Below are 72,089 nucleotides of genomic sequence, written 5' to 3' on the forward strand. Positions count from 1 at the left end.
AGAAAATATCTTTCAAATGGCAAAATCAAAAGCTCAAACACATCATACGAATCGAAAACAACTCTCATATTCTTGACTTGGTACAGGCATTTCCTTGTGTAGAAAATGATGGATGAAAAATTTTGTCCTGCATTTATTTTAGTGGTAATCTCTGTCCTGTCTTTTTATTTTTCACCATATTCGGTTCTGCCTTTTTTTTTTATTATTCTATCCTGACTTTTTTTTACAAAAATTGTCATCCTACCTTTTTTTTTGCTAAGTTGCTCATCCTGCCTTTTTTTTTACTCAAAACTCATGTCCTGCCTTTTTTTCAAATTTCATCCTAGCCCCCCACCCCCATAAAAATCAAATGGTAGCTCCCTTAATCAGCATGACTTTATCAGATGACAAAACGAATGCTAAAAATCCAGGCTTAAAATCAGGCGTAGTTATTTTAATTCAGTCAAGGACACGCGATGTCGCGGGTGTGTTTTAGTATAATATAATATTAGCCTTTTTGATAATAATCGATAATATCTTCGGTCAAAGCAGAAAACAAAGTCACAGGTAAAAAAATTGAAAAGTTTAAGGAAAAGTCCAAAATCTGGTAGAAAAAAATCAGGAATATTTTCTGAAATTTCGAGGCAAATTCTTTCATACATGTTAATATCCATCTGATAAAGTTTCAGAACACATCCACATCCGAATAATTCTTTTTCATGGGAAGCAATTTTGAAACTGCATTTGAAATCATACGGCATGCTACGTTATACTCTTAAATATGTTGGTTTTTTTTTTTATTATTCGTATGTCTTTTATTGCAATTTTGATTCGATGATTTTGTTTATTCCAAATGAATACGCTCACCCCGAATATATATACATTAAATTTGGTCAATGTAGACAGAGACATCATTAGTATATAGTATATAGGTTCCTATATGTGAGTGTCAAGTTATAAAATAGAGATAATAAGACAACATTTATTCAACTACCTTCTATTTACTTTTTACATTTCCGGTCAATTGTCTACTCTCTGAACAGAATGCATCACTTTAAAAGAACATTGGAAGAAACAGAAGTATTGAGTAAAAAAAATTGTTTTCAAACATTATATCATTTATTTCCCAAAATTAAAGTGTCATATACAGTACTGTTTAAGATAAAAAAAAATGAATGAAAACGTTTTTGAACATTTGCTGAATTCCTATTGAAGTCTCACAATGATATAAAATGGATATATTTAAAAATTAATGAGCACATTTCTGCAACTTTTTTTTTCCATATTTGATCAAATATTTCAGAATCTATTGGTATTTTCAAAAATAAATGTAGACATGACGAAAAATGTCAAGAAAGGTAAATACAATGCGCTTATACTTTCAAATGTACAATCAATTAAAACATTTGTGAAGCAGAACTATAAAGAAGAGACAAAAGATACCAATGAGAAATCAAACTCATAAGTCGAAAAAAAAATGACAATACCATGGCAAAAAGTAACCCCGAAACAACGAAAAGACAAACAGTAGAAATCTAGAGATTGAGCAACATGAACCCACCAAAAAAAAAACGGGGAGAGATATCAGGTGTTCCGTAATGGAAAGCAGATCCACATGTGACACCCGTCGTGTAACTCCTATATATTATACTGATAAATTATATCTTGGAAGACACCACCAAATTCATAATCAATCGGTCATGTAAATGTTCCAACACTAAAACTTGATCGAATGTGAAATTTTGAAATTGAACAACTTTTTTCATGACAAAGGATTGACAAGATCTGTTACCTGTATAAACATCACAGACATTAAAAAAAATTAAAATAACACAAAGAACAACCCTAAAAACTAAAGCAAGAACACTACGAACCTCTTTTTAACATAACTAGAAATGATCTCAGGTGCTCCGGTGGTGTAAGCAGATCTTGCTCCACATGTGGCACCCGTCGTGTTGCTCATGTAAGTACAACCCGGTGATAAGTCTAATTCGGTATAGGTCACATTTGAGAACAAGAGGTGGTTACAACAATTGGAACATATCTGTTGTCATCTGTGAAACAGATATTCCATCACGGTCAACCAACTCGTGATGGCGTCCGTAACATTTTCGAAGGGATGATTTTATCTTTCATAAGAAGCTCTTGTATATAGTCAGCGACATATGAATGAAAAGACAAACAAGTCACCGAAACACTACTACCAAAAAAACAAATATTTAACAAATTCCAACGATAAACCGGAGTGTACTCATGTGCTCTGGAAGGTCGGTATATATAAGCGAGTCTTGTTTCACTAATGATACAATTAAGATAAAATCGTGATATATTGATATAGAGACATAAGTGAAAAGAATGCACTTAAGTATACCGCCAAGGGGAATTGTTTTCACCTTAAATTGCGATTTTTTTTTTGGGGGGGGGGGCAAAATATTTATGTTAAACAATGATGTGTAATTGCTGTGAGCATGTCCGTTTTAATGCAAATTTTGAGGAGTATGCGTTTTGTTTTTGCTGTCTTAATCCAGGTGTGGATCCAGGATTTTGAAAAGGGGTTCCTGTCAAGCCAACATTTGTAGTGATACTTATAAAAATTATATGCATCTTACATATATGAAGCTCCATAAGGCCCCCGTGGGCCCCTAAATCCGCCTCTGTGCATTTTTGTAATAATTTTTCTTAGTATGGGGTAAACACAAAAATGATCGAATCCTTTTCAAACATAGCTAGAATGTGAACCGATCATTTTTTTGTTATTTGTTATCCAAATTGGCGAAATACTCCAATACTACCTTAATTTTGAATAAAACGCTATGAAAAGAATGAAATACATCGCTTTTAAAATACTGAGTGACAACCGACGGGTTTGTTTTTTCTCACTCAAAATATCGAGATTAATGTTTCCTGGTGAGAGAAAAATCAGTGACCCCAAATATTTTGTTTTCATATATGTATATGCCTTAAACATGTTAAAGGGGCATTAGTTGTCAAATCGTCATGTTCACCGATTTGACTCAAATTCTCATATTTGCCACAGGAGATATAAACTGTGAATCAGATGTACAAAACATTAGTCAAGCATATATGGGATAAAGTAAAAGGTTCGGATGAATATGACACACGAGGTTTTTGTTCTATTATGCGCTTAGGATAAATTAATTAGCCTATAGGCCTATGCTTACAATACAAAACAAATATGTACATGATTTATTTTCAAACAAACCACCCAAAAACTGAGAGCATAGTATGCAGTAGATTTGTTAGATTATTTATTACCTTATAACGCTTATATTCAGATTCACATTATTTTAGATATTAACACAATATCCAACAATATCTCTTGCGAACTCAATAAACGTATGTACTCAGACAAAAATGTATGATATCATGCATCGAGAGACAGATGTTGCAGCAAGATAACTAGGCACATTTTATGTGTTGCGTTCTTGAAATAAACTGCACATTGTTCTTTTTAAAAGTTAATTTTTAAAAATTAACTTTTAAAAGATGAATATGTGATAAATGGAGATACATGTATTTCAGTTCCTTTATTGGTATCAAGGATTTGTATAGTAATCTTACTATACAAATCCTTGGTGACACTATACAAATCCTTGGTGACACTTTACAAATCCTTGGTGACACTATACAAATCCTTGTTGGGATTGAGGTTCTCCCGAAGCGGTGAGATGCGATACAAACATAAGGTAACGTATGGCCAATATTAAATATATTCTAGCTAACAAGTTTATAAACTAATAAGTAATTGATTTTTTAGGGACTCTGAAATTTTAGTATGCTTGACTTTCTCTCATTTTAATGATTAAAAATACGGAACTGTACTCAATTTTGTTTCCTCAGTTTGATTTAGATTTTAGGTTTTTTTTTCTGGTTCCCGCCGATTTTTCACTCGAACGGGACCAGAAACAGAGAGCTGAGGAAAATCCTGAAAGAAAAGTCCCATGAAAAGATAAAAAAATGATGATATGCCAACACAAGAAAAAGTTTTCTTCTAGCCAGCACTGAACTACTGAACTGGTGGAAGAAATTTTCTCGCGGAGTAACTGTTCTGCAGGTAAAAGCATTGAATGACGAAAAGTTTCCAACAAACATGAAAATTATAACCTGATAAATATGACATACTCTGTCTAGTCTACGTGGCTACAAAGAAAACATCTTTTCATTTCTTCTATAATATGCATGGTCTCATCCATTTCCTAAGGTCAAAATTGACCCAGTTTCAGGGGTTCAAATTTACCGTGGAGTCGGGAGTGATTTTCTGATTTGTCTGCCTCAGAAAATCTCTCCAGACTCAAACTTAAAGAGATGATAGACAGTGATACTTGTAGGACCTGATCTGTAGGCCTACTAGTCCAAAAAATTATGACGTCTTGAAAGGCTATTTTATTTTTTAGCTTTGACGCCTTCCTGCGACATAACACCAAAGTTTTTTTTCTAGTTTGATCTTTGAGAGAAAATTTACTGCTTTACATGTATTAAAAAGCTTAGCTGATTTCTCCTCAAGACGGTTCACTTTAGGAGTTTAAAATACATTTTTGCACCAAACTCTAAAATTGGATGGATCTGAATTTCTGGATCATATAACATTGTATAATGAAAACGTTCTGGTAATTTGGGTCTGTCAAATTTTACAGAGTTTGGTGCAAATATTTATATTATATTCTCCTAAAGTGAAATCAGCTAAACGTTTTAAAAAAAAGCAGTAGATTATTGTCCGCCGCGGTTGGAATTGTAACTTATTTTATCATTTCTTTGGGAAATTATTGAAAATATTTTGCTCAAGCAAACACATAAAAGTCTCTTTGACACATTCCCCATTTCCATTCTCAATTTTATTTTTACATAAAAGTTATGAATTTGTATTTATTCAAAAATTTCTAGTCGTCAATGAAAATTTTATGGCTAAATTGGGTCTCAAAGTTGAGAGAGAAATCCCTCTCAAAGTCCAACCAAAAAAAAGTGGCTTCAGCATTATGACGTCGCAAGAAGGCGTCACAGGTTTTTCCCTAGGCTATTCAAGCATTGCGGTACCGCTACGCATAAATTTCGACCGCCATGCTTTCATCATTGCTGCAATGCGTCCCGCTATGTGTGAAAATAATAACTGTGTAAAATGTATTTTGAAAGTGAAGTGACAAGTGACAACAATCCACAGGTGTTTTAAGCTCATCCAACTGATAATTGGATGCATCACGTCGCGTGTGCCGGGATTTTACAACCTTCTTGATTAGTTGGTTATTCATCGAGACTTCGGAAGTTCGGTTACATAAAAGAAGTCACCAGTTAGCTGAAAAATAAATAGTCAGATTAATCTCCAATGCATATGCTTTCTGTGCTAAATAAAAAGTTTAACCTTTTCCAGTATAAATTTCACCTTTAAAAATAAAGCGGGTGTTTGACATCGTTATTTTACGGTGACCTTTCAAAAGTAGAAATTTAAAATTTGGTATAGTCTCTGTTATTATAAAATAAAACTAACGTAATTTCACCCAGAAAGGACAAAACATTTTTTGCTAATAAAGTTTTGCAGTTATTTCCATGAATTATTTGTTGATTGGTCACAACAATCAGTTATTTTTAGATTAGTCCCGGTTGATTGATTATATCAAAGAATACACATCACCGGCACTGGCCAAGAAAATGACGTGTCTTATGAAATATTTAAAAGATTTGATAGAAAAATTTCAAAATATACGTAGTTATTCACAGAAATATTGTTTTTAATAAAACTTATGTTGTTCTATTTTTATTTCAATGGGTCACAAGCTTAAGTGTAGCGGATTCATTTGCCGTTTTTTACACAAGTGCCGAAGTGGGGCTAAATTTCTTTCACTTCGGCAAGATAGGATTTTCACAATTATGAAGCGTTATAAATAAATTGGACAGGGATGTATTTAAAAAAAATTGTTAATTGTCGTGAAATAAAATGTCAGCTTAGCTTCCAAACAAATAATTGCCAAATATGTCATCTGTATGTCCGTATGTCAGGTATTCTTCATTGACGACTTTTGTAATTAATGCAAATAAACCTTTTTTTTATTGTTTCCTGTAAAATCTCTGTGAAGCAATGATGATATTCAAAGTGTTATTTAACAACTTGCTGTTGATGCTGAAACTATTCTATCAGCAAAATTTGAAGAACAATAATTATTTTAACAACCATGTCCAAGCAACCATCAAAGAAACGTCGCCTTACTGGCCCAACTTTTTTGACAAGTTGGTTAGAGAAGTCTACTCCTTCATCAAATTGTAGTCAGACAGATGAAAATCATCACCATGAGCAAAAGCTCTGAAGTTGAAATTCAACTTTCACCAGAATGCACTGAAAGTCATCATGTACCAACAGACACAAGAAACCCTACCAGTACCATTGTATCACTGAAAGAAAATACCAGAATCACAAAAGATCCAAAGAAACGAAAAACAGTATCTTTGCCTGTCTAAGTATGCAGCGATTGGTCTTGTTTTGCCAGTTTCAGCATCATATTGTGAACGGTGTTTTTCATGTTTAAACAGAGTTATAACATCTTTGAGAAACAGACTATGCCAAAAAGTGCTGAATTGCTTAATGCATACATCAATTGAAGGACCAAAGGAGGAAGACTTTGATTTTGAAACAATGTGTGGTGACCTTTGGAAAGTTGAAACAGAGGAAGATATCAACAAAATAATGTGTACGTGACATTAATTTGTAAATAACTATTGCAGACTGGATTATTTTTATTATTGTTTATAAGGTCTTTCATTAATTCTTCTCATCTGTGATAAATACTTTAAAGTTCCATGACTTTTATGAATTGATGTACCTATAATAAAACAATTAGATTGGTATATGGCTTTAAACATATAAATTATGTAGTGTAACTAATTCTGAAAAAGAAGCATCTTGCTCCGCATTGCAATTAGTGGGGGTAATTAAAATAATAATACTTAAACCAGTGATTTTCATGTCATTATCCCAGATTCAGTACAAGGTCATCACCTGACATGACCGGTTATCCTATCAACATAGATGTTGGTTTTGATAATTTTAGCAACACAATTAGTCCCTGGATCATTAGTATTGTATATTTAAAGCTACAATAAAATTAAATCACTTAGTCTAGTGATTTATTATACCCCACGCAACGAGTTGCGGAGGGTATAATGTTTTTGACCCGTCCGTCTGTCCGTCCGTCAGTCCTATTTCTTGTCATCGCAACTCCTCTCAAACCACACAACAGAATTTCACGAAACCTTTTTAGATAATAAGGACATACTATGTAGTTGTGCATATCGACAGGAAATTACGATTCAATTTTTTTTCTAGGAGTTACGCCCCTTTGAACTTATTTACTTTAATGTACTACTGCAACAGTTTGTCATCGCAACTCCTCTCAAACCACACAACAGAATTTCATGAAACCTTTTCAGATAATAAGGACATACTACGTAGATGTGCATATCGACAGGAAATTACGATTCAATTTTTTTTCCAGGAGTTATGCTCCTTTGAACTTATTTGCCCAATATACTACTGCAACCTTTTGTCATCGCAACTCCTATCAAACCACACAACAGAATTTCATGAAACCTTTTCAGATAATAAGGACATACTATGTAGATGTGCATTATGATTCAATTTTTTTTCCAGGAGTTACGCCCCTTTGAACTTATTTGCCCAATATACTACTGCAACCTTTTGTCATCGCAACTCCTCTCAAACCACACAACAGAATTGCATGAAACTGTGTACATAATAAGGACATACTATGTAGATTTGCATATTGACAGGAAATTATGATTCATTTTTTTTTTCTGATACAATTTTTTTTTCTTACACTTATTTTATTTCTCCAATGACAATGTGGGGACGTGGTGTATGTGAGCGCGCTCACTAAGGTTCTTTAATTTAAATTTGTACTACTTAAATTGGTGATTACTAAAGAATATATCCGGTCGTATATTGGTATCACAACCTGGTCAGCGTCATCTGAAGACATTTGGTTTCCGGACAATAACTTTAGTAAATGTAAATAGAAATCTTTGAAATTTATATGCAAGGTTTATAACCACAAAAGGAAGGTTGGGATTGATTTTGGGGGTTATACTTCTAACAGTTTAGGAATAAGGGGCCAAATAAGCATTTTTCTAGTTTCCAGACAATAACTTGTGGAACGGTGTATGGATCTCTGAAATTATACCACAAGTTTCCATACCACAAAGGGATGGTTAGGATTGGCTTTGGGGGGTTGTGGCTCAAATCATTTAGTAATTAGGGGCAAAAAAGGGGGAAAAACAAGGGTGTCCTGGTTAATGGAGAATTAAAAAAAGAGCAATGTTATGTTTGGATTACCTCCCTTACACTGCTTTTAAATTATGTATAAAGAAATGTTGTATTGTCTTGAGGTGATTAGCTGTCAATTTATTTTTAGAAGTTACTATTTAAAAATGCTGATTAAGGAATATTAATTTTAACCATGATTATGTATGTCATTTTCTATTTTAAGACTTTTATGATGTATTTAAATTGGAAATTGGTTGTTAACTTCTTTGTTATTTGGTCTCTAGTGGAGAGTTGTCTCATTGGCAATCATACAACATCTTCTTATTTTTATATTGTATGAAATTCTCCATGTAGACAGAGACATACATAGAGCTCCATGTATCTACATGTATATCTTTGGTGAAGATGTCGCGTTTTAAAAACACTATAAAAGAGATGTTTTTAGAATGAATCTTTCTTCAATTTACTATTTACATTTACTGTTAATCCTTTACAGTCTGGACTATAAATACTGTTAAACATTAAAACATTGGGAAAAAAATATAAAATAATGTTTGAATATTATTTTATTTATTTACCAAGAAATATATTCCATATAAACTTAAAGTTTAAGAAAGACAGGAATTAATTAGTGATAACATAATATGAAATGTTTATAAACATTTTACTGGATTCATAAACAATTTACCTAGAATGGAAATCTATAAAAAAAAGAAGCAAATGGGTTCAATTAAAAATTCATTTTAACAAATAAAAATATACATTTTGATTTTATTACTGCGACTCTTTTTTTATACATACTTTATACATATTCATACATATCTTCTTCTTTCTGTTTGTCTTTTTTTTTATGTTTATTCATTATATTATAAATACATGTACCAAACTTAAGATATTACTAGAACACACCTGCGAAATCGGGGTCATTTAGGGTGTGGTTGAAAGTATGGAAACTGTTGTAGGATAAGTTTTTGTAAAAGATTTTATGACTGGAGAATTTCAGGGAAAGGTATCAAAAGTCATAGGTACTAAGGGACAGGACAATTTTTTTTAGCCCTCCCCATTTTTTTTCAAATTCCGCTGTTTTTTTGTTTTCTATTAATTTCAATTGTTTCGCGTTTTTCTGTATACTATGAACATACATAAACTATAATCTCTATATAATATATGACCGCCGTTGATAGTAAACTTGGAATTGATAGTAAATAGCAAATACACTTTATTTATAGTATATGTATGTTCATAGTATACAGAAAAGGCAACAATAATTGTTCTGTCCCCAAGAACCTATGAAAATAATGTGTAATTATAAACAATTCTAAATGGAAGTCTTGTCTAGGACTTAAAAGTCCGTCCGATGACGGAAACAATATCCGGACGCCTTTATTTTCATTTTCCTCCTAAAATAACCCAAAAGGGAATAATCATAAGCAAGGATGACAAATGTGACTATGCATGGTACCTATAGGACACAAAGGCATGACGATTAATTTATTGTGGAAGGAAGAGAAGCAACACACAAAATGAGGTCTTCTCATTTAATAGTATAGATGTAATGATTAGATAATTTTTTAGTTAAAAAATGACAGCTCTTCAAGACAAATTATTACAAATATCTATATTTATATAAAAAAAAATGTTTTAAACAAATGTCAATATATATATATATACAAGTCTAAATTGAAAACAACGTTCTATCCTATGATTACGTGTGCATGCAAAACAAATTTCTTGGTAGAGGGGTCTAAATACAGCACAAACAACATTTTCCAAAAGACCAAATGAGTGAAAAAGTATATTTTAACAAAACGCATTTGACTAGCAGGTCGAACAACTGATGTTCTTAAACCCTGCTGACTGCCATTGGCGATTGCCAAATAAACGGATCACCGATGTAATAAATGGATCTCAATTATAAATTGAATACTAATCAGAAAACAATAAACTTGCGGAAAAGATGGTATACCGCAAACAAAAGGTGCAAAGGTTTTTGTACACCATATCCGGATTTCGACAATTAATGTCTCTTCAGCGATGTTAGGAATCGAAACGGTATTTGGAAGGCCATATAATTTACCTTAATTTAGGATAGACTCAATTTTGAAAGAGTCAAAATAGGATGAACGGATCATATAAACCCGAAGGCAAATATAATTCAAGCCCAAACGAAAAAATATAAACAAGTCTAAATTGAAAACAACCTTCTATCCTATGATTGTGTTGGATAAAAACCGCAATTTTTATACGTGTGCATGCAAAACAAATTTCTTGGTAGAGGGGTCTAAATACAGCACAAACAACATTTTCCAAAAGACCAAATAAGTGAAAAAGTATATTTTAACAAAACGCATTTGACTAGCAGGTCGAACAACTGATGTTCTTAAACCCTGCTGACTGCCATATATATATATAGTTAAATGTATTGCATATTTTCTATTTTTATTTAAACATGTATATAAAATTAAAAGTATAAAATATTGATATTGAAGAGAAGGATACATTTGTATAAGCAGTCACATGGTGAGACTACAGGCTATACATTTATAATCCCACACTGCCATGCATGGGGTTAATTGGTTTTAGCCACCTGGTGAGATTGTAAATGGTACACACATTTATGATCCCACATTGCCATGGTGTTAATTGCTTTTTAATTTTATGACCTGATAACCTTGAAAGAAATAAGACATTGTTTTGTTTGTCTTTTATCTCAGTATGTCCATTCATGTGGCTAGAGACATAATGTGTATATATGTCTTTGGTGTGGCTAATGTAGGTAGGTCATGTGGACAGGAAACATGTATTTAAAACCTTAATACAATGCTACCATGTAATCCTAACTTATGTTGTTTTTCGGATTATTTATTTTTTCTCAGTGTTTCAGTTTAATTTAACTTTAATGTATTGTTTGGTAAAATTCATTTTTATTTATGCATGTTAATCTTAAGCTTTCAGACACAGCTTTTAAAAAAAAATTCTTGCAACAGTTTCAATATGCACAATAAGGGCTTATCATGGAATGTAGGAAATAGTCATAATAATAAAAAAAAAAGTGTATTTAGTATATACATTGACATATAAAGTTTTTGAATATATATACTTTTATAAATAAGTTGTAGACAGAACCATACATATGTACTATATATGTCTCTAATTATATAATGTATATAGAAAAAGTCACATGAAATTAAATTATTTCAAATTGTATGTAGTAAATTATCTCAACTGAATAGTGTTTCAGAATATTTTAACATTTTTGTCTCACCTTGAGAGAGTAAAAAAGCGAGACATAGGTATGCTGTTTTTGGCGGCAGCATCAACATTGTATTGGTTTGTGATTAGGTCTAGTTTATTGATGGAATCAAAAAGCAAGACATAGGTATGCTGTTTCTGGCGTCGGCAGCAGCGTCAACAATGTACTATCAATTTGTGATTACATGTAGGTCTAGTTTATGGTGAATCACTAGAGGTAGGTCAATGATATATGGTATGCAGCTGTATTAGCATTGGCACATCTCATTACCATGCCAGGTGATTATTTGTCCCAGCCCCCTCAGTCATGGTCTATTGACTTTGAAACTTTGCTTAGTTTACATGTATTAGTTTGTGATTAGGTCTAGTTTATGGTGAACCACTAATGGTAGGTCAATGATATTTGATATGCAGTTGTATAAGCATTGGCACATCTCATTTCCATGGAGATCATTTGACCCCATGTGATTAATTTAGGTATGTTTTCAAGGAACTGTTAGTAGTAGGTCAATGATAATTGGTATGCAGTTGTTTAAGCATTAGCACATCCATATTTTTTATTTTCCATGGAGAATATTTGGTCCTTACCCCCTCAGTCATGGTCTATTGACTTTGAAACTTTTGCTTAGTTTACATGTATATATAAGTTTGTGATTAGATCAGTTAAAGATGAACCACTAATGTTAAGTCAATGATATTTGGTATGCAAATGTATTGGCATTTGCAAGTTTCATTTCCATAGAGATTATATAGCCAATCCCCTCATTATGGTTCATTGACTTTGAAACTTTTACATAGTTTACAAGTTATTGTTTGTGTTTAGGTTTGTTTAAAGGAAATGATTTATGAAAAGTCAATAGTATTTGGTATGCAGTTGTATTAGCATTGACACATCTCATTTCCATGGTGATTGTTTAGCCCTGTACCTTCAGTCATGATTCATTGACTTTGAATATTTGCATAACTTGCATGTTGAAGTATTGCTATTTTAATTTCAACATTTGCATTATCCAAATAACAAATAGGCGAGACATATTAGTTTATGGTGAATTAGTGGTAGGTCAATGATATTTGGTATGCAGTTGTATTAGCATTGGCACATCTCATTACCATGGAGATTATTTGGCTCTGCCCCCTCAGTCATGGTTAATTGACTTTGAAACTTTGCTTAGTTTACAAGTATTAGTTTGTGATTAGGTCTGTTTATGAGGAATCACTGGTGGTAGGTCAATGATATTTGGTATGCAGTTGTATAAGCATTGGCAGATCTCATTTCCATGGAGATTTTTTGGCCAGGCCCCCTCAGTCATGGTCTATTGACTTTGACTTTGAAACTTTTTCTTAGTTTTCATGTATTAGTTTGTGATTAGGTCAGTTTAAGGGGAACCGTTAGTGGTAGGTCAATGATAATTGCTATGCAGTTGCATAAGCATTAGCACATCTCATTTCCATGGAGAATACATAAATTTGTATTTGGTCCTTACCCCTCAGTCTTGGTCTATTGACTTTGGAACTTTTGCTTAGTTTACATGTAAAACAGTATTGGTTTGTGATTAGGTCAGTTTAAGGTGAACCCCTAATGTTAAGCCAATGATATTTGGTTTGCAAGTTTCATTTCCATAGCATTTATATAACCCCACCCCCTCATTATGGTTCATTGACTTTGAAACTTTTACATAGTTTACAAGTTAATGTTTGTGTTTAGGTTTGTTAAAAGGGAACGACTTATGAAAAGTCAATAGTATTTGGTATGCAGCTGTATTAGCATTGTCACATTTCATTTCCATGGAGATTGTTTAGCCCTGTACCTTCAGTCATGGTTCATTGAATTTGAATATTTGCATAACTTACATGTATAAGTATTGCTATTTTAATTTCAACATTTGCATTATCAAAATTAAACAAATAAGCTAGACATATCTCTGTGTTAACAGTTTATTATTATTGTTTTTGTGTTTATTACAATTTCAATAATTTTTCAAGATTATAACAAAATATTGTCCATGAAAATGTCAAGTTTTTAAAACAATTCAACAGATGGTTATTAATAATTAACTGTCTTCTATTTACGATTTACATTTCCTGTCAATTGTTTAAATACTGTCTGGACAGACCTTTTTCATAATTTGTCATTAATTATTATTGAAAGTTCTGTATAACTTTAAAATAAGAGAAAAGAAATGAAATACCATTAAACATTTGTACAAAAATGGAAATTATTTTCTATCAGATTTGTGACTTTTTATGCCCCTGCAACTAAAACTTGGGGGCATATTGTTTTACCTCTGTCCGTCCATCCCATTATGGGTATATAGTTATGCCCCTGCAACTAAAAGTTGGGGGGGGGGCATATTGTTTTACCCCTGTCCATCCGTCTGTCTGATTGTCCGTTCCATTATGGGTATATAGTTATTCCAGATAACTCCTCCTACAGTTTAAATGCTAGAAAGTTTTCATTTTGCTGGCTGTTTGTACATATATTGAAGGTGTGCATGTGGTCAGGGTTTTGAATTTTATTAATATTTGATCTTTTGGGAGATAGTTGAACTTTGTAATTTTTTGGAGTATTTACTTGCATAAGAGGTGCATAGCACTTCCAGATAACTCCTCCTACAGTTTGAATGCTAGGAAGTTTTCACTTTGCTGGCTGGTTGTACATATATCATGTATATTGAAGTTGTGCATGTGGTCATGGTTTTGATTTTTATTAATATTTGCTCTTTTGGGAGATAGTTGAACTTTGTAATTTTTTGGAGTATTTACAAAATGTACCTGCATAGCGTTTCTGGATAACTCCTCCTACTGTTTGAATGCTAGGAAGTTTCACTTTGCTGGCTGTTTTTACATATATTGAATGTGTGCTTGTGGTCAGGGTTTTGATTTTTATTAATATTTGCTCTTGAACTTTTTCATTTTTGGAGTAAATGCTTGCATAAAAGGTGCATAGCGTTTCCGGATAACTCCTCCTACGGTGAACCATAGACCTATGTGCTCCCATGATTAACTTTGTGTATTTTAAAATAACACTTTACATCTGAGATGGCATCATTTGTGTCTCCCAGACACAAAAATATCTCAAAGAAAAGTCCTACATTGACTTTGTTATAATACAGTTACTTCAGAGTGGAGTGGGGTGCATCTCTTTGTCTAGTTTTCCATTTACCTTATATAATGTGCTCTTGGAACAGATATTTATTGATTTTTTTTGTGGATTTAAACTCAGCATTTTAGAACCTCTTTTGGACAAACTTTTGATTGAAGCTTAATAACTTGACGAAAGTTAGTCAACATTTTTGTGCCCCCATCGTAGCGGAGGGGGCATTTAGTTTTACCCTTGTCCGTCCGTACGTCTCAAAGTTGGTTTCCGTTCTCTAACTTAAGTTTGCCTCAACCAAATTTTATGAAACTTATACACAATGCTTATTACCACAAAATACAGATCAAGCTTGAATTTTGGTGGTGTCACTTTTACTGTTCTAGAGTTATACCCTTTACAAATGGAAAAATTGCTGAATTTTTTGGTTTCCATTCTCTAACTTAAGTTCGCCTCAACCAAATGTTATGAAACTTATACACAATACTGATTACCACAAAACTCAGATCAATTACAAATTTGGGTAACGTCACTTTAACCGTTCTTCAGTTATGTCCCTTTATAACTTTATATGATATGCAAGCGGGGGCATCATCTGTGTCCCATGGACACATTCCCCATTTATTTATTTGAAATCCAAAAGAGTTAATTCCAATTTGACTCTTGTAAAATGTTGTATAAAACAATGTTTTACTACTTTGTTTCTTAGGAGAATAGTATTTTAAACCTTAGAGAAAATTTCTCTTTTAAAACCTTTGTTCAGTTGTATCCAAACTTGATCTGAATCATGTGAATAGACCACATATGGTAAATGTTGATCTGACTGATTTACAGATGAGATATTCAATCTCCCATAAGTCTCTGGTTTTTCCTATCCATATGATATTGTTATTAATGATATCAAATGTTTACTTTTATACATTGTAGGTCCAAATAATGCCATGTTTAAATTAGTAAGTTGTACTTCTGCAGGGCAAACACACTTGTATATGTATTGCATGAATGATTATATATACATGTATGGTATATAGATTAACTTTCACTTTCATTATCTCAAATACACTATAAATGTATCAAATATAACTGTAGACATGTGGACATGTGTGTGATATTTTCTACAAAGACTACATGTATATAAAGATATTTTATTTTGTAGATAAACAAAAGTACAGAAAATAGTAGCTTTTTAGTTATTATGTGAATAGATATCAACTTAAATGGTGAGTACACCAAGACATTTACTATTCAAAAGGTATGACAAAATGGTAGCTTGGTCTGCATTCCCTGTTGGTAATGGGTAATAGTTGGGGTTTGCGAGATTTTCTTTGTTTACTTGACAGTGTTCAGTAGATTCAGATACTCTTTTTAGCTCACCTGGCCCGAAGGGCCAAGTGAGCTTTTCTCATCACTTGGCGTCCGTCGTCCGTCGTCAGTTTGGGTACTTTACCAACCAAAATTAACCAAGATTTGCACTTCATTATTGTCATGATCGTTTACTATATCATGTAAATAGGATTAGGTTGACTAAGATATAAATCAAAGAAAAAAGACATGTTTATCTTCCTTTTGTAATTTTGATAATTAGTCAGTTGCAATGTAGGCATAATATATATTTATAAGAAGATGTGGTATGAGTGCCAATGAAACAACTATCCATCCAAGTCACAATGTGTAAAAAGTAAACAATTATAGGTCAAAGTACGGCCTTCAACATGGAGCCTTAGCTCACACCGAACAGCAAGCTATAAAGGGCGTTAAAGACTAGTGTAAAACAATTCAAACAGGAAAACAATTGGTCTAATCTATATAAAAAACAAGAAAAGAGAAATACTTATAAACCAAACCAACAAATGACAACCACTGAACAACAGGCTCCTGACTTAGGACAGGTGCATAAAAATGCAGATGGTTTGAACGTTTTATCTGGCGCCAACCTTCACCCTAACCTGAGACAGTGGCTTGTCTGTCTTTTTTGGTCTTTATCTGTTTTCTCGTTTCTTTTTCCTCTTTACTTTCAATAGCCATGGAAAACATACCGGTATTTCAATTCATCAAATTTTCCTGATGTATATTGTTATAATGTGTAATGTAGATACTTAGTATAGCTTTATTTTATTTCCGAAAATCATTTATATGCATGAAATTTATATATACTGTATGTTTAGAAATTAATGTGTGCATTTGTAATTGCGAATCCTTGACTATAGTGAAAAACACAAAATCTAACTAATGCGTTTTGAAAAATTTAATGAAGTAAAATCAATACTGAAATTATTAATGTAAGTTTTTATACGCCCGTTTACGGGACGTATTATGGTATACCGTTGTCCGTCATCAAAATGTCGGACAATAACTCAAAAATGCTTTAATCAATTTGCATAAAACTTTGGTGAATTGTTTATATCTATTGACGTGAGCTCCCTTTCGTTTTTTATAAATTTTGGATTTTACGTTTCCAAGTTATGGGGTTTTATTCATTAAAAATGGGGGATTTTCCAGTTTTCAGACAATGACTCAAAAACACTTTCACCAATTTGCAAGAAACTTTGGTGAATTTTTAATATCTATTGACATGAGCTCTCTTTCAATTTTTATAAATTTTGGATTTTACGTTTCCAAGTTATGGGGTTTTATTCATTAAAAAAGGGGGATTTTCCAGTTTTCGAACAATAACTCAAAAATGCGATCAGCAGTTTTCATGAAACTGTGGTGAATAGTTTATATCTATTGACGTAAGATCTCTTTCAATTTTTATAAATTTAAGATTTTATGCTTCCAAGTTATGGGATTTTATTCATAAAAAATGGGTGATTTTCCAGTTTTCGGACAATATCTTTAAAGTGCTTTGAGCAGTTTTTATGAAACTTTGGTGACTGGTTTATATTTATTAAGATAACCTCCCTTTAGATTTTCATAAATTTCTGATATGACATTGAGAAGTTATTGAACTTTATTCTTTGAAAACACGACGGGTGTATCATGCGCTCATGGCGCAGCTGTTTATTATTATTGCCAACCTGAAACTGATGCATTTTTATACGACCGCAAGAAATCTTCAGTTGGCCAGTATTGCGCAGTAGCACAGTATTGCGCAATAGTAAGAAATCTTCAATTGCACAGTATTGCACAATAGCAAGAAATCTTAAATTGCACAGTATTGCGCAATAGCAAGAAATCTTCAATTGAAAATAAATACAAATCTGTTAACCAATTTCAATGGGATTAATTTAAAGTCTTTTATTTTTGGGGGTTCTAACCTTTATTCCTTTTTTGGATATTGGGCCCCATTTTAAATGGGTCTACATTGAGGTCAAAAGGGTCCAAAATTAAACTTTGTTTGATTTCATCAAAAACTGAATTATTGTGGCTGTATGATATGCTGAATCTTATTGTGCATTTGAATTTTTTATTTTGGGCCCTGTTTTCAAATTAGTCCATATTAAGGTTTGAAGGGTCTAGAATTAAAATTTGTTTGATTTCAACTAAAATTTAATTTGTGGTGTTTTTGTCTCACCTTGACGGAGTCAAAAAGCAAGACATAGGTATGCTCTTTCCAGCGTCGTCGACGACGACAGTGTCAGGGGCTGTGGCGGCGTCAACAATGTATTAGTTAGTGATTAGGTCTAGTTCATGGTGAACCACTAGTGGTAGGTCAATGATATTTGGTATGCAGTTGTATTAGCATTGGCACATCTCATTTCCATGGAGACTATTTGGCCCTGCCCCCACAGTCAAGGTCTATTGACTTTGAAACTTTTGGTTAGTTTTCATGTATTAGTTTGTGATTAGGTCAGTTTAAGGGGAACCATTAGTGGTAGGTCAATGATAATTGGTATGCAGTTGTATAAGCATTAGCACATCTCATTTCCATGGAGAATATTTGGTCCCTACCCCTCAGTCATGGTCTATTGACTTTGAAACTTTTGCTTAGTTTACATGTATAAGTTTGTGATTAGTTCAGTTTAAGATGAACCATTATGTTAAGTCAATGATATTCGGTATGCAAATGTATTGGCATTTGCAAGTTTCATTTCCATGGAGATTATATAACCCCACCCCCTAATTATGGTTCATTGACTTTGAAACTTTTACATACAATGACATAGTTTACAAGTTAATGTTTGTGTTTAGGTTTGTTTAAAGGGAACGACTTATGAAAAGTCAATGGTATTTGGTTTGCAGTTGTATTAGCATTGGCACATCTCATTTCCATGGAGATTGTTTAGCCCTGTACCTTCAGTCATGGTTCATTGACTTCGAATATTTACATAACTTACATGTTAAAGTATTGCTATTTTAATTTCAACATTTGCATTTAATATCAAAATAACAAATAGGCGAGACATATCTCTGTGTAAACAGTTTATATTATATGCTGAGTCTAACCATGTTGTTAGATTTTGGATATCAGACCATTCTAGGTAAATTAAATGTCCCATTTCAAATTTTTAAGATCTTTCACCACATTTATTTTGTGTCAGAAACCTATATTATGTCAAAAATTTGATCACAATCCAAATTCAGACAGTATCAAGCTTGAATATTGTGTACAAACTTGCCCCAATTGTTTAGGGTTAGACCTCTGCGGTCGTATCTGGCTGCGCTCAGCGAAGCATTTGATTCAAATTGTTAGAAATATCACCAAAATTTGTGTATTTACAGTTTTATTTTTATCTTTCAGAACTCCATATAATGTCCATGATGTCAGATTCAGAAGAAAAACTAGATGACCTTCACCAGTCTATTCTTAGTTTATGTGGTGCTGATGTAACAGTTATTGAGGTTAATAATGACAGTCCAAGGAAGTCAAAATCTCGGGATAAAGATAGTGAAGAATCAAATGCACTTGTTCCAGATATTGGGAAGTCACCATCCAAGTCTGAAGGTTCCACCTTGTACAGCTGTTCTGAATTTGACACTGTAGATGAAACGTCCTGCTCTGATGATATGTATACTACAACTAGTGAAGAAATGTCTGGCTGGAGCCCGCCAAAATCTATCGGTAAAAGTGAACTTTTACTTATGCATACTATGGATGAAATAGATGGAGATGTTACCACGTTGGATGGGTTAAAACAGATTCAGAATAATACTAAAAATAAAACTGAAAATTTTGGAAAAGGGGCTATGTCTTACACGCCAGCTTTAGGTTTATCACCAATTAAAGACTATGAAAAAGATCCAGGATTCTTGCCATCAGAGCCAGCCACACCTTCATTTCTAGATTCTGGTAAATTCTCCAAGTTTGCTCAAAGTACACCTTTACAAGCAGCACTAACAAAAGTGGTAGCATCAGACATTCGATCAGGACAGAAAGAAAACAGAAATGAAAGTGAAAGTAAAAATTTTGCCAAATCAGGAAGTAAAAAGATATCCATGTTCCAAAATGATGAATCGGAGCTCTCTAATATGGATTTTGATGAATTGCTCTCCGATACATTTAAATTATGTAAGGGAAGTGATGATGACTGGGATGAATTTTTACGTGATACAAAAATGCTAACAAGAAGATCTCCGTCTTTTGACCAAGAAGTAAACGAGGAAGATACGGAAAAGCAAATTGAAGACAAAACAAGTTTAAAAGAATGGAAAATGTTGTATGCCAACAATGATACACAGGGTCAGAGTGCTGAAAAACAGAAAACAAGCACCATTTATAATACTCAAATGGATGAGTCACAACTTGACACAACAATCATCGAGAAAGATGAAACACTAGATTCTAAGAAAAGCAAAATTTATGAAAATATGTTTGACATTTCTAAACAACAGAAGAAAATTGAAACACCAGATGATAACGAAAGTAAAAAGGATGAAAACTCTGGTGCTAAAGAAACAGTATCAGATTTAAAGGACAGTGGTGCTGCTCACAAAAACCTGTCAATGTCAAAAGACTCAAATCAAAGTTGTATTCCTTCAACTTCAAAATGTCCAGATCAAAGCTATATTCCAGCCTCCTCTAAGGGTCAAGAACATAATTTAAGTAAAATCAATATTGAAAGTTTTTTTTCCAATGAATTAAAGTCAAAAGAACAGGGAAGATTTTCAAATTTAACTACATCATTGTTATCAGACATTGAAATAACAGAAGATGAATCTGAACAAGATGTTTCAGAAGACGTTCTTGGATTAAATAATTTTACATACAGTGAAGCAGATGATATTGATCTAGATGATGAAGATGAGAATACACTTTTGGATGAGACAATCACTGACTTACCAGAGTCCATAAAAAATAAATACAAATTACAAGAACAGGTATCTATTTTAATTCAAGCAGATAAAACCATTGATCAAAACAAAACTGTTTGTGAAAAAGATGTGACCATTGCTCCCACTGATGTAAATAAAAATTTAATGAAAATGTCTGATGATAATAAGGAGAAAAGTTTGGATCAGATAGAAAAAGGAGAAAAGGTAGATGGTGAGATCAAAGAAACTGAGGTGAAGGTCACTGATGAAGAACGACCAGAAATTGAAAAAGTGACCGGTAAAATTGACTACGAGGCTGAGAGGAAATATTTTGATATACAAAGCCCTGAAGTAAGAGATATAATTAATCAGTGGGAAAGCAAAGGTATTCAGGATCCAGATACTAACTTGTCTTTTGCATCAAACATTCGCAGTAAGAACCACAGTAAAAAAGGAATGCTTGAAGGAACTCATTTAACATGTATATGGCTACAGGAGTCTGTTGATGCAGAAAAAAAGAATTGCTCATCACCAATGAAAAAGAGGCAAAAGCTTGATAGTGAGGCTCACACTAGACAAGATATAATGAATCTAGAACAAGAGTTTGATGAAATTCAATTCAGACACCAGGCAAGCTTGAATGGATTACTGCAAGAATGGGAATATGAGAAACAAAATCTGGAAGGAAGAAAAAAACAGTTAAGGTGTAGACAAATGATGGAAATGAAGGAAAATTATGTGAGGTTCAGATTTGTAAATATACCTATGTTTAAGATGAATGTAATGAGATTGCATAATGAGCATTCACAACAGTTGATGACATGTAAGGCTATGTGTGATGCAGAACTTGAAAAAATTAGACATGTCTTTCAGAGGCGAGAGTTTGATATTGAACGAAATTTTAATCATAGAAAAGCACAGTTAAGGTCTTTAATTGAACAGATTAAGCATGTTAAATCAGATGGCAAGTATGGCCACCATGTTACTGCTCAATTTGTTAAAGGACCTTGTCGGTCAAATAAGCTCACTAGGTCATTAGTAGAAGTATATGTCCCAGCAGCTGTAGCTAAGTGTATTTTAAGGGAAGATGAAACCTTTGATTCATATTATAAGTATGCTTAGTATTAGTCATTCAATACTCAGTTTTGATATCCATATTCATAGTCCCTTTGTACAATATACATATGGTATTTGTCCCTATGTACATGTACTCAATGTTAATGTACAGTTATCGCATACCACGGTCATATTGATTTTTTGTGTACTATCTGTCCTTGCATTTAAAGATTTATATTTGTTTGAGGTGCTCCAGTGATTCTCTTTGCATTTCTATAGGTACAGTAGATATATGAGCTTACATTGTGAAAGTCTTTTCATTCCACAGATAGAGAAATTTTCTCTTAGTGAAAGATGCTTAACTTGTGGTCATGTTTCAGCAATTTCAGTTAAGGGATTCTTTATTTTTCAGATGAATTGTTAACATACAATGTACTACTCAAGTGTATTGGGTTTTTTCTTCTTTGGTGCTATTTGCAATAATGTAGAGGTGCAAACATGTTCATAAGCATTTTATGATTTAAAAAATTCAAATGTATTTTTGACATTTGTTGAGGAGTTTCTTCAGCCTCTGAAAGTAACTTGTTCACTGTTGATGTCAAGATTTAAGGCTTTTGTGCATGTTATGTGTTTTTTTCTAATGAAAAGTTCTGCATTTCACAATTTGATATTCGAAATTTAATATTTTTAATTTGTTAAAAAATATATAGTTACACAAATGTACATGTACCTGTATGACATTGCTTTTGTGTTTAAGATTGATGCCAATATTAAAATACATATACTTTACTAATAGTCAAAAGCAATATCATTGTTAAGTTTATCAGAATAATAAATTAGTCATGTGTTAGTTTAATAACATAATAAGTCTTTCTACATGTATCATATGTGTATATTTTATTTTGTTCACATTAAGCATGTTAAGCAATACCAAATAGTATCTGATAATTTTTTTTATCAAACAATTATGTACAAACACAAATTTTTGATATGATGTTTTACCGTATAATTCTTTATATATGTTGTGTTATATAAGGTTATGTGGCATTTTTCACAAAAAATCATATGACTAAAATTGATTGTAAGTTATACTGAAATGATTATGACTTAGTATTTTTTGTGATATGATTTTTTTTGTGATTTAGATTATACAGTTCTAAACTTATGGCAAATGTTTTGTTCTGTTTAACTCCATTATTTTGCCATAGAGAATACATCCGATCCAAATTTATCTGTAAGATCTAGCTTTAATACAAACGATATGGGAGCTTATACAATGTATACTGTACAATTTCTAGACATGTATATTATTTAGTAATTTTTAATGCTATTCATGAAAATATGACTGAGATTTCTGAATTTTACAGTATTTACTGCTTTTTTGCTGTATTAGATAATGCACCTGTTCTTTCCATTTCAGAATTGTTTGTTATTTAGACTAAGTGTATAAAAATAGGTTAAATAATAGTTTGAAGCACAGTTATTTGACAGGTTAATGCTAAGTCTTCATTTAGAAACACAAATGTAGGTCATGTAGGTAGTCACCTAACTAACAAACTACTGATAATGCAGAGTCCAATATAAAGCATTTAGCAATTCCAGCTAAATCTTTGAAAACATGTTTACTTGTTTATATTTTAATGAGTAGACTTGTATATTTTTGAAAAAAAATCAGTACAGGAAATCCGTTTTTTTTTTATTTTCCGTTCGGAGCAATAGTGTCGCTATGTGTATAATTATTATTTTAAGAGATATTTGTAAAATTTATTCATATAAGGCTATACCGATAGTTGTTCTGGAACAGGATGTAGACTGGTTTCCTGTTACAATATAGAGCTGTCAGAATATTGTCACATCCAACTGTTGGCCTTATACATTTTGGGTCCTTTTTACATTAGCTTACTTTTTTTTTTTATGATTAAGTAATGAAAAGTCCATTCTTTTCTGACTTAAAATGTAACTTTTTATAAATCTTAGTAATCAAAAAGTTCATTCTACTCAAACTTACAATGTAACTTTTCATAAATCTTTCAAATCAAAAAGTCCATTCTACTCAAACTTACAATGTAACTTTTCATAAATCTTACAAATCAAAAAGTCCATTCTACTCAAACTTACAATGTAACTTTTCATAAATCTTACAAATCAAAAAGTCCATTCTACTCCATCTTACAATGTAACTTTTCATAAATCTTAGTAATCAAACAGACCCAGAATTGATGCTTTTTAATCGAATAGTTCTGATTTATTTATGGATATTATGAATCAGTTAATCATTTTGGCTTAGTAATCACAATCTTGTAATCATTTAATCAAAAAGGACATTTTACACTTTCATAATTTTTAGTTATCATGGTTATCATATTAATCAATAAGTCCTGGAATTGATTTTTGAGGGCAGAAGGACTATTTTTAGGATGTCAAAATTGGGCCTTTATTTTTGGGGGAATTCAGGACTTATACTTATTGGGACTCATGAATTAATGATTAATTTTTAGGAATCCTGGAAGCAATGCTTTATTTTTGGGGGAATTCAGGATTTTAGATTTATAACCAATATATGTATACTGTCAGAAAATATGTAAAAAATATTTGTATGAGCTGAAGAATCAAAGAAAAGTGAGTCTTTTATTTGAAAGTTACTGTACATATTTCTGCTTTCTATTGTTTTTTCATGTGTTTCTTTATATACATGTAGAGAATTTTAATCCAAATAATGTCTGAAGTGCCTATTTGTTATTTTAAAAGGAAGCTTAATATAAACTTAGTTTCTTTTCAAGTGTAAGAGGATACACTGATCGTGCTTTTAAATAAAGAGTGCATTAATAAAGAGTGCATTTTTCTACACATAAACAAATATTTGAAGATGAAATAGGTTTCATTGCCAAAAGGATATGCTAAATAAATAAAAAAAATAGTGTGTAATGGTACTTATTTCTTAATAGTATTGCAACAAGAACTTTAATCGGCTCTTAAGTAGTCATATGGTTTACACTTTACTTTAGTATAAATGTTACTGGTCTATATTGAAATTAGATATTGAAGGGCCATGCTTATTATTTCTGATATTTACTGCTTCTTGATACTGCCCCTTTAGACTATAAACAAATGTGAAATATTTGATAAAGTACTGTAAATTCAGAAATTATTGCGATGTTTTTATTATTGCGAAAAATGTGACAGGGTAATAATCGCAATAATTTAAACTCGCATTTTGAAATTTTTTATATGAATTAAACAGGATTTTTCTCAATATCGCAAAAATAAAAATCGCATTTTAGTCTAAAATAACAAAATCGCAATAATAAATGCACGCAATAATTTCTGAATTTACAGTAAATATGACAAAATATCAAATGATTTAAGTATTTTAATTTACTATTGTGTGAAATGTAAAATGTAAGCTAAAGAAATCCTGATAAATCAATGCAGATTTCATATTCTGTCAGTTTGAAACAAACAGTTTTATAGAATAAGTTATCATCAAATAATTAATAACACTCAATCTAATTAAAATTAAATTTCCACACTCAGCGACGAAGAATAAAAAAAAATGAGCAAGTGTGGAGATTTAATTAGATCGAATAACACTCAACTGCAATTATTAGAATTGTATGTTGGTTTTTCTTATTAAAACAAAAACACATTTTTTAAATAAAAGAAAAAAATTAGAGTAAGTAAAACATATAAAATTCTTTTAGAAATACCAAACGGCTGTTTCTACAACAAAATAGATACCAACAAAAATTGACATTTGCTGCACTTGATTGAGAAGAGAAATTATTGTTTGTTAAAATTATTAGCAATAAATCATGAAAAAAAAACAATAATTGTCTGAATCGACTTGAATTCCAAATAATTTTTAAAACTAACAAATAAAGAGAAATAGAGAAACAAAAAAGTCAGCAAGACTAACTCTATACACTTTTTATGTATGAATTTTTTTCTTGCCTTTATTCACAAATAATTCTGTAAATAATTTTATCCAATATTCATGTGGGCATTTTGTTATTAAATTTGTGTTCATTATATGTTTATTGTACATATTGTATAGACATTTATCCATTGTTGAAGTCCAAATGTTAAACTCCAGATATGCTTTTGTGATTATGGGCTGCTGTCTCATTGACATGCCTCACATCTCCTTTTATGCATGCATAAAAATCACAAGGCACTTGTCTCTGAATTTTTTTCAGAGATAAGTTCCTGTGATGCAAATATTTGTTTCCAGGACCAAATACATAACTTTATATTAGTACAATTTTCACGATAAGTATTTTATGATAATGCTAGTCAGGTTGTATACATATTTTTTTTTCACAATATAAAATGAAGTTGTCTTATATTAATTGTCTATATAAGTATCAGTGACGGATCCAAAAGGGGGGGGGGGGCATATGGTTGGAACACACACCCTTTTATTCTGTTGGCTGGATCTGCCCCTGAGCCCTGAGTATAGTACAAGTTTTATTGATACACCTCAAAATTTGCACTTGATTGATTTTCCATTCAGTTTTATTTATGTTGTATGAAATTAGGGAAATGACCATTTAACTTTGAAGTATGGTTATGTTTTGTTTTCATTCTGAATTTTTTTTTGAACCCTGCCAAAATTATTTAATATTTTTTAAGAATTTTAATATTAAATTAAATTAAATGGCAAATACTTAAATTAAGTTTTTTTTTTCTTCTCCTTGATCAAAAGATTTCTTTCTTTAAAGTTTGGAATATTTTCTTTTCAAATGTACTTGTCTAGTTTATCCTATCTTAAGGTTTACATTGCACTTTTTGTGAAATTCATTTGAACTTATGTACCAGAAAATATAAAAATAGGTTTCAGCTTTCAATTTTTGTTGTTGTTCTATGAATAACTTATGTTTGTTTGTGTACTTGTAAATTTAGGAGATTTTTGAACTCATAAGACATCCTGTTAAGTGATTAATACAAGGTCATGTGATTCATTAGCTGTGTATTTACTGTCCTTTTTTCAAATTTGTGAGCTCTTAAAATCTTTTTGATGTTCCAATAATGGTCTATTGTTATCAAGTGATAAAGTCATAAATGCATATAAGCCAAAATCCTTTAGTATATATCCATACATAAATTATAACAGTCCCTCATTAAGTATGTATTGTCATGATAAGATAGACTAGTCTAGTACACATGTACCAACATCTAGGACTTGACCACATTTCTTTTGCTTATAGGCAAAGTAGGTACAGAAACAGGTAATAATGATTAAAAGATGTACAATGTACATTCTTGTTTTCATTACATGAAAAAAAAATCCATAATTCTACCTTTTTGTGCTTAGTAAACCCACCTTTTTGTACATTTTTGAAGTTTGTTTTAATTGACTTTATCACTGCATAATTTCTTAAGAAATTGTTAAAAAAATGAATAAAATGTTGTTGTTTTCAGTTGTTTTGTTCATTCAATACCTGATTTATAATTATAAATGTAATTTTGATTGTGAGTCCACAACTGAAATTGTCAGCTAAAATTCAACAGCTGATTAAATGCCAAATATTAAGACATCTCAATGACCTCTACATTTTGTTTTTAGATCACTTGGCCAAAATTCAAAGTGAGCTTTTCTCATCACTTGGCATCCATTGTCCATTAACTTTTACAAAAAACTTTTCCTCTGAAACTATTTCGCCAAAATTAATCAAACTTGGCCACACTCATCATTAGCTTATCTAGTTTTAAAAATATATTGGCCTGGCAACCAACATGGCCAACATTGCTAAAAATGGAACATAGGGGTAAAATGCAAGTTTTGTCTATTATCTTGAAAACTGCTATAATTAGAGAAAATCTGACAGAGATAGCAATAGTCTGATTGATGAGATACACCTACTGTTGTCCTAAAAGTTTCAACTAAAATTAACATTATTAATGATCGATGTAATTAAGGTCAAGGTTAGATGAACCCTGCCAGACAGACATCATACCATACACCAAATATAGTTAACCTATTGCGTATGGTATAACAGGACCAAACCCAATTAGGAACAATGAACCATGAAAATGAGGCCAATGTCAGATGAACCCTGCCAGACAGAAATATACACCTTACAATCATTCCATACACCAAATACACAGGAAATTGTCTCTGAAAAAGAAATTCCTATTAAGTATATAGGAATTTCTTTTTTTCAGAGAAAAGTGCCTGTGACCAAATATAGTTGACCTATTGCTTAAAGTATTTGATAAGCGGACAAAACTATGAAAATTTCACAATAGCCAATGAACCATGAAAATGAGGTCAAGGTCATATGAATTCTGTCCATTAGACATACTGGTTACAATTATCCTATACACCAAATAAAGTTGACCTATTGCTTATAGTATCTGAAAAATAGACCAATTCAGAAAAAAAAACTAATGAACCGTGAAAATGAGGTCAAGGTGAGATGAAACATGGCAGTCAGAAATGTACACATTACAATAATTCCATACACCAAATATAGTTGACCTATTGCTTATAGTGAGGTTGAGGTCAGGTGAACCCTGTCTGACAGTCATGTAGACCTTGCAAGGATAAACAATTATATATTCCATATACCAAATATAGTTAACCTATTACTCATAATAAGTGAGAAATTCAACCAGTCGCTGAACTATAAAAATAAGGTCAAGGGGACAATGAACATACGTCAGAATGAAACTTCGTAAAACCGAGGCATCTGCCTACAAGGTTTGAAGCATCCTGGTCTTCTACCTTCTGAAATATAAAGCTTTAACAAATAGTTTTCGCTGTCCCTGCTTCTGGGTTGCAATCCCTATGTCTCACATTCTAATAGATCGACAGAAACTTAAATAAGCACACATTTTCAGCAAGACGAGATCTACAAATAAGTTGACATTGTTGAAATCGTCTGACAACCCCTTATTAGAATTATTGCCCTCTAAGTTCAATGACGAATGTTTTCCATTTTTTGCGTTTTTGTCGTCTAATATATGAAAAACTATTATAGAAAGTAAGAAACTCAAAAGAGCAAAAACGCTCTTTAGAGTCTCTAGTTTTTAATTTTGTGCAGGGAATGTATGACTGGTCCTTTGTAAGAAGCAGTTGACTGGGACTGCCAAAGAGTGCACCCGTGCTCCATAAAATATATGTGACCTGAATTCTCCTTTCTCAAGAGTTATTGTTTCCTTCTTAAAACGGGCTTTGTATAAGATATATAGGAAAATCTTCATAGATCGAAAGTACAAGGTTTATAACTATAATATTCGGGGGAGAGTAGGGTTTTAAGTATTTTTAAATATGTTTCCTTTTGCAAAAATGGCAATAAATACTGCAGGTCTTTTATGGAAAGCGGCAAAGAAGTTACACCCCACACTTAAAAAAAAAGGAAGGTGATGTCCGTTCCTCCATCGGTCAATCAGACCAAAATCAGTGCAGAAAAGGTGTTGGTAGTAGTGCACTTTTCGGACCCATATATATCAGTTCTCACTGCCTTTCCCTGTATCGGTACATATAAAGACATTGAGCGGGACATTTAAGTTGAAATTGTAAAAAAAAAATATTGATTTCGTTTAATTTCATTTCGTTTTGCGCCATTTCGTTTCGTTTCGTTTCGTTTCGTTTTGTTCCGTTCCGCTTTTATTTCGTTTCGCACTTTACAGGTAACCGAATACGACAGTTGTTTTTCATTCGTTCCGTTGGTTGATAAAGTGCAACGTTCGATTTTTTTCCAGTTTTTATGGACTTTTCCTTTTTGATTTACCTTGGTATTTTTTTTAAACCTTTATTTACCCAAAACTCATTCGGGACCTTTCTCACATTTCGTGTGATCATACATTTGTATATCAAAATTTGGTTAAAAACAGTTATTCTACCACACTGGAAAAGTGGAATTATCGGGATATGATTCAGTAGTAATAATGTTTTTGTGTGAGCAAGTTTACATTCGTAATGTTGGATTATTTGTTGTCGTGAACATGAAATATTTGCTCCCGGGCTGACGTTAAGCCGCAAGTTACCCATATCGAACGAAAGCATTAACAATTATAGATCATTGTTTACGCTTTATTTCGCTGTCAGGTCTAGGTATGGATGTGTAAACCTACGTTGGTTACGAGTGATGGCTCTCCTTTCGGGTGAACAGGCGATAACTACAGTTTGTTTATGTGAGGAAATTTCTGGTCATTTTTGTGAGTTCGTTTCAAGAAATTTCGGGTTGGTATTGGTCTTTCGGGTCTGCAATGGTCTTGAAAGCAGTTTTCGGGTAGCCTTTTTGTCAGAATGTCAGATTTCGGGTACGTGTTTTGTAATTCTATGCAAATTCCCTTTTGTCACATGTTTGCCTAAGTAAAATTTTATTGGATTTATGTCAAGTTAAATTCGGATAATTTAGGGTATGATAAAAAAAACCCTGAAAAACCGACTGGCACTCAACAGCTTGCATTTCATGACCTCATATCACGGTTAATTTGTTGTCAAACCCGATTATTTTATGATACGACCATTATAATTTCGGCAGGGGGAGGGGGGGGGGGGTCATCAAAATCTTTAATTCTCAATTATTTATTTTCATTCTGTGTTTAATTCGGGTGCAGCAGTACGTGAAGGTAAATTTCCTGGGTGGAAGGGCAAAAAGGAGGGGGGGGGGGGGGGGGGGGTGTTATAAGTGGCACGATCATATCTATTGATGTCCCATATAAATCCGCAAATGATAAAAAAAAAACTTCCCCAACGTTTAGCCCAAAACTATTAATTTTCAATAGAATAAGGATTGAAATAGTTTGCTTCAAAATCTTTCAAGCCACTCTCATTTAATGAAGCTTATTTCTTAATCACGGGGAGTGGGGGTCTATCTAAACATGGGATTTCGGGTACAGTAGTGCAGCGTGGAAAAACACCCAAATTTCATAAATTAAAACCTTGAGAAAAAATCACGACACTTAATATGTTTCCGATGGCAAAATCATGACCCATTCATAGTTTTCTCAGTAATCACATATTATACAATATAAATAAGAAGATGTGGTATGATTGCTCCAAGTACAAGTTTTGATATCTTAATTTGAATAAAAACGATAAAACAGCATTTAAACAAACATCTATTATAATTCGGAGGATGCAAATTTACTGACCCACTGATATTGGACCTCAGTGAAATTCAGTGTATGCCATTTATACAATTTAAATATAAAAAGGGAACCTATTTCAGCGGCACGTCTGTGTATACCTTCATTTAGTCATAGAACCCCAAATCTAGATTGAGACCCACGTGCGTGTCCTCAACATCCCAGTTCTGAAATATAGTCGCATATATATTATTTATCTCAGGTGTACCACCCCTTTTTCTTTCTAGGGTAATATGTTACCGTAAAAACTTTTATCATTCAAAACGACGTGTGAAAACTTAACACTTAGACGGTAAGCACCGGTATGTGTGACCCGCCCTCCCCCCTGAAAATAAACGTTCGCCCCTCTGCCCCGGTTTCATTTGATTTGTTCCAACTAAAACAATGAAATTCAGATACATGCAAACTTTGCAACACACAAACATATTGTATTATAAGACATTTGGCAGAGATTTATGTTAAAATTATAAAAAAAAATATTTATTTCGTGTCATTTCGTTTCGTTTTGCGCTATTTCGTTTCGGTTTGTTTTGTTTCTTTCCGTTTCTATTTCGTTTCGCACTTTACAGGTACCCGTCGTATTCCTGACTTGGTACAGGCATTTCCGAGAGAAAACAAAATGGTGGGTTAAACCTGCTTTTATAGCTAGCTAAACCTCTCTGAGACTCTTGTATTGTTTATAGTTCCGTTATTTTGTATAAATTGGGTGAGCAACACAGACATACAAGGTTAATATGACAATAATTGGGATCCAGCAGCCAAAACTGTGTAAACATACATCACAGACATATAACACAACTGACTAAAAAATTCAAACAAACAAACAAATAAATCCAACAAAGACGTAAACAAAAAAGTTCTTGCTGTTGTTAGTGCATACTGTCCAAGGTTATGGATATGGATAACTCCCATATAAACAACATCGTATTAGTTCAGAACAGGGTTTTCTGTATGATGACTCCAAAACTTTATTTTCGGATAAATTGCTGTTTGCTTAACCTCAAATGGCAAATATGTCATGCATATATTGAAGAAGACAACACATTTACAATAAATAAAATATGTTGGCTTTACAAAGTGGCTCGATCGAGAAGGTTGGGGATTATAGACTGCCACGTGCAACAGAGAAAACATGGACACAAAACCTTTTTGTGGTCGTATATTGGTATGACGTTGGCGTCGTCGTCGTCGTCGTCGTCGTCCGAAGACACATTGGTTTTCGCACTCTAACTTAAGTTTAAGTGAATGGATCTCTATGAAATTTTACCATAAGGTTCAATACCACAAAAGGAAGGTTGGGATTGATTTTGGGGGTTATGGTACCAACAGTTAAGGAATTAGGGGCCAAAAATAAGCATTTTTGTAACGTCCGGACATAACTTGTGTTAGTGTATGGATCTCTCTGACATTGTACCACAAGGTTCCATATTACAAAGGGAATACTGGGATTGATTTTTGGGGTAATTGCCTCAAAATTTTAGGAATTAGGGGCCAAAAAAGGGGCAAAAAACAAGCATTTTTCTAGTTTCATGACAATAACTTGTGCGTAAGTGTATGGATCTTTCTGAAATTGTACTACAAGGTTCTATATTACAAAGGGAAAGCTGGAATTGAGTTTGGGGGTAATTGCCCAAAACGTTTAGGAATAAGGGGCCAAAAATAAGCATTTTTCTAGTTTCCAGACAATAACTTGTGTTCAAGTGTATGGATCTCTTTGAAATTGTACTGCAAGGTACCTCACCACAAAGGGAAGGCTGGGATTGATTTTGGGGGTAATTCCCCAAAACTTTAGGAATTAGGGGCCAAAAAGGGGCAAAAAACAAGCATTTTTCTAGTTTCAGGACAATAACTTGTGTGTAAGTGTATGGATCTTTATGAAATTGTACTACAAGGTTCCATACCACAAAGGGAAAGCTGGAATTGAGTTTGGGGGTAATTGCCTAAAACGTTTAGGAATAAGGGGCCAAAAAGGGGCCAAAAATAAGCATTTTTCTAGTTTCCAGACAATAACTTGTGTTCAAGTGTATGGATCTCTCTGAAATTGTACTACTTGGTACCATACTACAAAGGGAAGGCTGGGATTGAGTTTGGGGGTGATGAATCATAAGGGGGTTCAAAAGTTGGGGGAAGGGTTTTTTTTTTCTTTTTTTCCTTTTTTTTCCTTTAAAATTTTCCATTTTTAATTGGTTATTTCTGATTTATATATAAAAGCAAATAATAATGATATAGTTTGTATAGGTTAATTTAAAATTTATAAGTTCTTAGACCACATTCATTCTGTGTCAGAAACCGATGATGTGTCAAATATTTAATCACAATCCAAAGTCAGTGTGTATCAAGCTTGAATGTTGTGTCCATTCTTGCCCCAACTGTTCAGGGTTCGACCTCTGCGGTCGCATCAAGCTGCGCACAGCGGAGCATTTTATTAAAAGAAAATATGAACGTACAGAACACTAAATACCATGTATATTTCTGAGAAACAAAATTTATTGATATCTAAGGGCAACCATAGCAGCAACATTCCTTGTCCTCGTGGCAGAAAGCAAATAAACACTTCAGAATGTTGACACAAGCAGTGTTGCAAGTCAGAGGTGAAAATCCACAGTCTAAATCGTCTATACAAAAGGGCTCTGATACCTGTCTTCTAGCTGAAAAGAATATATCAATTTCTAAATCAAACGACTGTTTATGCAAATCATTTTAGCACGTACACAGGAAAAGTTTGAAATTGTTTTTTTTTATATTTTTATATATACAACTGGCATCTTAATTACAATTTGCAGTAATGAGTACAAACAAATGTATGATAAGTTGGTTAATATCCGGTTATTTCCCATACAGATATTTAGTGCTGCTTTTATATGTTATTTCTTTGAGTAAAAAAAACCTGAATACTGTAATAATTAGACACGTGATCAAAGGATATTGGCAACAGTTATGTGTCGGGCATAAAATAAAATACAAGCTATTTAGAAATATCTGCAAAAGGAGAGAGGTGACCGATTATTTTGTATATTTATAATATCCCATATTTCAGTTTTCTGCAAAGGAGAGAAAAAAAATGTTCTGTGCATTTTTTTTTTTCGAGTAATGTGAAACTCATTCTTAAGGCCTCGTTTAAATGCTTTACCACCTTTTAAATATTTTCAGTGGTCTAGCCAGTAACATCACTATGCCTACAAGTGTTCAACCCAATTTTCAGTCGATTATATGAAAAAAAAAAACTATGTTATCATATTGTGGCCGTCAAAATCCCTTAAAGTTCCATAAACATTTATTCTTTGGTTGCATGTACACAAGATGATAAAACAGATAATTTTGCACCCCCCTAAATAAGTAATAAATTTTGTAGACTATGTGTTTACCATACAATTATAACAAGACTTACATTTTTGAAGCAACTCAGAAAATCTTGCTATGTCGGCTGAAGCCATACCTGATATGACAAAAGTATAACAATTTGATATTTTCTTATAGTTTTGCATTACTTATATAAAACAGTTTATTTGATATTTTATTGTTAAATAGCCAAAGTAAGACTTAGTATACTAAAGTGCATAATATGCAGTGACTGAATTAAGAAATATACAATCTTTTCTCATAACTGGATGTATCAACTGGTATTGTCAAATGTTTTGTAGACAATATGCTTCTATATTTAGCCTCTATTATATGTTTATAGTCTTAGTATCTTAGCATTTTTCTTCTATTTAATCTTATTATGCCATTTTCTTGCGTTTTATGTCGTTTTTTTATATTTAGTATTTTATTATGCTAAATTGAGGTTTAAATGCTAGCAAGGAATGCATCGTACACTAAAAATCGTGCTTAGAAATTAAGCACTTAATTACATGTTTAGTGCTTAAAGTGTTTAGGATTGTGTTTATTATCTAAACACATTTCTCACTAAGCACATTAAATGTAAACGTGTCTTGTCGTTGAATTTAAAACACCAATTTCTAAGCTAAACACGATGCTATACACAATCTTAAACACGTTGTCAACCTAAACATGTTTAGAACTGAGACACATTTAGACAAAAACGTAAAAAAGAGCACAAAAGATGTGCTTAGAAATGTGTTTATGATCTCAACACAATTTATACAGTGTAGTATCGAATTCTTTGATTCAAGGTTATACTTTCTTTGTACCTTCTTTTTTTCCTCAAATCTGTTTTATATTCTTATGTTCATAAAATAATGCATCGCATCTTACCAATAATGAATAGTGACAGAATTAGTAATGTTAGCTTCATCTTCAAGTCGTCTTCTGAATTAATTCTGAAAAATAAATTTCTAGGAAAATAAATTCTTGATGATCGACAGGGAATAAATGCATTTAAACCTCAATTTAGCATACTAAAATACTAAGTATAAAAAATCACCTCTGTTTTTCATATTGATTCAACAAATATATTTGCAAACTTCTTTAAATGCCAAATCATCTGATTTATTATATTTTGTAGAAACGAGGGCAGGTTTTATAATTTTATAACAGACAGGAAGTTAACATTCCAGTGGACACTTAATGTTCGCAATAGTTATATGTAAAGGTTTTTCCCTGGTTCCTGTATTCGTTCGTTCAAAATACACCCCCCCCCCCCCCCCATAAAAAATGACAGTGCTTCATTTAAAATTTATCTGCATAAAGATGATTTACTGATGCATGATAGGTGTCTTATGGTCACCGTTCATCACGAGTTGGTTGGTCAATTCACTACAAGTGCCTTAAAGATGACTAAAAAAGTTTTCTCGATTTTATAGCCGACATAGAATTATTGAACTTCGCAAATTGTGCTACTACAAGCTGAGGCAGCGGGTGAAGAATGTGGAGCAATATTTATTTTGGTATAAAAGAGTATCCTTCGATGCCATATTCAAATTCCATGCAGTAGTTTTTAACAACTCTTAGGGTTTTTACACTGCGAGTGAAATTCAGGAGAAATTAGCCACTCCATTTATACATTTTTATGATTGTTGAACGCGTATGATGTTTGTGAAAGTTTTAAGAACTTACCTTGTTCTCTTTCACTCTTATATTTGATACAAAACCCGAACTTTGCAATTTCGGACTATATATATGTGCAAATAATACCTACATTTAAAAGAAAGTAAGCTGAGAATCTTCACCGATTACATACAGGCACTAATCAGATAACGGCGTCATGTATAAAATAGGTCGATTTCAAAATTTGTCTCAAAAATGTCTGATAAGCACGGTTTGTGCCAGTTTTAAGGCTAGGGCAATGAAATTAGAATGCATCAAGAAGATTAATCTCCATCTACTAAAACATTAGTAGATTAGTAGAAATAAAATGTTTTTATTACTTTCGTAAGTTGTGTGCCAGTCATATGAGTTTAGGGCTAGGGCAATGCAATTAGAATAATCTCCATCTACTAAAACATTTGTTTATTACTTTCGCAATATATTTTTACACAACTTGTATCATTCTCCCGTACAATTGAAGACGATAATTCCATTGGTGAATGGTCTTTCAAGCCTAATTTTAGTCGACGTTTAAGGGGTTCATTACATTTTAGACATTCCAAAAGAAAATGGTATCCAACTTTTTTACCGATATGCGTGTGATTGGTTTGAATATTTGTGAGTTTTCCTATGCAGCTCGCAAATAAAAGCACCGTTTAGGATAAATGTGTTAAAATTAATTCTTTACAAGGTATTAAAGATATGATGAGGCGACGTATATTTTTAAATTTGTCAGTATGATTTTCCATTTTTCGTCAGTTCTAGTCGTTTATCTAAGTGATATTCTTTAGCCTAAACCTACCATAACCTTGGCCGCGACAGTGGTGTAACAGCACAACAGTAACAAGCGTGTACACGCTGAAAAGGAATCGCCTGCTGTACTTATCATGATTGAATTTCATACCATATACCGAATATAGCAAGATATTGCTTATAGTACATTTATCCGAGAAACAGACATATCAAGGTCAGATGAACCTTGCCAGACAACATGAACACAATACAGTCATTCCAAACACCGAATATAGTTGACATATTGCTTATAGGATATGAGAACCGAAACAACCCTTCCCAAAAACCTAAAAATTGACAAATAAACAGTGAAAATGATGTCAAGGTCAGAGGAACCCTGCCAGACGGACATGTTCACCTAAAAATCATTCCATATACCAATTATAGTTGAGCTATTGCTTATAGTAACTGCTTAACATAAATCATGAAAACTCAATTTTGTCCAATGAACCATGAAAATGAGGTCAAGATCAGACGAATTCTGCCAGACAGACATGCACACATTATTATCATTCCATTCACCAAATATAGTGGCCCTCCAGATTATAGTATACATGTATGAGAAATAGGCCAAACTGGAAAAACTTAACATTGACCAATGAACCATGAAAAACGGTCAAGGTCAGATAAAACCTGCTAGACAGACATATACACCTTAAATCCAGAAAAGCACTTCGGACGCTTGAAATTTATAACGTGTTGTTTTTATTTCTACAGCACTTGGTCGATACCTCTGCTGGTGGACTATTAGTTCCCGAGGTTATCATCAGCTCAGTAGTCAGTACTTCGGTACTTCGGTACTGACATGATTTATAACAAACCTTTCTAAAATTGTCCGTTAATAAATTTTGAAATTGTTAGAAACTAAGGTTTCAACTCTATCACGCAAAGTTGACCTTAGATGGATTTGGCTATTTTTTTTTAGGTCCTTTTTGGTTATATAGCTCTTCAACTGTTTAGGTTCTTATACATCCTTGGCTTTCAAATATTCAGCTTTCAGCGTTCCTGATGAAGGTAAATCCAGAAAAGCGCTTCGGACACATCAAATTTATAACGTGTTTTTTTTCTTCATTTTTACATCAAATACAGCTGTACTATTGCTTATAGTATCTGCGAAATAGACCAAACAACAAAAACTTAACATTGACGATGAAAATGAGGTTATAGACAGATGATATCTGTCAGACAGACATATACAACATACAATCATTCCATACACCAAATATAGTTGATCTACTGCTTATAGTATTTAAAAAATAGACAAAAAAACAAAAAAAAAACAAAAAAAAAACAAACCAAAAACATCACATTCTAATGTAATTCGATTGTAACGATAATTGTCATTGGTATGTAATTTCTCGAAAAATGAACAAAAAAGTCACATTTGGTGTCTCGAAATCTTCTTTCTGTCAATATCTAAACCATTCAGAAGCGTACATACAAAGTGTAAATACGTCTAGTGTTTATGTTTGACATCGGGAGTATACCTATGACATCACATTGTTTAGAAGCCAACGGCGATGTAACAGTTTCGCTGACTTTTTAATTTTATGGCATTTCTAAGCCAAAATATTTACTAAAATAGAATTTATTTTAATATGTGGCATTAGAATGGAGATAACTGTATTGTATTTTAAGCTTGGTCTTCGTAAAACTTTTTTTTACTGTTGCAAATATCCGTTTACCTAGCTCTGCTACGCGTCGCTAGGTAAACTCAATTTGCAACAGTAAAATCTACGTTTTACAAAGGCCAAGCTTAAAATACGTAGGGTTAGAATAGCTATTGCAATAAAGACTCAACAAAACACATAACCAGTACATTTTTCAGATACATTGATTCATCACTCTTGTTATAACAAGAGATTCCCAAGAGCCTGAATCGTGCACCTGGAAAAATATATCGGCCATTTTGATGTATTTTTTTTTCTTTATGGCAACAAATTAGGGCGATCCATCCTATTACTTAATGTGACAATTTGGCCATGTTGACTTGCTTGCAGATCTATTTTGCTTTTGAACGTTTCTCTCTAACTCCAATTGTTTTTGACAAAAAATACAAAAAAAGATAAAAATCATCATTCACAGGAAATAACTTCTATAGGAGAGTAAGAATATTAATGCCTCGTTCACACGTACATTTAATTCGAATCGAATTCGCTAATCGCGTTCACACACTCTTCTTTTTTAATTCGAATTGATTCGAATTGGCTAAATCGCATTATCCAATTCGCATTAGAAATGCGTTTTTGTTAATACGAATTAAAAGTTAACGTCGTTAGGACAGTAAAGCGAATTTGACGCGCATTGCAATTCGAATTAGAATTTACATTTGAACGTTAAACGTTTTGAATGCGAATTAAACTAACTCGAATTAGTTAATGCGAATCGAATTCGAATTACGTGTGAACGCAGCATAAAATTACAGATTTTCATAAACACTTGGGTGTTACATTTAGTAGAGATGCTAAATGGAACACTCGTGTGGAAAGTATCATAAAAAATGTATCGAAACATTTGAATGTACTTAGAAAACTAAAGTACAGATTAAGTAGGAATAACTTAGAAAAGCTATACTTGACTTTTATAAGACCGTTACTCGAATACGCCTGTGAAGTTTGGGATAATATGGGTGTGGGTTATTGTAACAAATTAGAGCAACTGCAGCTTGAGGCAGCCAGAATTTTAATAGGTCTTCCTATTTTAACTAGTAGTAGAATTATTTATGATGAGATTGGTTGGGGAACTCTAGCTGAACGAAGAGAAAGGAGGAAGTTACAATTATTTTATAATATTCAACATAATAATGCACCAGCCTATCTTTGTAATTTAATTCCACCATCAATCCAAAGTACAGCTGTTTACCCCTTACGTAATGGGAATGATATAATATACCCTTTTTGTAGACTTTTCATTGACCCAAGAATCCTTCATACCTTCAACTATACGCATGACTGTGGAATAACCTTAATGTGGTGACCCGCAACATTGACTCTTTAGGTAAATTTAAAACCGAATTAAAAAATCTTAAAACTGAATTCAAAAGCCCAAGTACCTAAACATTATAAATTTGGCAATCGTAAACTCAACATCATTTTGACTCAACTTAGATGCTCAGCCTCTTTTTTGAATTATGATCTTAACAGAGTCAATATAATTTCAGATCCGTCTTGTAGCTGTGGTGCTAAGCGTGAAGATTCATTTCACTTCATTTGTGAATGTCCTAATTATACGAATATAAGAACCAAACTATCTAATTATATGAACTGGTTACCAGAGAACTCTCTACTAAATTTGAACATCTTAACCTCCGGTGATTCGTCATTAATTAATGATGAACATGAAAGAATTTTAAAGAATGTATATGAATTTATTAAAGAGTCAAAGAGGTTTCTAATTGTGTAATACAGCACACTAAAGTGCATATACATGTATATTGTGTATCTACAACCATTCACATCATCTTTTTACATATCCAATATATGAGGGGCCTGATGGGTTATTTTCGTTCTTCGTGATCGGCGCACTTTCGCTATCGTGATCCGTTTTTCTACAGATTTTTTTTTTTTTTATATTTTCGTGATCCGTGATCATGGAAATTTATTTTCTGTGAATCGTGAATCGTGATGAGACCCCCCCCCCCCCTATCATGCCCCTCATATATAATGTATTGTTTGCATGCATGCTTTGTAAAAAATTCTATTGTTATAAATTGTTCATGGGAGAAGACTTCATAAGTTTAACTTTTGCGTATACGGTTTCATAACATTTAGTTGAGGCAAACTTAAGTTAGAGAACGGAAACAAAAATTTCAGCAATTTTTCCATTTGTAAAGGGCACAACTCTAGAACTGTAAAAGTGACACCACCAAAATTCGAACTTGATCTGTGTTTTGTGGTAATTAGCATTGTGCATAAGTTTCATAACATTTGGCTGAGGCTAACTAAAGTTAGAGAACAGAAACGAATATTTCAGCATTTTTTCAGGGGCATAAAAATAACTATATTAAATTATAAAGGGTTTTTTTTCAGAGACAAGTGCCTGTGCATGTTGAATCTTGTAAATCTTATTGTGGCAAGTATCTGTGCATTTAACAATTTCTCTTCATCTATGATTTCTGCAAAAAACTGTATAAAACCATTCTACAAAGGCAATAACTTCTATTAGCAGTCAATTGACAATTTCTGTTACGTTGACTTTTGTGTAGATCTCATTTTGTTGAAAACTTCAGCTTTCCACAATTTCTTTCCATCTATAATAAGTGTCTGCCAAAAAATAAAAAAAAATGAGTATTTCAAGGGCAATAACTGCTTCTCTCTATTCTAGTTTCTGCAAAAAAAGAGAAAAATTATTTCTCCAACACCAATTACTCCTTTTGACAATTCGTCCACGATGACTCATTTGTAGATCTTATTGTTCTGATCATTTCTACTGTGTAAAATTTCTCTCCATTATAATTTTCAAGATAAGCAAAAACTGAAATTCAACATTTCAGAGGCAAGAACTCCAAAATGTGTAGTTCGATATTTCTGATAATTTCATAGATAGACCTTGACCTGCAGATCATTTTAACCCTGTCAGATTTGTTCTAACTGCTTTTGGTTTTTCAGATATCAGCTAATAAATGCATTTTATCCTCATGTTCCTACTTTTAGCTATGTTTGTCGACTGACCAGAATAAGCTTTATACTAAACATAAGGATCATGCAGATTGTTGAAATTGATCCAGTGATTTCAGAGAAGATATTTGAAAAAGTTTACACCATACTACGAACAGACAATGGACGCAAAGGGATGGCAAGAGCTCACACAGCCTTATCAATTAGGGGAGCTAAAAAACCATGAAAAATTTGTCAGCTGAATTGCCATACCAAGTTCAACAAGCATTCTGAGAGTATTGCATGGCAATACATAGTCCCCTACTGGTTAAATTTAATTGTACTGGAACAAAATGCTAACTTGATCTATAACTTGTCATGGTGTAAACTATATATAACAAATAGCAAGTCAATATCTTCAAGCATGACGAAAAAAGTGACGAAAACTGATAATTTAGGTAAATTGTCTAAGTCCAAGGACCATAACTCTGCAAAAAATCATCAAAACGAAACAAAATTTAAACTTGGTCTGTAACTTGTCATGATAAAACTATATACCAATTATCAAATCAATATCTTCAAGCATGACGAAAAAAGTATGGAAAACTGATTATTTGAGTGAATTTTCTAAGTCCAAGGACCATTACTCTGCACAAAATCATCAGACCGGAACAAAATTCGAACTTGATCTGTAACTTGTCATGATAAAACAATGTACCAATTATTAAATCAATATATTCAAGAATGACGGAAAAAAGTGTGGAAAACCGAATATTTGAGTTAATTTTTAAGTCCAAGGACCATAACTCTGCACAAAATTATCAGAACGGAACAAATTACGAACTTGATCTGTAACTTGTCATGAAAAAACAATATACCAAATATCAAATCAATATCTTCAAGCATGAAGTAAAAAAGTGTGGAAAACTGATTTGCCGGACTGACAGGACAGACAGACGGACGGAGTGCAAACCTAAAGTCCCCTTTGACTTTGTCGGTAGGGGACTAATAACCTACCATTCTGAGAAAAATTCTAATCATATGCATATCTTGAATGCAATGTGACATCTCAATAGAATATTCCTCATTTAGATGAAAGTAAGTAATGCTGTTTAACTTCTAGTGGCAAACTACTGTGGATTCATTAACCTTTGCTGGATACTAATTTTTGTGGATAAAGGTAAACCTTGATGTTAAACGAAGTATAAATTTTCCATTAATTTGTTTGCAGACTGGCCAAATCACAAATCTCAATTTTCATTTATCCATGAAAGTAAATGCTTTTTCAGGACAAGAACATGTTATTGTGATATATATGAATATGAACCCTGCTTTTTACTAGTCCAACACACCTCGTCATATTTTTCTTGGGCTAGTTCATAAGGTAGGCATCAGTCCACAGGAAGATATCTCGCTCTACCTGGACACATTTTTCTGACTCTTATTCCTAAATGCTGAGTCCTTAGTGGAGAAGCAGCAAATGATTATTTTCAAGTCTTTTATTTGAGCAAGCCAGGGATTAAACCCACAACCTTCTGCATTGGAGACGGGGACACTGTCAAGAGACCGCAGAGGCAGAACACATCATTAAGACGTCCTCAACTAGATAAGCAATGAGGAAAGTTTCAGATTGGTAAAAGACCTTGGCAGTATCATGCTATTTTTTTCAGTTCATTCGAAGATGCTCGACACTCAATGTGAGTCCTTTGTAGAATGAAAATTAAGGAAAATAAATAGCTGCACTAGCACTATATAAAGCCCGACGTAGACATATGCATTATGAACTAGTTGCAAGAATGAAATGGATTATGGTTCAAGGCATTAAATCACAAGTCAGTAAAATGGCCCTGAAGAAAAAACACAGAGGATAGATATCCTTAGGTGTTTAAAAATTGCCTTAAATTTGACAGTTCAGGTCCAATAAGTCTGGAAAAGCAAATCAGAAAATTTTCAAAATCATAAAGTAGTTTTTTTCCACCAATCCATATTAAAAACTGTGTAGAGTTTGGCACACAGCACAGTGTTTCACATTTTGTCATGTCAGGGAATTTTATAGCTGACCTTATGGTGTGGGTTTTGCTCATCGATGAAGGTTGTACTGTGACCTATATTTGCTTAAATCCACGTCATTAGGATTCCATTGGACAGCTGTCTCTTTGGCAATCATACAAAATTTCCTTATTTTATACAAAATGTAAGAAATTGACTTAAACTAACACTTAAAACTCCCATAACTCTTGATCGACAAATTGGAAAATTTTCAATACCAAAAAGATTCTTTTATAGAGTGAAATATTTCACCCAAGTTTCATGAAATTTTATCAAAGCATTCTCTAGCTTTTGTATGAAGCTTGGACTAACAGACCACCAAAAGTATACCATAATACTGCCTGTATATGACAGGAATATACAAATTATCACCATTTTATAATTATTCTTATAAACCATGTATTGACAACTTGAGTGGCTTATTTAAACTAATTAGCACGATGTACACTTGAGAATGAATAACAAACAACAGTGTACTCCACATGTCTATATTAATAAATTATCGTTTTCCACCAACACGGGGTTTTGCTGCTGGAGCGGACTTCATTGCCTTCATACCACCTTTCACTTTAGGTGCTGCAGCCTGTAAATATAGATTAAAAAATTTTGAACCTCAGCAATAATAATGAGCACATCTAATGAATCATTGTAAAAATTTGCATTTCATACAGTTGAAATAACCACTGATGAACATGAATGTTTCCCAATCACTTCCACTGAATTGTAGACATAGTATTTAATGTTTAAATTGGAAAACTAGGAAAGCCATGTACCTATAAACAGATTTTTCCCATTACTTAATCAAATTAAGTGGTATAGGAAGTGTTAGTAAAGGCTTCAAAAGTAATAAATCATTCAAAATCAGATTCTTTTAACTACATCGCTTATTTTGCAGTGTAAATATATGAACTCTGACAATTAAATTCTGTTGAATATAATAAAAGGTATAATGTTAAAAATTTCTTAACAAGGTTATTAAATGGTTATGTCATGTATGTAGTGAATGAATTTACTGTGACAGCAACTGGTCAGGTGTTCTTTTCATAATAATTATTAACAACTTAAATAATTCAAATACAAATGGAGATCATCTTGGTTTTTCATTTGTATTTAGTAAGCAGTACTTCTAAGGACAATTGAATGAATGTTGTGGTCACAATTTTTATTTCCCTCTGTATATAACAGATATTGTGAAGTACATATAAATATCTACTAAAGAGAATACATATAAATGAGAAAAATTTCTATTGACAAAATTTTTTGCTAAAATTGTTATTAATGTTAATTTGTATGACAATTAGAATTTTTTAAATTTCATATCAAACCATAAATAAAATTTGGATTTCTTAATTTTTCAAAATTAATTTTCAAAGGTTATGAACTCAAACAGACTTGACTATTCACAAACTCCTCTCTTAGTCCCAAAATAAAATGGATAATGGAATTAATGAAATGAGGGTGACAGCAACTGGTCAGTTGTTTCTGAATCCTGGATATTTATTTCAAGTGTATTATATAAACAAATAAATAATCAGTAAGTCCCCATTAAAAAAATAATCATTAGTTATAACTTATTTTATAGTGTAGAAAGATTACAACAGACAGGTACATAATTTATTAATACTATAATGAAAGGGCACCTGGAAAATATTGGATCAATATACACAAGCTTGACTTTACCTTCTGTTGTTTCTTTTGGGCATCCTTTGCCTTTGTTTTTTCTTTTGCAGCTCTGTGAAAAGAAAAATAAACATGGCTTACTTACAACATTCAAACATTCAAAAATAATTCATCTGTTGGAAGTGTCAATTTTTGTAAGCATCCACAATTTGGCAGAAAATCCAGCTGAATTGTTATTTTACCATATTAAAATAAGGAGATTTGGTATGATTGCCAATGAGACGTCTCAACTATCCACCATCCATGTCTATTCCATAAAATGTTTAACAATTAAACAGACCCTTCATGAATAAAACAGGCCAAGAACTTGCAGCTGACATGCCTGGATATGTGTCTTATGGAAGATTAAAATGTGTGCCAAACAAATTTCTCTTTGTTTTAAACAAAAGCTTTTGAATCTTTGGAAACTTCTATCAGGACGTTATTTGGTATATGTAGAAATAAATCATCTGTCAATTTCCATTGCTACATACACTTACATTAATTTATAAACCATGTATACTGTCAGACATATATATATATGATGTCAAAAGGATATTTGCTTTCAGCTTACAACTATCTTCAAAGTATCAATGTGTAAGCCCTTTAAGTATTGTGTTTAGAAAATTCAGATCAGTCGACTATTACACAATGTACTAGGTACTTACATAAAATCTATAAATTATGTTATTAATATAAATGAATATAATCTACTGTCATTTTCCAGACTTCGTGATAAACTTTAAAAACTACAGGCCAAAAGCCCAACTTTACGAAAATTTTAGATAAGATTCACTTGGCCTGTAGATGACTTAGACCAGAAAGAAATTTTTAACACCTGGGCTGGTGGTCCTGTGGTTGAGCATGAAGACTGAATTCTCCATTACTGGATAATAAATCAAAAGATATTTAACATTTTCAGTCAAAGGTAACTAATAAATCAACCTGAGCATAAGCAAATATTTCAATCCGTAACAAACCTTATGGCTTGTTCTCTTTGTGCTTTACGAACTTCTGGCTTTTGGTTTCTTTTAGCCATAATGTCTGTTAAAGTTGCTCCAGTGATGGCTCTGGCAAACTTTTGTGTCCTACGAGTCCTTTTCTTTGCAACTTCTTCCATCAAACCCTTTTTGTGTTTCCTACGATACAATACTGTCCAGTTAATGTTACGAGGGTTCCTTTTCATGGAGTGGTTTGCCTCGGTTTTACTACTGACAAAGTTGAAAACCTGTATGAAATTAAAAAAAATTCTCTATATAATGATTTCTGTTTAATTAGTTACAAAATTTCGACATAATTCCAGAAATGTCTGCAATAGGACTAACATGCAGATGATTAACATCCAACTAGACGGAGTAATGTGACATACAATGTATTGTATTTGATTATGTAATGGATACCTTTAGATTGAGATAAGTAAGAATATGGCTTTCATATGCAATAAAAGCATAAAAAGGCTCTTAAAGAATATTTTCTACATCCTCTTTCCCTCTAATGTGACATCATCAAATGAGACTATTGCATGACCAACACATCATCTTTCTGGAGCACTTGAGATCACTCCAGGTTTTTGGTTAGTGGGGTTCATGTTGCTCAAGTATTTTATGTTGTGTTTTGTTAACGTTTTTTTTAATGGTCATTACCATTTTGAGTTAGAATATCCCTTAGGTATCTCCTGCTTCTCTTAGGCCAGGGAAATATGATTGTTGGTTTCCCTTAACATGGGAAAATTTTCAAGGCCTGGCAGGTAGGAGTTTTATTTTTGGTTGCTATAGACTGCGTGTACATGTAGAACAAATATTTATTTACTTGAAAACTGGTATTAAACTAAGGTGACTAATAACATAAAGATCTGGAGTCCATGTATTCAATCTTAATAGAATAAATAGAATACTGGCGCTTGGTGCCGAGGTGGCCATTTTGAGGGATCTAAACAACAGGGAAGCAAAACTCTTATAATCATTGATATCTTTCCAATCAGTTAAGTGCTTCTGCAATCTAGAAACCCAGGCGGGAAATAATTTCCTTGACATTGTTATGCTTCTAAACAACAAAACTGAAACGTATATGTAAAAATATTTGATTAACATTGCCGGCACAGCCGTTTATTTTTTTTTAGTTGAAATAAAATGCTCCCGCTGGGGCGCAGCTTGATACGACCACAGAGGTCGAACCCTGAACAGTTGGGGTAAGTATGGACACAACATTCAAGCTTGATACAGCACTGAATTTGGATTGTAATTAAATATTTGACACAGCATAGGTTTCTGACACAGAATGAAAGTGGTCTAAGAACTTAAAAAATTTTAATTTACCTATTTAAATCACATCATTATTATTTGCTTTTATATATAAATCAGAAATAACCAATTTAAAATGGAAAATTTTAAAGAAAAAAAAAATCCCCCCCAAATTTTTTGAACCCCCTTATGATTCATCACCCCCAAACTCAATCCCAGCCTTCCCTTTGTGGTATGGTACCTTGCAGTACAATTTCAGAGAGATCCATACACTTGAACACAAGTAATTGTCTGGAAACTAGAAAAATGCTTGTTTTTTTGGCCCCTTTTTGACCCAAATTCATAAACGTTTAGAGCAATTACCCCCAAACTCAAACCCAGCTTTCCCTTTGTGATATGGAACCTTGCAGTACAATTTCATAAAGATCCATACACTTACACACAAGTTATTGTCCTGAAACTAGAAAAATGCTTGTTTTGTGGCCCTTTTAAGGCCCCTAATTCCTAAAATTTTGAGGGAATTACCCCCAAAATCAATCCCAGCCTTCCCTTTGTGGTACATTTATGGTACCTTGCAGTACAATTTTAGAGAGATCCATACACTTGAACACAAGTTATTGTCTGGAAACTAGAAAAATGCTTATTTTTGGCCCCTTATTCCTAAACTTTTTGGGCACTTACCCCCAAACTCAAACCCAGCTTTCCCTTTGTGATATGGAACCTTGTAGTACAATTCATAAAGATCCATACACTTACACACAAGTTATTGTCATGAAACTAGAAAATGCTTGTTTTTAGCCCCTTTTTGGCCCCTAATTCCTAAAATTTGGAGGCAATTACCCCCAAAATCAATCCCAGCATTCCCTTTGTGATATGGAACCTTGTGATACAATGTCAGAGAGATCCATACACTTACACACAAGTTATTGTCATGAAACTAGAAAAGTGCTTGTTTTTATTGCCCCTTTTTGGCCCCTAATTCCTAAAATTTGGAGGCAATTACCCCCAAAATCAATCCCAGCATTTCCTTTGTGATATGGAACCTTGTGGTACAATGTCAGAGAGATCCATACACTAACACACAATTTATGTCTGGAAGTTACAAAAATGCTTATTTTTGCCCCATAATTCCTTTACTGTTGGTACCATAACCCCCAAAATCAATCCCCACCTTCCTTTTGTGGTACTGAACCTTATGATAAAATTTCATTGAGATCCATTCACTTAAACTAAAGTTAGAGTGCGAAAACTAATGTGTCTTCGGACGACGACGATGCCGCCAACGTCATACCAATATACGACCACAAAAATTTGTTTGCGATCGTATAAAAATTAAACGACCTGGCTGTTTAAAATAGACCCGGTCGGGTTGGAGGAAACCAACAATCATTTTTCCCTGGCCTTATACACTATTTGGAAATATAACATATCGCATTAAATAATTTTCTCAAAGAACCTTTAATTTTAATTATGACATGTTTATCTGTGTGCTTCTGAGTCTCTGTTTCAGCTGCTTCATATACATATGATTTGTCTTTCAGAAAAAAATATCAAATATCTAAAATTTAAAAAAAAGGCTCATATCAATGATCTAATAATAAACCATGCCACAACCGGACTTTAAATGTAGTGCTGTTTATTTTACAATACAAGGATTCATAATTTTTACTATTGTTTAATTGCAATTTGCTGTTATAAAATTTTGGAATTTACAGTTAAGAAATATATACATTGTATCTCCCTCCTGCAAAGCTCGGATTCCTTGTTTGTATTTGGTTATACCTTATATATAATTAGATCCTTTTTTGTTGATCAGCTCTTCATTGAGTCAGTTTTGGTTATTCAAAATATATTGGCTTCAAGTCTTACTGAAGTGACATTTATTTTCGAAAATGCACATCTGGTGCAGTAAAATCGGTACCTTTAATGTTTATACTCACCCTACAGTCAATTTTGACCAATCTTTTCCCATGGCCTGGGTATATTTTATAGCCGCTAAATGCACAAAGTTCGACCCTACAAAAATAAAATATAGTTTTATCTAATACTCTTTACATTACCATGATTGCTATATACATGTATCATCATTGTCTTTGATTCATGTCCGTCATATTTGTTTTTTTGTAAATTGTTTTGTTATAAATTAGGCCTTTAGTTTTCTCAACTGAATAGTTTCATATTTTTCATGTTGGGGCCTTTTAAAGCTGCCTTTAAGGTAGGAGTTTTACTCATTGTTGAAGGCTGTAAGGTTGGATATGCCTATAATTGATTACATCCACTTAATTTGAACTTTGGTGGATAGTTGTCTCATTGTCAATCATACCACATCTCCTTTTTAGTCCCCTACCGACAAAGTATGAATCCGTATTCATGTGAACTTCAATTTAACCCCTTAGCTAGAGATGGATAACACTTGAATTGTATGTGTAAAGTTATTTAAAGGAAAAGAATGTCAACATTGAAAGTGAAACTAAGGTAAATCATTTGATTGACTGGTCCGATCCACAAAAATCATTCTTATACAGGTAAAAACGATGATAAACATATATTTTTAATCTATAATATGAAATTAAACAGACCTAGAAAAATCCAATAGCAATCTATTTATATAGATGTGGTATGAGTGCCAATGAGACAACTCTCCATCCAAGTCAAAATTTATAAAAGTAAATCATTATAGGTCAAAGTACGGTCTTCAACACGGAGCCTTGGCTCACACCGAACAGCAAGCTATAAAGGGCCCCAAATATTACTAGTGTAAAACCATTAAAACGGGAAGACCAACGGTCTAATCTATATAAAAAACGAGAAACTCTTATGAACCACATCAACAAACGACAACTACTGAACATTAGATTCCTGACTTGGCCTTAGGACAGGTGCAAACAATTGCAGCGGGTTTAAACCTTATAATGGTACCAAACCTTCACCCTTTTTCTGAAATATTAGTGTACTTCCATGCATTTACTATTTGGATTGTAATTGTATACCTTTCAATATAATTGTTTTTAAACTATATCATGTGTCTGATCATGAACATAGTTTCATCTTATTGCTTCATTTATCTTTATTTTGATCATTCTATCTTATGTATCAGTATGCCCTACAAGGTCTTCGAATTGGAAATAAAATGTGATTAAAGTTTTAAATGGAAAAAAAGAACTGCATTTCAGAAGAATTTGACAACTTGTCCTATCAAGTCATGAAGCTAGACATAATTATATGCTTTTCTATCCACTTTTTCGATTAAATATAAATTGTGGGAGTTAGAGTTAGTACAATCTATCTTTGTGTCTAAAAGAAACTTTAGATGCCCGCTAATCAAAGAGATTATGAACGATTTATGTAGGACTGCTATATATCAACATACTTCATGTTGGCTACCGGAAGAGAAAGATTGCACAATTGATCAATCCTATGACCGAAAAATTCAATTCTAAAAATGTACAACGTATTTAAAAGTAAGATGACTTTTTATTTAATGAAATATTTAACTATTTTACTGGCAGCATAAGGATATAATCAAACACATTACTTAAAATTTTTATTTATAACAATTAACATAAAAAAATCATAATTAAGACGAAAAATACTTTACATTTTGGGTTTTTACATAAATCTGGAATCCCCTTTGTAGCTAATTATAGATATTACAGGAAAATAACATCTGAAAAGCGTTTTAATATAAGCGGTATTTTCATTGTCAATCAAAAAACAATTTTGATTGAATCATCATCTTCTGACAGTTGACGAATCTCTAAATCGAAGAAAATCATATTGTTTCTGCTTATTTTGTGTGTTTCTGTAATTTCCACCCACACACGTCTAATTTAAGTAAAATACAAACGCCCAATATAAGTGAAAATGGCATATTTATACTGTCTGAGATGAAAAAAACACGTTTACCTGCAGTACACTGTTGGCCAACATCAAACGGATATACAGTTCAACAAAAGCTGTTTTAACAAAGTGCAGATTTTGACCAATCTACTACAGAAATTATGGGGAGTAATGAACAGATGCTTAAATCTTACCTTAGTAAGGTATGAAATATTGATTTAATATATGAGGCAGGTGGTTGATATGTGAGCCAAAATTTGTTCCTGTGAAAAAAGTTCCAGTGGAACTAATATCACAGGAAATATGTTCTGGGAGAACTTTTTTCACAGATGATTTCTATATAATTTGTTCCATCTCTATAAAATAAGTTCCAAACTTTACCTGGTGAAATAAGTACCGGGTTGGTGAAATTTGTTCCTTACCTGGTGAAATAAGTTCTGGGTTTATGAGATTTGTTCCTTATCTGGTGAAATAAGTTCTGGGTTTGTGAGATTTGTTCCTCACCTGGTGAAATAAGTTCTTTGTCTGTGAAATATGTTCCACTGGTTAAACAAGTTATCTTATATACTGAGCATTTGTCATCAGTGAGTTTAAAGTTATCATTCAAGTGCATTATAAAAATAAGTATTATATCAATAATAAAAAAAGTAAAAAGTGTAAATCATCCAATTCGGATCCTGTGGAGTATAGCAAATGTTTAATTATATACTCCGTAAAAAATATCAAAATGACACTTTTCAGCCAGAAAAGAGTAGAATAAGAAAAATTCGTAAGGGTTCCGCGGAACCCAGTGTCTCGCCTACTTATTCTGTTAATCGCAGGCTCAACAAAAATGAGGAAGTAAATCAATAAAAATATTCCTCTTGATACTATCTTTTGATTGTAAGAAGCTTCTGTCCAAGTTTGGTAAAAATCCAGGATAGTTTATGAATCTAATAAATGTTTAAAAACTTTAACTGCAGACCGAATGTAATGTTAACTGGAAGAAAACAAAATTTCCTTCTAGATACTAGCAATTGATCATAAACAAGCTTCTGTCCAAGTTTGGTACAAATCCAAAATAGTATCAGAAAGTTATTAAAATTTTAAAAACTTTAACCACAGAGTGTATGTGTTTTTTCCTGGCAGAAAATCTAAGTCCATTTAAAAGTAAAATACTGAAAAAATGGATTTATTTTTTTACAAAATTTCCTTCTAGATACTAGCTTTTGATCATAAACAAGCTTCTGTCCAAGTTTGGTACAAATCCAAAATAGTATAAGAAAGTTATTAAAATTTTAAAAACTTTAACCACAGAGTGAATGTGTTGTTTCCTGGCAGAAAATCTAAGTCCATTTAAAAGTAAAATAAGGAAAAAATGGATTTTTTTTTTTTACAAAATTTACTTCTGGATACTATCTTATGATCATAAACAAGCTTCTGTCCAAGTTTGGTAGAAACCCAGGATAGTTTAAGAAAGTTATAAAATTTTTAAAAACTTTAACCACAGAGTGAATGTAATATTTCCCGGCAGAAAAACTAAGTCCATTTATAAGTAAAATAAGGAAAAAATGGAATTTTATTTTTACAAAATTTACTTTTGGATACTATCTTATGATCATAAACAAGCTTCTGTCAAAGTTTGGTAGAAATCCAGGATAGTTTAAGAAAGTTATTAAAATTTCAAAAACTTTAACCACAGAGTGAATATTTGTGGACGCCGCCGACGATGCCGACGCCGACTGAATGTAGGATCGCTATGTCTCGCTTTTTCGACTAAAGTCGAAGGCTCGACAAAAATCAATCATTCAGAAAAAGAGTATAGTTAAAGATGAACATATGTACTTATTTGAAAAGGACAAAGTGACTGATCAGTTATATCAAAAGACATGTAGAAACAAAAGACCTAAGTACATGTATGACTAGAACACGCGGCCATGACAGTTAACAAAAACCAAGGCGGAATACCACATAAAACATAAATACAAATTATGCTACATTACCATCGCTTTTATTTCTTATCTTCATCCTTTAGTTACAGTCATGCCTTCAATTGCAAATGTATTCCATGCAAGCACACTCAGTACAGCACTCAGCTTGCATTATAATTTAAATGTAGCAAGAAAATATTTCGCTTGCAATTTGTTGCAAAGGTACTTATTTTCTGTGAAAATAGGTTTGAGCGGAACTTATTCATTGATTTCTATGAAATATGTACACGTTCGTTTAAAACAAATATCACAGAAACTTATTTAACTTTTTAAAACTCTTAATATTAATTGGAAAAAAATTCATGGAGCTATGAATTTTGTTCCGGAACTTATTTCACATTTGGTCATAAAATTAGTTCCGGAACAAATTTTACAGTGTTGGAACATATTTTCTGTGATATAAAGTCCAGTGGAACATATTTCCTATGAAATTTGTTCCGGGGGATCAAATGTCACGCCGGAACAAATTTTTTGTTACAGTTTGAGTTGGTTGATACTGCTAGTGCATGTATGACCCATTTAACATATTAATGTTATCCTTAGGGGCTGGGGATCTTTTGGGTGTTTGGTGGTGTTCAAGTTCATAGACGAGATCATTATACAGAAAACATAAGCTCTATTGAGCTTTTATATCGTCTTATAACAAACAAAACATCTAAAACGTGCACGTTTAAAACAAAGCAAGCATGCTACACACACAAAAGCTACACAAAGCAAAACATTACATTGAAGCATACATATACAGTATACATGACATGAAGAAGTTAAGACAAGTATGTAATACCATGCAGAAATATTAAAAGTACAATAAGTAACTCAATATTAATAACATATAAAGCACTTTAAAACACATAAGCAATTACAGCACATTAAGCAGAAAAAAGCACTAAAAATTAAAGCATTAACTATTTGCAGGCAATCAATCAAAAATGAGAAAAACCCATACAGTATACTGGTATACATTTGTAGTTGGCTTTAAAAGGCCCTTCTAAGTCAGCTGGCAATATTAAAGGTATTCTTTAGAGATTACCATGATTGCCAACTGACAAAATTTCCTGGTCAGTTGCCATTCACATGCGAGGGCTAATCTAAAGAAACTTAATTTTTTGTAAATAATAATATCAGTTTTTTTGAATTTTGAAAACTTTCTTCTTTTTTCCAAAGTTTGATTTTTTTATATTATTCAATTTTGTCCACTATTGTAATTTCAGTACAAGTATGCAGACATAGCAAAGAAAGATATATTAGGTGTTTTTTCACAATATAAGGACTTGAGACCAACTCATGGCCCATTCAGTAAGTATATTATATGTGTTATTTAACTTATCTATCCTTCTACTATTAAGATAGGTAGCACAGATTGGTGATTGCTTTACGTCACATCAGCACAAAAAGGCTATATCGCTGCGAGAGCTACAATTTGAATTTCAAAAATTTAACTGCATTCTTTTAAAATGTTTAATGGTATACATGTACTACTACTTGCAATTGCAAGGTTGTAGCTTTTTTGCATTGATTTATATTTTTCTTAACAAAAGGTTTCATATATTAAGTAAATAATATAATACATATGAATGAAAGGAGTACTTGTCAATGAGATGCCACCCGATTGACACAATTACATTTTGTAATTAAAAGACATCTAGAAGTCAACATACATGACATACAGTCTTCAAAAAATAAACAGGTTTACATGTCTTTACAAAAGATCAAGCTGTTAATCACATTGAGTCGAAAAAAAATTGTGAATAAATTATATATGATTAAGATATGACTTAGTTGGTCTTGACTTGCAGATACATGTACATGCAAAATTCAGTATGAAGAGTTATCTAGATTAATATTTGAAGTTAAAAATCTAAGCATCAAAAGTGAGAAATCAAAGCAAATTTAGAAAATGCTAGGGGCTAGGGGAATAAATGGATAATATGTGGGGTATACATCACTAAGACAGCTTCCCAAGGATAAAATTAAAGGAAAGAGGGGACAATACACAGGTGTCTACACGATATTTCAAGTTGTAAATCGGGCCTGGTCATAAAAGAACAATCTGGAAAGTAGTACATATTTATAACAAAATAGTTCCTACATATATGTGTAAATATCAATCTGTGTAGAATATATTTTAGTAATTAAGGTATCAAATGAAAGGTGAAGGACTGGCCATGGTGATCCTTGTAGAACATATATTGACTAATAATTTTGAATAATACAAAAATGTATGAATGAATTCTAAAATTGAGGGCATATATTGCCTGTTTCTCAGATATGAAACTTGTACCTAGTTTGAACATATTTTATTTGCTTAAATATGCAAAAGGGATGAGACACAAGTTAATCAAACTTATAAAGTCTTCTCCCAAAAGAAGACAACCACTGACGAGGTTCTTGATTTGGGATAGGCACATGAATATGTGGAGGGGTTAAACTAATTTTTGTTCAGTACTCAAACTTATTACCTCCCCCTTTTAATCTCAATCAGTGGACTCAAAAATGTACATAATAGAACATATAATAAAAATGCTTACAGGAAAAGCTCTTAACTCTCAAATAACAGTATAATAGATAACAAAAACACAAAAACACAAAATAATGATCAATATTATAGAGTAGATATTAAGAATACTAGTAGTTTCTTTAAGCAAGTTCAAAGAACTATACAACTATCCTTCTGATAATAACTTATGCTGTCTTACACTCAGATGCTGTACATCAAATAGAAGATCTCATACAACAACTTCATGAATAGAACAGATATAGACACAATCTTGTTCAATTCCCAGAACAAACTATTCAGAAAAAAAAAAAAAATGAAATTTTAGTATTGCTTTAAACTAAATTTAGAAGATTGATGTCTATCTGTGTTGTGGAAGTTATTTTAAAATACTGTACATGTAGATTCAGTAATTAATGTGTGCATTTATTTTTGTGAATCACATTTGCCTAGTAAAAATGCAAGTTTTAATTAATGTGATTGCCAAAATTTTGTGAAGGAAAATCACTACTGAAATTATAAATGCGAGATTTTATTATTTGCGAACCTCATACTGTCAATTTTTTTCGCATTAATAAAAACGTGGCAATAATTTTTGAATTTACAGTAAATGTTTTCCAAATTCAAATACATATAAAAATAAGAAGAAGGGGTATGATTGCCAATATGACAACATTTCACCAGAGACCAAATGACATAGAAGTTAGCAACTATAGGTCACCACTCGGCCTTCAACTACATGCAAAACCCTTACATAACGATAAAACTAATGGACTGATTCATGTATAAAACAGATATTGTGTTTATCCACAAACGAAAACCATGTATTCTTTTACTTCAAATATTAGTTTGTATACAAATATGTTTACACAATAAAAAAAAAAGATTTTTCTGCTTTATGTCACAATTAGCTCTTGTTCTTGTCTTCAGTTTGTATTCTCAGAAACTGTGAAAATTGATTTTTGCAAAATTGATTCTTCTTTTGTGTATGGATTATTCACTAAACAGAGAACTCGAAATGTTTCTTTTTATTTCAGTATTTAATGATGGTTCACAAAAAGATCTAGTAAACCTAGATGGAACTATACCTGTAAATTACAGAGGTAATATATATTCATTGCTATGTATTCCTTAATAATGTACTTTAAACACAGATTTTAGGGGGGTTGGTGGCTGAGAGGTTTAAGTTATTAAGTAGTTCATCTAAAGTATCACTAGCCTGAGGTTGAATGTTGGAACCCTGCATGTGGCAGGTGTGTTCAACTCTTAATAGTCTGATCTTAATTGACTAGAATTACCAGTTTGCCTGTTGAAGTTGGTGGTTCTCTCCAGGCGTTCCAGCTTCCTTCACCAATAAAAACTGGCCCCTACAATACATGTATAACCAAGAGTGCTCAAGGTGGTGTTAAACACCAACAATCAAGCAATCAATCTCTACAAAGTAATTCTCTGCTATTTATGGAAAAAATGTATGATATCCCTCAGTCTTTTTATTGTCGAGCCTGCGAGACTTTTGTGGCAAAAGCAAGACATAGCGATCCTACATTCTGTCGGCAACGACGGTGGCAGCAGCATCCACAAATATTCACTCTCGTTAATGTTTTTGAAATTTCAATAACTTTCTTAAAATATCCTGGATTTGTACCAAACTTGGACAGAAGCTTGTTTATGATCAAAAGCTAGTATCTAGAAGGGAATTTTGTAGAAATTTATTCCCAATTTTTCCGTTTATTACTTATAAATGGACTTAGTTTTTCTTCCAGTTAACATTACAGACAGTCTGCAGTTAAAGTTTTTAAAACATTTATTAGATTCATAAACCATCCTGGATTTTTACCAGACTTGGACAGAAGCTTCTTACAATCAAAAGATAGTATCTAGAAGAAAATTTTTAATAACTTTTTCCCCATTTTTGTTGAGCCTACAACTTTTTGAGCAAAAGTAGACACTGGGTTCCATGGAACCCTTACAAATTTTTCTTTTAGAAATTTTTATAGGCCAGAAACTCTTCAGTTTTCCAATTTTCGTTTTGATACATATAGCTTCAACAACTAGTAGGTATATAAACCTGATAATCTAGCAGTTGCTGAGTTTAACTGTACTCAAATACTTAATAGAGAACAGGCTTCTGGCCATTTACAGACAAGCATTTATTTCTATCATTGTATGGAAAAGGAATAGGTTCGACAAGGCCATAAAAATGGCCCCTATTTCTGGCTACATTTTCAAATTAGGATTTATTGAAGTCACAAAAAAAGTCATATAGCACTTATTTTGATTTTCTTGAAAACTCAATGAAAATAGGTAAATTTACATTAATTTTTTGGGCAGGAAACATAGAACGCAAGCGTCGACATTAAAGATCTTTTTAACATAATGTTTGTTATAACATTTTACATATCTGACTTAAATATTTAGTTTGTCAAAGCCTGAGCTCTATATTTCCTAGGCTTAAATTTTGTTGAATTTCAGACAATTTTGTCAAATTTCACGAAAATCTCTATTTTTTGCCTATTTGGAATGTAAAAATCAGCACTCAGAAATAAAACTTTGACAAAAATAGCTGTTCAACTTTCGCACATGTCTTTGCATCAACATAAAGCATTCTTTATCTTGAAACATTGAACTTAATAATCAGGGCGAAATATGGCCCATACCGAACTAACTCATTTGTACATGTCAAAGGTTGATTGGTGGTTTCAACAGATCCGTGGAATATTTTTCCTGAAAACTTCTTCCTTCTGGAAAGTAATGTAAAGACACTTAAATAATTATTGACAACTGCTATTAATTGTTTGTGACATTTTTTACAGGTAATATTTACAACATACCAATTGGTATCTTTATACTTGACACTCATCCATACAATCCTCCAATATGCTATGTCAAACCTACTAATACCATGCAAATAAAACAGGGAACCAATGTAGATGCCAATGGTAAAGTGGATTTACCATATCTCAGAGACTGGAGATATGTAAGTATTATTTAGAGATTAACCATTTCTCAGAGACTGGAGATATGTAAGTATTGTTTAGAGATTAACCAAATCTTAGAGACTGGAGACAGATGTATGTAAGTATTGTTTAGAGATTAACCATATCTCAGAGACTGGAGATATGTAAGTATTGTTTAGAGATTAACCATATCTCAGAGACTGGAGATATGTAAGTATTGTTTAGAGATTAACCATATCTCAGAGACTGGAGATATGTAAGTATTGTTTAGAGATTAACCATATCTCAGAGACTGGAGATACATGCATGTAAGTATTGTTTAGAGATTAACTGGAGACCTTTCACTGAAGCAATAACTTCAAATATTTTACCAGTTGATCAGTTTGTGGAGATGAATTCAAACTGCAATTTGGTAAACTATATGAGCAATTGGTATAATAATAGGCCAAAGCCTACTGAATAAGCACAGTAAATGCACATAAATAATGCACATTTTTAAATGTATTTTCAAATACTGTAAATTAAGAAATTAATGTGTGCATTTTTTTATTGCGATATTTGAAGAATGGAAAAAATTGTGAGAAAAATTATTGCGATTTCAGGAAAACTGAATATAGATATATGTATCAGAAATTTGAATGTGAGTTCTAATTATTGGGATACTCACATGCACCCAGGTGCATTTTTCACATTAATAAAAACCTTGCAATAGTTTCTGAATTTATAGCAATGTGGAATTAAAGCTGAATACTATTACTAGTTATAGTGTGCCTTTTTAAGCCATGAGAAGGTACTAGTCATAAAGCAGCCATATGGTAAATAAGCTTGTAATGGCCCTGGGAAACTTTAAGTTTAGGGGACTAATCATTAACAGTTCATTGTATTTTTACACACAGTATGCGGCAGTCATTAAAAAAGATTATGTAACAGTGAGTATAGAATTCTTCAATAGTTTGTATAATGATGTTAAATTTATTTGCAGCCACAATCAGATTTATTGGGCTTGATACAGATTTTAGTGATAGTGTTCAGTGAGGAACCACCTGTTTTCTCTAGATCTGCATCCTCCCAGAATAGGCCACCTCCATACCAAGGCGGCTCCCAACAACCACCATATCCATCGCAAGGTTTGTATTTCTTGTATTAGCATTGGAACATCTCATTTCCATACAAGTGAGAGGTTTAGCTAGCTATAAAACCAGGTTTAATCCACCATTTTCTACGTAAGGAAATGCCTGTACCAAGTCAGGAATATGAAGTTGTTCTCCATTCGTTTAATGTGTTTGAGCTTTTGATTTTGCCATTTGATAAAGGACTTTCCATTTTGAATTTCCTTGGAGTTCAATATTTTTGTTGTTCTACTTTTTTTTCCATGGAAAGTATTTGGCCAAACCCCCTCAGTCATGTTCCTTTGACTTTGAGACTTTTGCATACTTAAATTATTAAAGTTTGTGATTAGGTCATTTAAAGAGGAACCACTAATGGATGGTCAATAATATTTGGTTTGCAGTTGTATTGCATTGGTAAATCTCATTTCAATGGAAATTATTTGGCTTAAAAATAACTAATCCAAGAATTCAAATATTGAAAAAATATTCAACTTGTGACCTAACAACACTGATACATGTACATGTAATTCGCTCACTTGCTGAATATTATTTGATACTTATTTTCTTGGACTAGTTTTTCTATAAACAGTGTTTTTGATGCTATTCTCATTTTAAACCCACTAAAATATATAGATACATGTATAATTTCATTGAAGTTTCATACTATTTTATAATTTTGACTGCCCCTGCAGGCATTCCAAAAGTTATATTTCATTTTTTTATAAAATGCAACTGCACATGCTGTTCGTGACAAGGTTAGAACAATGCGTACTAAAACAACCAAAAGGATTGATCAAACTAAAATTTCAATGTGGTAGCATAAAAGTGTAATAATACTAATAGAATGCTTCTTTTTAATACTTTATAGGGTTGTAAAAGCATTAAATTTTCGCTTCATACAAAATGTGCATTGGTCAACACTTTTACACCCAAAAACAATTACAAAATTACAAAATGGAGCATTCAAAACTTAAATAAAAATCTTTAGGAACTGAAAATGTAGAAAGATTAACTTTGTGTATTATTTGTATATTGATTTGATGATTCAAATGTATAAACTGAAATCAAAAGGAATACATTTATTTTCTGACAGGGAAAATAATAGTTTTACTGAATTTGAAACGTTTAGCTAAAATATATCGGTTTTCAATAACATTTACTTTTTTTAGACACACAATAGATCAAAATTTAACATAAATTACAGGTGGATTTCCGATGCCACAACCATATTCATCAGGTTATCCTCAGCAAGGTGGCCAAGGTGGCCAAGCAGGGAGTTATCCAAATTCAGGTTTCCAGGGATATCCAAACTATCCAAACCAACCAGCTCCAGCTGCAGGAGGATATGGTAATAGTGGATTTAGTGGATATCCAGGTCAACAACCTCAAGGATATCCTAGTTCTACTCCAGGATACCCAGCAGCGACATCTGGATATCCTTACAGTGGTGGTGTACAGACTGAATCAAGTAAATTAAATTTTATTAACTTTTGTTGAATTTGAAAGTTGACCATTATGAACTTTGCTCAGTCAACTGATTGATTGGTGTAAACAAGGTATAGGAAAAAATACAGTAGTACACAATTTGAAATTTAAAGATTAGTAACGTAAATTGAATTGTTTTCTTTAGGTTTACATATTGATGAGAATTTAAAATTATGTCTTACTTGGAAGGAAAAAATTACATTAGCATGCATGCTAGAATCAGAATACTGCATAATAAATGTGTGTCCATGTAGCTTGTAACCTCTTTTTGATTAGTTATTTTAAGAATAGAATAATAAGGTCTATTCTAATAGCTTTTTCAGTTTCAGTTTCAACTGCCATTGCTAACTTTGATTGATAAGCACTAACATATATATAAAAAAAATTATATGTTGAGTTTCAAGGGCATGCACAGTCTATGTGAATTCAATATAACATTTTGGGAATGAGATGCTTTTTTAAATGGAATAGCCTCAAAATGAAAAAGTCAATCTTATGTTTTGCCTTGATTTTTGTTTTACATAGATGGAATGTATTATGATTTATTACAGCCACGACTGCAGCCAATCGTCCAGGAAGTAATATGACAGTGACCGAGGAACATCTGAGGATGTCTCTGCTATCAGCGGTAGAAGACAAAATGAAGAGACGACTTAGAGAAATATTTGAACAAGCTCAAGTAAATAAATCTTTGTATGCCTGAACTGAGTGCTTCAACAATAACAAAACTTCCTTTATCAATATATCACCACTCCTCCCAGGGTGTATTTTTAAGCAAAGTATCTTTTATAACTGAAAAAAAGTATAATTTGTTTCGATGAAAAATTCACATGCTGAAGACCAATATGTTGTGTTTTGAAAATTATTGGAGAAAATTTTATAAATATCCTCATTTTTCAAGAATTTTAAACCATGCACATGGCAAGGTGCATTTAACTCTGATCTTAATTGACTAGAATTGCCAAGAATGTTTAATAAAGGTGCAGAATTAATTGATTTACTCATGTTTACTCATGTTAGTTCAAATTTTGGTACACAAATTTTTATCTAACCAGAATAATTCAGTCCCTCCCTTTGATTGACTTCCACTAGCAAGGGCCTGAACACTTTATACAATAAACATGTGTCACACATTGATTAGTGCTCTCTGAATGAGAGAGCCAATAAGCTGGTAGCTTTATTTTATCAAACTAGGTAAATTCAGAGCTAATTATGAATCATTAACTGACAATTTTTCATTGACTAGGACTTTAGCATACATTGTAAGATAAAGCTCAAAACAGAGAGAAAATAGTGTCACACTATATAAATAACACATAGCTGAGAGGGTGATAGAGCAGATTGTTACTCAGAGAAAACATTGACAACCGAGGCGAAGCCAAGGTTGACAATGACTTTTCTAGGGGTAACAATCTGCTCTATCACCATCTCAACTATGTGTTATTTAATTTATTATACTGAATGTTCTGTTATGACTGTCTATCAACATTTAAATTTAAAGTAATCAACTATGACTTCTTGTACATAACAACAATCCGTATCTAATAAAACGCACAATTGATCAAATGTCTCTGTGAAGGGTAATAGAGTATTTGCCATGGGATAGAGTAAATTATCTCCCTTATATTAACAGATCAAAATCTGGCATTTTGACATGAAGTATAATAAATTTTCTTATGCTTATACTAATAGAAAGTTTAGGCATGGGTCTAGTTAAATGTAGATATAAAATTACTAAATATATCAATCAATAACTTAGTTATCTTTGTAATACAAATTTGTATTTTATAGGCTGAAATGAATGTCCTATACAAGACCCAGTCAGATTTAAACACAGGAAAGACCAAGTTAGAACAAATCTTTAAAGATCTGGAACAAGAAAAAGTAAGTATATACTTAAGACTTCATGTTAAGTGGTTATAAACAACAAAGTTCGATTGATAACATTTAAGTGTGATATTTTAACAAACATAGTTGTTTTGTGTACAATTTATGTCTCAAACATAAGCTTTAATTTGCTGTAAGGATGGATGGGCTGTTTCACGTCTTGTGGCAAATTAAATGCCTATTCAGAATGAGAACATGTTAATGTGATATGAATATACACTCTGCTTTGTACTAGACCAAAACACTGGGTCAGAATTTTAACGTGTAAGTTTACAAGGTAATGGTCAGCATGAATACGTGTCATCCAAGTGGACACATTATTCTGACTCTAAGCTGACCAGGCTTTGCTCTTACTCCTAAATGTTGCGTGCTTACCAATTTTCAAGTCTGATATACGGTAGGTAAAAAATATGTAGATATTTCTTTTCAAGTATTAATTTTCTATTAAAAATTTTGTTTTACAGGAAGAAATAGAAAGCAATATAAAACTATTAAAAGATAAAGATAGAGAGTTAAAAGAAGCATTACAGAAAGTAGAACACCAAGATAAACTGGACATAGATGAAGCTGTTATAACTACTACACCACTGTATAGACAGTAAGTTGTTTGATAGGATGTAATTATATCTGAATCTTTCAGTTGATTAACAATTGAGCCAATGTCAATAAATTTGTTCGTGGATTGACTTGAACAGAGTGACTTTAATAAGTGAAGATAAGGGGAACTATTTTTGTGGAATTAAAATATGTTGTCCCATTATCTATAGAAGTCACTCCGGTTAAGGGAAAGCTCAGCATGTACAGCAACTGATATTAAGTGTAGACTGCATAATTCCTTGTCAGCAGGTTTAATAAGTACTTTGAGCTTGATTTCAGTATAAAATTGAAGCATTCTTTTATTTGGTATAATTTTTTGGTGTTTTTGTTATCTATTTCCAGTACATGTATATCGTTATTTTAGAATTGAAGGTTTTTATTGTATTTTCTTTTAAGTACTTTTTCTTATCAACATTTCAAAAGTCTTGTTTAATTCCGCCACATATTCATGTGCCTATACCAAGACACAACCTTGTCAGTAGTTGTCTTATATATACTGTTTTAAAGTTTTTTTGGTATTAGAGGCAGAAATTTGACCGTTGCTATTTAATTTATTCACAATTTTTGTAAACTCGAGCTCTGTACAGTTAAGAGCTTGATGTATTATATAGACACTTGTCTAGTGTTGAAGACTACATGTTGCCATTTTTGAAATCTCTTGGATGTTTTTGTGGTTGAATTGCTGAAGTTTCTTTGACATATATCCCACATTGTTTTCATACATTCTAGTACTGGATAGGTGTTGTCATGGTAAATAAGTTATATATATAGCTCGCCTTTTACGAATTAACATATTTAATTCACGAAAAGCATAATGAGTAAGGTGTGGCTATATATGATTTGTAAAATAAATTGGCGATGACACATGTCATAGGTTAAACTTAACTGTACTTTTCATGAATTAAATATGTCAATCAAATAGTGGCGCTTTCTATGACAAAACGTCTCTTATTTTAAGAAAATTAACTCTTGGATCAGATATTTCATTAGGATTTGTCTTAATGACAGATGTACATGTAAATGAGTTGTTGTCGTGATATTTCCTCAAGGTTTAAAGACCAGGGAGCTATTTATGTGTTATTGAAGTGCCCAACCCCCAGGGTGAAAATTCTTTAGGGGATAGATACAAAATCTTGTTAGATGTATACCATGCTGTATGCTTTCAAAACCAATAGGATGTTTAGTTTTAGAAGAGGTAAAAGAAGTAAACTTTTTAAAACTTATTGTGAAGGTATTCTGCCTTTCCCAACACCATGAAAATGATGATTAATTGATGGGCTGTTGATTGCTTAAGGTCCAGAGTTAAATATTTTAAGCATGCTCAATTCAAGGAGACATACCTTTAAAAGTGGAGGAAATGAAACGACTAAAAATCCAGTGACACTTATTTGGAATATTTATTTTGACACGATAAAAACAAGTATCCAACAATTTATCAATATCGCCCCTTCGTTTTACAGACCACGTTATTCCTTTTTGTAGCTCTCCTCAAGCATTCATTTGTTTCAAGTATGGGAACCATTTTTGTCTCACCTGCAACTAAAGTCTTGGAAAGCAAGACATAGGGATTGCTTTTCCGTCGATGGCTGTGATGACGGCGTCAACTATTGTTAAGTTTTCTGTTTAAATTAGTTTAATAGGAACTACTTGTGATAGATCATTGATATTTTCTATGAAGATGCATTACTATCAGTACATATCAGTTTGACGACAACTTCGAGGCCATGGTCCAGTGACTTTGAATTAATTAGCAATTTTAAATGTTAAGTTTTCTACTTTAGTTAGATTGATAGGAACTACTTGTGATAGATCAATGATATTTTGTATGATGTTGCATTGCTATCAGTACATATCAGTTTGACGACAATTTTGAGGCCCTGCCCCCTAGGCCATGGTTCAGTGACTTTGATTTGATAAGCAATTTTCAATGAGAAGATTTCAGCTTAAGTTAGTTTGATATGAACTACTTGGGATAGATCAATGATATTTTCTATAAAGTTGCATTTCTATCAGTACATATCAGTTTGACAACTATTTTAAGGCCCTGTCCCCTAGGTCATGGTCCAGTGACTTTCAATCAATTTAATTTTCAATGTTAAGTTTTATGATTAAGTTAGTTTGATAGGAAATACTTGCAATAGACAATATTTTCTATAAAATTACATTGCTGTCTGTACATCTCAGTTTGTCAACCATTTAGTGGCCCTACCCACTACTTGGTCCAGGGACTTTGAATTAATTAGCAATGTTGCTGTCCATCAGATTGTCTTTTTTCTGAATTTTATGCAGACAGGCGAGACACATCGTTTATTTAATTTGGGGTTAATTTTTTTTTTTATATATATATATTGTTGTGTATGCATTTTGTTTAAATTTATTACGATATTTTGCGGTCATGCATTTCATTGTTTACTAGGCTGAGGAGGCGGAGCTAGACAGTGAAATAACAACTTCTGAGATGGAAGTTAGAGCACTGGTCTAAGCTCCTCCCATTCTTTGCTTTTCCTATGACAAGCGACACACAGCGGGACTGGAGAGTGCAATAACTAAAAAATCATTCAGTTAACGATCTCTTCTAAAAATAACAGAAGTAAATCCATTAGAAGATCAAAGAAAAATTACCATTCATGTTACAAGAATTTATTTGGTAAACATTTTGGGATCTTTCCTGTTTTCAGTATATTGGACTATTTATAATTATGAGGAGGCAAGGCCTTATCTGAACATTTTTCATGATTTAAAACAATTTTACAAGAAAAGGAGATGGGAAACAACTAATGGGGAAAAAATTTATGATTCAAAGAAAAAGTCTTTTGAAAGGGAAGAACCGTAAATAGCTAGATTCAATAAACAGAGGCCATAGCTACTTTATTTGTAAAAGTTTGTCTTTTTACAACTGTAATTTTATGGTATAAAAAATTCTCTTGGTTTCAGATCAAACGATTTACCCAATACTGCAAATGTGCAAGTAGTTTTGGTTACAACGTTTCAGATTTCTTTGCAGTGTTAAATATTAGATATCTGATTTTTACAAAATGTATTTAAGAGTAACATCTGTCATGTCATGATCATTTCCTGCAATTTTTACTAAGTAATATTTTTTCCACAGATTATTGAACTCATTTGCAGAAGAACAAGCTATTGAAGATGCTATATATTACTTAGGTGAAGCTCTTAGAAAAAATGTTTTAGAGCCAGATGTGTTTTTGAAGGTATGTTTGTAACTTTCAGTCTGACTGTCTGTCAACTTATTTTGTTGAGCCATCTTCTACACACTGCAGGTTTAATATCAAAAGTATTTTCTATGTACATCAAATGTTTTTAAAAGTATTGATTCTGTTACATTACTGAAATTCTTTTAATACTTAATAGTTTGTTTTAGGCTAAGAATATAAAGGCATTTGTTTAGATTAAATAAAGGATATAGAGTATTGGTACAAGCAGAAACTAGTTTAAAAGTTTAAAGACATTTTTATGTCAACTCTTGTTTGGAAAACTGGAAAAATTAACTGTATAATTTGTGTACAAAGATATGCAATTTATTGTTAAACCGCTACAGTTCTTTATATGTAGTACATAACTTATAAGGGTATTTTAACCACCCTTTGAAATTAAATATGTTGTTAAGGGTAACCCATGTCAACGGACAAAGATATTTTATTTATATAAAATTAGTTGATTCAAGACATTGAAAATAAGCATCTTGCAAATGAAATAGTCTTATATTGTAATATAAATGGCCTTAGTGGTGTCATCTTTAAACATCTTGCCTGTTATGAAGAAGGTCAAACATTTGCTCTTCAACTTCGTACTTTTTTTTTGGGAATTTTTAACTTTTTTAGATTCGAGCGTGACTGATGAGTCTTTTGTAGGCGAAACACGCGTCTGGCGTAAATACAAAATTTAATCCTGGTATCTATGATGAGTTTATTTGATACCCACAGCCAGCTGGAATAGATTTAATACTTTAAGATTGCTATGCATGCAGTAGTTAGGAAAAGAGTATGGTGACCTATAGTTCCTAAATTTTAAGTCCATTGGTCTCTGGTGGATATTTGTCTCGTTGGCAATCATACCCATCTTCTTATTCTATAAAGACTAGTTGGCTTTAAGTCAGAATTTTATGTCTTTCATCATACTGTCGCCTTGTTGACTAGAATTTTATAAGATTTGACTCAAGATATAGGTCTACTACTAGCAGGTTGTATTTACATGACATTTATATGTATGGCTTCAATATGGTCAAATCCAACCCAAGGGGTTTGGAGGACGACCTTGCAACCTGCTGTCCCATTTAAAAGAAACTGTTACCTTTAAAATGTACTAAACTAAGAATCAGAACAGTTTAGAACTGTATAAATTGCTGAAAATTTACCTAAGGCAATCTTTTAAACATGACTTTGTGACCTAAGGGTGTATCCTTTTGAAGCCTCAAATGTTATCAGCCTAAATTTGTATGTAATATTTACCATAAGGAACCATCATTCAATAAATCAATCTTAATTTTTGTATAATATCAAAAAAGTGTTTGGAATATTTTATTTTTTTTTATTTTTCAGCAAGTACGAGAGTTATCAAGACAACAGTTCATGAAACGAGCACTTATTCAGAAATGTAGAGAGAAAGCTGGTCTTCCTCCTTTAGCCTGACCGATTTTTACATTGTTACATTATATAAATAATGTGGATGTTATTGTATATTTTTGTTAATACATAAAGTTTTTATGAGACTGAGGGGGTGAAATTTTTGCACATTTTATAGTGAACAGATAAAACAGTTATATCTATCAGAGATAGAAAGCAGAGTAGAAAAATCTGCAAAAATTGAACTCAAAATTGATGACTGCGACTCTTTTAAATGTTTGTCACTGGTGATTGAAAAATAGATACAGTACATATTGTATATGTGCTGAAAATAATGCAAAAATTATAAAATGTGAGGACTTATTTAATTTAATCATAGGTTTGCATATTGTTTACATTATATTTGTTGGTTGTATAGAAAACAAACAAATTATTCACAACAAAAATATACTGTGATTTATTTTTATTTGTGGGGTGCAAATTTTTGTGGATTTTTGTGGTTAAATGTTAAACCACAGATTGAAATGTTCAATGATTTATAAATTTGCTATAGGCTTTAAAGAAAACTGTGGAAACACCATGAAATCAAATATCCCAGAAAATACAATTTTTCCTCAATCCACTAAAATCGGTAGCCACGAAAAATCAATGAATCCACAGTATTCACCATTGCTTATAATATTCTCACTCTATATCCAGGCATAAAAGAACAATCATCATATTTTTCTTTATTACATATACATATTATCACATTTATCTGAGGAATGGATAATTTAGTTTTATCATTATGGTTCTGTTACACACATTTTTTTGAAAATATTTCAGACTGTCATTGATATCATAACATTTCATACAAATTTATCATGTTTTTCTTTGCTTTATTAATCTTTTCTGCTTTAGCTACAGACTCGTCATATCCTGAAATTTTTACATAAGAATATCATATAAAAAGTTGAAAAAATCTGTCCATAATTTTTTTTAAATTAGTGGCCCAAACATTAAGTTTTTAATGATTTTGCAGAAAAACCAAAGCTGTACGTTAAGCACTAGTAAAAATCTTAAATAAATCATTGAATTTACTATGTAAAATTAGTTGTTTTTTTTTTTTATTGCATGACCATAATAAAATATGCTGAGCTCCTCCAAAAAATGATCGCCAGTGTTAAATTATTCTAAATTGAGTTGTGTGCAAAGGTTTAAAAAACAGATTTAAGGCTTTTTGAACTGGCACAAATATTTTTTCCAGGTATATCCATAGATTTATGAGGTTATTGCAAAACACACTCCATGTTTTAAGGAAACGTTTACATATTATTGAAGCAGAAAAACAATTGTAACAGTAACATCTTTGAATTCAAGTTAAGTCATGATACATGTATATACATATATTTGTGTAGGTTTCTTGAAATCGTTTGATTACAATTTTTTCACAACAAGAGATCAATGGATAAGATATTAAAGAAGTGTGTTTACACACTGGATATCCTGACCTGAAATTAGGATCTGATTCCCAAGTAGCAAATACACTTTGTTAAGTACAATTCGTAAGTAAAAACTTGATCCAATTCCCAAGGAGGATTATGGTCCGTGGGAATCAGATCCAGATCTTACATACCCACCATTTTGCGGTCTCGTTTAATTGTTCCACGGGATCCCTCAACAGATTTGGGATTGGGATACCTGGTGTGGTTTAAAGGTGAACATGGTATGTATTGCATCGCTTGAATCTTTGTGGCTTCACTATGAATATTTTAAAAAGTTTAGTGCAGAAAATTATTTGATTGTATACCATCAACTGATAATCCCAAGAATGAATTTGCGATTGACTACAGTGATGGTTGTGTCTGTGCCACTTTTGTATTCACCACTGCTCCTGAACTACAGGTCAGAATTTTAGAAAACTTTGGACTTTTTCATATATGCACACTACACTGCACATTTGTATCTGCTTCTCCTCTTTTAATAACCCCTAATCAGAAATTAATGACACTTTCTTTTGTGGTTTCCCTTTAAAATCATGCCATTGTTTTATCTTGATAGATAATTATTTTCTCATAAGCAACTTTTCATTACCTCTTCTTGGATTTATTGGAAATTTTCTCCTAGTTTGTTTTTAGGTCACCTGGCCCAAAGGGCCAAGTGAGCTTTTCCCATTACTTGGCGTCTGTCGTCCATTAACTTTTACAAAGATCATCTCTTCTGAAACTACTGAGCCAAATATAATCAAACTTGGCTACAACCATCATTGGGGTAGCTAGTTAAAAAAAATGTGTCTGTTAGAGCTACTTACCTTTAACTACGATTTTTACCTATTTTTTGTCTCGCCTGCGACGATGGACAGCGAGACATAGGGATTGCATTTCCAGCAAAGACGGCTCCAGCTCCGGCATCAACAATTGTTAAGTTTTCTGCTTAAGTTAGTTTGATAGGAACTACTTGTGATAAATCATTGATATTTACTATGAAGTTGCATTACTATCAGTACATATCATTTTGACGATTATTTCGAGGCCCTGCCCCTTAAGTTGTGGTCCAGTTACTTTGAATTAATTAGCAATTTTCAATGTTAAGTTTTCTGCTTAAGTTAGTTTGATAGGATCTTGTGATAGATCAATGATATTTTGTATGAAGTTGCATTACTATCAGTACCAATCAGTTTGACGACTATTTTGAGGCCCTGCCCCCCTAGTACATGGTCCAGTGACTTTGAATTAATTAGCAATTTTCAATGTTAAATTTTCTGCTTAAGTTAGTTTGATAGGATCTACTTGTGATAGATCAATGATATTTTGTATGAAGTTGCATTACTATCAGTTAATATCAGTTTGATATGTCTATTTCGAGGCCCTGCCCCTAGGTCATGGTCCAGTAACTTTGAATTAATTAGCAATTTTCAATGTTCAGCTTTTCTGCTTAAGTCAGCTTGATAAGAACTACTTGTGATAGATCAATGATATTTTGTATAAAGTTGCATTACTATCGGTACATATCAGTTTGACGACTATGTTGATGCCCTGCCCCCTAGGACATGGTCCAGTGACTTTGAATTTATTTCCAATTTTCAATGTTAAGATTTTCTGCTTAAGTTATATTGATAGGAACTACTTACAATAAACAACGATATTTTTCTATAAAGTAACATTACTGTCTGTACACCTCAGTTTGTCGACCATTTTCAGGCCCTGCCCACTAGATCATAGTCCAGTGACTGAATTAATAAGCAACATCCTGTTCGTTCATCAGACTGTCTTTTTCTGAATTTTATGCCGATAGGCGAGACATATCTCTGTGTCAACAGTTTATTTGTCATTTTGCCTCAAATCTTAAAAACTACAATAGATAGAAAGAAACTTTAAACAGCAAAAGTGATTAGCAAGACAAGATCTACAAATCAGTTTAAAGGTCGAATTCTTCAGTGGACTGGTTATTGAAGTTATTGCTATTTAATGACGATTTTTACCAATTTTTGCCGTTTTTTGCCCATTGCCTTGAAAACTATATAAAGATAGATAGAAACTTTAAATAACAAAAATGATCAGCAAGACAAGATATAGGAGTGATTTCCCTTAAATGACGATTTTTTTACCCTCTTTTGTGTTTTAGGCAAAAACTAAATAAGATCGAGAGAAACTGTAAACGGTAGTCTACAATATTGAAGATGCACATCGACCTAGGTGAGCGACACAGGCTCTTTAGAGCCTCTAGTTTTGATAAAAATCATGTGTGGAAAGGGGGGATCATCCATTTGTGAGCACTGCCTACAGTACTTTTAATTTGATTTATTTTTTATACTCTGCTGGCATTACCATGTGCTACAAGTGTAGTATCGTCTTTACTTGCATGCAGATGCACTTCTTTAAGGTCAGTGTCCATACAGAAAAAAAAAT

At 32.4% G+C, this 72,089-nt stretch overlaps 3 protein-coding genes and 1 long non-coding RNA gene across 4 annotated transcripts; 2 read left to right on the plus strand and 2 right to left on the minus strand.

Moving 5' to 3' along the window:
• The first annotated feature begins 3,900 nt into the window (after window positions 1-3,900).
• On the plus strand, window positions 3,901-24,765 carry LOC127724078 (uncharacterized). The gene is made up of 3 exons (XM_052230926.1): window positions 3,901-4,054; window positions 15,769-15,832; window positions 19,294-24,765. The coding sequence occupies exon 3, from the start codon at window positions 19,305-19,307 to the stop codon at window positions 21,924-21,926; it is 2,622 nt and encodes an 873-aa protein (XP_052086886.1). The 5' UTR covers window positions 3,901-4,054; window positions 15,769-15,832; window positions 19,294-19,304; the 3' UTR covers window positions 21,927-24,765.
• Window positions 24,766-33,424: 8,659 nt separating this feature from the next.
• Window positions 33,425-35,257, minus strand: LOC127724098 (uncharacterized). The gene is made up of 3 exons (XR_007992324.1): window positions 35,175-35,257; window positions 34,348-34,395; window positions 33,425-33,607 (listed from the first exon to the last, which is right to left on the minus strand). It is a non-coding gene; the product is annotated as an uncharacterized LOC127724098 (long non-coding RNA).
• An 8,598-nt stretch (window positions 35,258-43,855) lies between these two features.
• Window positions 43,856-50,693, minus strand: LOC127724092 (60S ribosomal protein L24-like). Its single transcript, XM_052230953.1, has 5 exons — window positions 50,651-50,693; window positions 49,221-49,296; window positions 46,021-46,268; window positions 45,062-45,113; window positions 43,856-43,964 (listed from the first exon to the last, which is right to left on the minus strand). The coding sequence occupies exons 1-5, from the start codon at window positions 50,653-50,655 to the stop codon at window positions 43,881-43,883; spliced, it is 465 nt and encodes a 154-aa protein (XP_052086913.1). The 5' UTR covers window positions 50,656-50,693; the 3' UTR covers window positions 43,856-43,880.
• A 293-nt stretch (window positions 50,694-50,986) lies between these two features.
• On the plus strand, window positions 50,987-69,291 carry LOC127724082 (tumor susceptibility gene 101 protein-like). The gene is made up of 11 exons (XM_052230933.1): window positions 50,987-51,323; window positions 54,302-54,386; window positions 56,622-56,687; window positions 58,398-58,561; window positions 59,524-59,668; window positions 60,855-61,118; window positions 61,687-61,814; window positions 62,927-63,019; window positions 63,487-63,620; window positions 66,729-66,831; window positions 68,179-69,291. Exons 1-11 carry the CDS (start codon window positions 51,282-51,284, stop codon window positions 68,266-68,268), a joined length of 1,314 nt encoding a protein of 437 aa, XP_052086893.1. The 5' UTR covers window positions 50,987-51,281; the 3' UTR covers window positions 68,269-69,291.
• The last annotated feature ends 2,798 nt before the right edge of the window (window positions 69,292-72,089 follow it).

This window comes from Mytilus californianus, unplaced genomic scaffold (assembly GCF_021869535.1).
Source record: "Mytilus californianus isolate M0D057914Y unplaced genomic scaffold, xbMytCali1.0.p SCAF_14, whole genome shotgun sequence".
NCBI lineage: Eukaryota > Metazoa > Mollusca > Bivalvia > Mytilida > Mytilidae > Mytilus > Mytilus californianus.

Bases quoted from the DNA above. Each gene is read 5' to 3' on its own strand.
- LOC127724078 (XM_052230926.1), top strand. From the start codon at position 19,305: ATGTCCATGATGTCAGATTCAGAAGAAAAACTAGATGACCTTCACCAG.
- LOC127724092 (XM_052230953.1), bottom strand. The intron at 45,114-46,020 runs GTTTGTTACGGA...TTCTTTTCACAG, and splicing joins CAAAGAGAACAAGCCATAAG to AGCTGCAAAAGAAAAAACAA. The intron at 43,965-45,061 runs GTAAAGTCAAGC...CTATATTTACAG, and splicing joins CCCAAAAGAAACAACAGAAG to GCTGCAGCACCTAAAGTGAA.
- LOC127724082 (XM_052230933.1), top strand. From the start codon at position 51,282: ATGGGGAGTAATGAACAGATGCTTAAATCTTACCTTAGTAAG. The intron at 51,324-54,301 runs GTATGAAATATT...TTGTAATTTCAG, and splicing joins TTAAATCTTACCTTAGTAAG to TACAAGTATGCAGACATAGC. The intron at 61,815-62,926 runs GTAAATAAATCT...TGTATTTTATAG, and splicing joins AAATATTTGAACAAGCTCAA to GCTGAAATGAATGTCCTATA.